General features: G+C 54.7%; 1 protein-coding gene across 1 annotated transcript; it reads right to left on the minus strand.

Moving 5' to 3' along the window:
* Positions 1-1,420: 1,420 nt before the first annotated feature.
* On the minus strand, positions 1,421-47,951 carry CD82 (CD82 molecule). Its single transcript, XM_084894710.1, has 10 exons — positions 47,826-47,951; positions 26,301-26,368; positions 22,068-22,149; positions 17,992-18,064; positions 13,166-13,290; positions 12,978-13,052; positions 5,927-6,028; positions 3,160-3,366; positions 2,850-2,933; positions 1,421-2,314 (listed from the first exon to the last, which is right to left on the minus strand). The coding sequence occupies exons 3-10, from the start codon at positions 22,128-22,130 to the stop codon at positions 2,237-2,239; spliced, it is 807 nt and encodes a 268-aa protein (XP_084750836.1). The 5' UTR covers positions 22,131-22,149; positions 26,301-26,368; positions 47,826-47,951; the 3' UTR covers positions 1,421-2,236.
* Positions 47,952-70,566: the final 22,615 nt, after the last annotated feature.

The raw sequence follows: 70,566 nt of genomic DNA on the forward strand, positions 1-70,566 counted from the left end.
CTCCTTTCCTCACAGATAAAAACCGACACAAGGTCACACAGTAGGCTCTTTTTGCTTTGGTCATGAAGGGCTATTGAGGTTTGTGCGTTGGAGGCTGGTTTGAATTCTAGATTCCAGCCAGCCACATTCTTCCTAGTAGCTAGGCCTGAGGAAGCCTTGGGGAAGGAGAGCCGTATAATTGGCAATAGTTCCCTTTTTTGCTTGGACCGCTGGGGAAGCCCAGAGGCAAAATTAAATATGGGTTTTGCCCAACCCTGTATAGTTCATCTAAACAACTGAAGCTCAAGGGTGGCGGCTGCTTTTGTTTTGCCATTCAACCTGGTTGAAGGCTCGTGCTGAGCTGAGCAGGATTCTGAGGCTGCAGAGAGTGATGGCCTTAAGAATAGTTGGGAGCATCTGGGCTCAGAAGAGAACAGTGATCAATTAGCGATGTCTGCTGTGAGCGCTCCATCTCCCTTTGGGGTACATCTGTGGCTACATCGAATCAGGGCCTTGAGAATCTGAAGTACTGTGATGTAGTAACCACCTCCGAGGGGTGCTAACCATGCAGGTTCCTTGCCCCCGGCTCAGAATGGCTGCATCAGAATTCCCGGTCCCTGGAATCTGCATTTCGCCAGAGAGACCACAGACCTGGGCCTGGTGAGGGACCTGCAGTAACTGGGACAACTCTCCTAGGCTGGGGCAGCAGCGCCACCTGGTGGATTCTCCTGGAATACTTCCCATCTGTTGCCCTTCCTGCCCTACTGTAGGGAAGCAAGTCCCTCCACCCAACCCCTCCCCCTCTTCCAGGGCCCCAAGAAGTTGGAGAGGAGGAGATGGTGGAGCAACACCATCTTTCCCGCTGACTTCCACACCCATCTCAGCGGAGAGGGACCTCCCGTGACAGGCCTCACAGCGGCAGTGCAGGCTCATGCAGCCAGGCCTGGGGAGCGCTGGGTCTCCCTGTGAGTACAACAAGTAAGAGCTTCCTTCAAGGTCCACATTGCACTGTAAAAGCTCCTGAATGCTGCACATCTTTTGTCATCACATTTCTTTAATACAAAAAATGCTTCCTACCTTTGTCAAAACCAGATGCTCAGACAGAGGCCAGGCTTGTCCTGCGGCCTCCCTGACCCCTCCCTCACCAGCCCACTTTCTATACCTTCTGGGGCCACCTGGTCTCAGAGGCAGGAACCTAGAGGTACGATCTACACACCTGTTTCGATATACAAATCAAATTCCAGCCACACGGGCAGCCGGGCGGATGGACCAAGGCACGGGGCTGAAGAGGAGGCCAGAGGTGCCGAGGAAGGGCCCCTGCCCTGGGGACAGCAGTGGGTGCCACCACGCTTCCCTGCAGACCCCGCCACTTCCCTCACACCCTCTCCCTCCCCTCTCGTCCTCCCGGGCCCGGGACGCAGCATCCCTGAGTCAGACCAGATTCTTACAAATTCTCTTTAATGGTCAGTCTTCAGATATGCAGCGTGCTTTACAGAGTGGCGCACGGAGCCCTCCTCACCCTGCAAAGCACAGCCTCACCCACCCACTCCCGGACGGCTCAGGTCCCGGCGAACAAGGGGCAGGCTCTGTGCCACACCCCGGGGACGCACCCCTCAGGTTCCCTAAGCAGCCCAGGGGCCAGGCCAAGCCCCCTTCAGCCTGGCCCATCTCGGCCTTGCCCCCACGAGGTGGCCCGGCAGATCGGAGTTGCCTGGCTGGGGCGGGGTCGGGCCTGGGGAGGGGTGCCTTCCCTTACGTCGTCGAGCAAAGCCTACCCTTTCCCACAACCTTTAATGAAAATAGGACAGCCAAGGTATAAGCCTTATAGTGGAAAGTCAGTTGACCCACGCGGTGGGTAGTCCCCTGACAGCCCAGGGTGCCTTATCTACCCCTCCCCCCCGTTTTTAATACATGTTCCCCCTTACAATATATATATATATATATACACACATCCCCCGAGGCAGGTAGAAACCCAGCCACCTGCGCAGAAACGCCGCAGGGAGGGTTTTCGTTGAGTTGCTCAGAGAACCCTGGCGGGCAGCGAGCGGAGGAGCCACAGCACAGCCCGGGCTCCAGGCTGGAGGCAGAGAGGCAGGGAGGGGTTCGGGCCCCGGACAGCCCCTCACTCCCGGCAGCACAGGGCGGCGCACAGGTGCCTGAGCAGTGAGGAGGGCGGCGGGCCGGGAGGAGGGAGCCAGGGACGCCCTGGGAGCCCTGAGGTTGGGGGCTGGGCGGGGAGGCGGGGGCAGCAGCTGCCTCAGTACTTGGGGACCTTGCTGTAGTCCTCGGAGTGCACGTTCCGGCACAGGCAGATGGACAGGAGCATGCCCAGGAGCTGTGGAGGGAGAGGGTGGGAGTCAGCGGAGGTGGGCTACCCAGCCCCCAGAGGCCCCGGGGCAGCACCCCCCTGGCCGGCTCCACACACAGGGAGGAAGAGGACCCTCGCCCAACTGCATGGCTCAGTGATGGAGCATCGACCTATGGACCAGGCCATGGCTCAATCCCCGCTCTGGGCACATGCCCGGATTCCAGGCTCTATCCCCAGAGTGGGACGTGCAGGAGGCGGCCTCTCGATGATTCTCTCCCATCATTGATATTTCTATCTCTCTCTCCCTCTCCCTTCCTCTCTGAAATCAATAAAAGATTGAGAGAGAGAGAGAGAGAGAGAGAGAGAGAGAGAGAGAGAGAGAGAGAGATTCCTCAGCTATGGCCTCGTGATCAGCCTGAGATTCAGGTAGCAGAGGGCCGGGGGGCAGTGCTCAGGCCAGGCTTGCCACAGCGTCTCCCCCCCCCCCCCCCCCGACATCAACACAGTAGGGACAACCCATGGGGACAGAGCATGGGGAGAGTTGCAGAGAGGGGACACAGACCTCAATGACAGCGACGCCCACACACACGCCTAAGATGGTGCCCAGGTTTTCCCGCAGCCACGACTGCACCGTCTTCATGCAGCCCTGCGAGGGAAGAACACAGCCACGTCACCCCATCAGGCAGCACCGCCGGGGGGCCACCCCAGCCTGGAGGGGCCTGTGTGTATCCTGAATAGATATATTAGTGAATAGGTGATGAAGGGACAGATGACAGGCAGACAAATGGATCAAAGGCAGGAACAACTAAGTGGAGGAGGGGGAAAGGAAGGAGCGGGAGCCCAGCCCCTGGACCCCACAGCCCTCTGCGTACCTCCTGGTACACGGGCCACTGCTCCGGGTTGTTGTCGCCACTCAGGGTCCCGTTGACGTCGGAAGCCTCGCAGAAGCCCTTCTTCACGAGTGGGCTGTCGTCCTTCCCCTGCTTCTCGCAGGAGCAGGGGTAGGTGACGGTGGTGCGGTTCATGAGGTCAGCGTTTTCGGTCCAGTTGTAAAAGCTGACCCAGCCGCAGCACTTGCCCTGGGCAGAGAGGGGACAGGATGCTCATGCCCATGCCCATCGGGCAGGCTGCCCTCCTGGCAGAGGTGGGGCCGCCTGGGAAGAGGCTCAGGTCTAGGTCTCCCTGGTCGGTCCCAGCCGCACCTCCAGGACTTGAGTTGTCGAATTTAAGTTTTGCTTCGGCTTCTGTGAGCCACGAAGAATGTAAAGGGACTTTCGGGAAACACATACCATACACTGCTAAACAGTAGGAAGGAAAAAAATCAGGACATAACTAGCAAAACTAGGAAGCGGAACAGGAGGGAAGTTCAGGTTGAAAGGCAGAACACAGCGGTGGGGACAGGTAGGAGGGCAGATGGCACTCGGCTAAGGGTGCGGGGTCTGGAGTCAGGCTCCTGAGTTCAAATCCCAGCTCTGGCACCTACCAGCTGCTCAGCTTTGGTCAAAGTACTGACCTCAGTTTCCTCATCTGCAAAATGGGGTGATACGTTTTCTAACTCTCTGTGACTAGGACTAACTTGGACGAGGCGCAGTGCCCTGCACAGATCTGGACAGCACAGTAATTGCTTAGGAAAGGCCAGTTCCACTGCCAGGGGCTGGGCCCATGCCGGAAATGCCCCAGGAAAGCAGAGTGGGGCAGAGTGGGGGCAGGGCTCCTTTCAAATCCTGGCCTTGCCCTGTACATGGGCAAGCCGCTGCCTTTCTCTGGGCTGGACTCCGCCCCTGGAGAATGGGATGGCAGTAACCACTAGGCTAGGATCCCTGGGAGGACTACATGAATTGCATGGGTGAGCTGGGTGCGCTGCAAGCCACGGTGCCCAGCACATGGTCAGTTCCTCACCTGCTTCCTTCCCATCTCAGTGATGAGTCCCTGCCAAGCAGCCCGGTCGCCAGCAGGGGGCGTGCCAAGCACCTCCATCTCGGGCGCTCTGGGGCTTCGGGTTGTACTTTTTATGTTGCCTTTGCCTATCTGCCTTCTCTCGGAGATCCTCCCACAAAGGGGGGCGGCTTTCCTTGACCTTCCACTGCACCAGGCGGAGCCCTCCTCTCCAGCACCTCGTGCTGAGGTCCGAGCCCGGACACCACCCACCCTGTGTCTCAGTGGCTGTGCGTGGCGAATAAAACACCACGTAAGTGCTAAGTGCTGCCTCAGTGCCACGGGCTTTACAAGTTCACCCCACGAATGAATTTATGACTATCCAAATGAGTATGGACCCATAGCCCCATTTTATAGGTGAGGAAACTGAGTCTCAGAGAAGGTCTGGCCAGGAAGGGGCCGAGTTAGTATCCCAGTCGTCAGGAGCCTGACTCACAGTCTACATTCTTGACCACCTTCCCAAGTGGTGCCTGACAGACATCAGAATCACCCAGGGCCTTGCCAGCTCTGTGGATGTTCCTCAGCTCCCAAGGTCTCCCTGCTACCCCAGGCTCCTTGAAAGGTAGCACTTGTTCATCCTGGGACAGCCACTCCCTCCAACCTGAGCAAAGCACCTCAGGAATTGTGGGTCACACTAATAGGTGTGACGACCACAGGCCCCTGTGTGCACCCAGCCCTCCAGGTGACCCAGGCCCTCCTGCCTGGCCTCACCAAGAAATCCGAGAGGCACTCAGGCCAGAAAACACGCTCCCCCTTCGCAGCTCAGAAGATCATGCCCACGTCTCCTGGGCAAAGTCCCTCCTCAGTCTCCAGACGCTCCTGCCAGTCGGTGCCAGCGGCTCCTACATGATTGCTGTGCCCAGCGTCCTCCGGAGAGAGGAGGAGGCTGCTGCCCAGAGGAGGGATCCTGGCCAAGGGCACAGGAGAGAGGAGGCTGCTGGGACCTGATCACTGAGCTGATGTGTATGTGATGATGGCTCACCACCAGGGCAGCTGGGAGCCTGGTCAGATGGCCATTCATTCATTCATTCAGTCAGTCAACCAGTTATTTATGCAGTCAGTCAGTTATTCCATCATTCATTCATTCAGTCAGTCAATCAGCCATTTTTTCGGTCAGTCAGTTATTCCATCAGTCATTCAGTCAGCGTGCCACGTAGTCCTTCATTCTGTTAGTCGGTCACTGGTCTCCGCCTCTCCCACTTTAATTGAGGTGGAATACACATACGCTAGTGTACACGAATTCAATCTGTGAGTTTTATCTGCGTGCCGGCATAACCACCTGGATCAATGACTAGAATATCCTCTTACCCCAGAAGTCCCCACTGGCTCCTCCCTAGAGGTAGCCTCCATTCAGGCATGGCACCCCGTTTCTTAACCTCCAGGGTAGAGCTCCCAACACTGGCCAGCTGGCTTGTGGTGAGAGGGCCGAGAGTTGACCCCTGCCCTCTGGCCACAGGTGGGAGCACTGTGAGCCATGGGACAGCCTCTAAGACCCGGGGCCCCTGAGCAAGGAGCTGTGCTGGTGGCTGAGGTGCCAGAAGGCCCCCTTCCACCCCCACCCCCGCATCAGATACACACTCACACAAACTCACTAGCTAACCTATTCTGCCAGGTGCATGCAGGCACACGGACGACCAGACCCAGACACAAAGGAACCCACAGGCCCGGAACCTCACGCTGGCCACCCCTCCCCACGCAGCTTACCTGTGCCTGCACGTAGTCCCAGCCCAGCTGCAGGCTGTCCTCCTGCCCGTCCTTGTAGTCCCGGATGAGCTTGGTCACGATGCTGCCCATCTCCTGCTTCACCTGCGGAGAGGAGAGCTGGGGTCAGGTCTGATTTCTGGAAACCCATGCCCACCTCTGGTCACATCGACTTAAACCGAGCCCAGGGACATGCTCACGGGGCCACAGCACTTCATTGTCCATTCCAACCACTCTCCTGGCACTTCCCATTGGTCACCACGCTATGCCCAGTGCAGCTAGGACCACTCCTGCCCTGCAGTCTATTCAGCACTCGGCAGCCGCAGGGCCCTTTAAATGTGAATCTTTCCATGTCACTGCTGAAAACCACCCCCAGTCGCTCCCTGCAGCTCTCGGGACAAATGCCAACATTCTCTCAGTGCCCACAGGGCCCTGCCTCTTCTGTCCCCTGATCTCTGCAAACCTAGTTCCTTCTGTTCCTGTCCCCTCTGCTTCCATTCCACTGGTCTCCTAGCAGTCTCTGTGCTAGGCTCTCTCCTGCCTCAGGGCCTTTGCACTTGCTGTCTCTCTGCCTGGAATCCTCTTCCCCCAAACATCATCATGACTCCCTTCTTTACATCCTTCAGGGCTCTGCCCAGACGTCACCTCCTCAGACAGACCTTCCTGGACCACCCTGCAGGATAGCGTCCCTCCCCTCCCCACACACTCCCAGCCCTCCTTGTCTTGTATTTTCTCCATAACATCGTCATGATGTGATCACTTGTTTCCAGGATTTATCAGCCCCACTTCTCCCCCCTGAGAACATCGGCTCCGTGGAAGCAGGAATTGTGGCTGTGAGCCCGGCCAGAGTAGGTGTGCGGTGTCCACAATAAGGAACATGTGCAGAACCGCTGCTATCTGCACGCACCCCAAAGTCCTCATGCACTCACCCACAGTCCTCATAACCACCTCTATCTGCACGCACCCACTGTCCTCATGTACGCAACCTGTCTACCCTCACACCTGCCCTGGGCCCCACAGAATCCACATACTGGCAGTGCTGGTCGCCATGCTCAGGAATTCAGAGGCCCACAGTGAAGAAGAGAAAAGCACACCCGCTTTTCACTAAACGCACAGAGAAGCACTGATTTACAAATAAGGCAGATGAGGAGTGCAGGATCAAAAGAATTCACCCCAAAGGCCTCTCACTGGGGTCCTGAACCGAGGACCTCACTACAGCAGCTTTTCAGGAACGAGACAGCTGAGCGAAGGGAAGCAAAGCGAAGCCAGCCCAGACGGCTGAGCACAGGACTTTCCCCAGTGACTAGAACGGCCCCATGTGGGACGGGGCCCCGGAGCCAGTCCTGGCCTGGCCCCACCGGGCCTCTCCCGTGGACCTTGCCAAGGCCCGGCTCAGCATGCACAGGCTGGTTGTGGTCTCCCCAGGGCAAGGGGCACCGAGGACAGCCGCACACCTGCCCCTCAGTCCCTGAGAAAAGGGGGTGAGGGAGCGGGGACAGGTGCTTCCAGGCAGGGGCTTTCACAGCCTGGCTCCGAATCCTGCGCGTGGGACTTCCGCCAGCGCCCCACAGGCAGCCTCGCCTGCTGTGTTCAGAGAAACCACATCCTCCGGATGGACCTGCGGCCTGGCTCCTGGGCCTCCGTCACGAACCTGGGGAAACCAGCCCGAGGGACTCGCTCTGCCCTCTCCCTCTCGGTAAAACGCTTTGCATGTCGCTTCTTGCTTACTCCCCAGAGCTCGCTACAGTTCACCACGCTTTCCGGTCAGTAACAACAAGCCCCGTGGCTAACGTGGACCAAAGGCTTGCTTTGCACCAGTGCTGAGCTAAGCACTTTTTGTGCGGCATCTCACTTCAATCCACAGAGCAGACCTGTGATCTGGGTACTAACCTTGCTCCCTCGTTTTAGAGATGCAGAAAAGGAGGCTCAGAGAGGTTCGTTAACTTGCTCAAAGTCACACAGCCAACAAGTACAAAAGCTGAGGTTTGAATTGATTAAAAATCCCAAGCTTTTTCCCATTCGGCTCTCCTGGCATTTTAACCACATAGCTATTCCTTGAAGTGGGTCATAGCACCATTAAGAAGGGCCCAGAGAAGCCTAGTCGTTGGCCTCTGCCACATAGCTGGGGCTGTCCACCTGCAGATCTTCTATCTTTCTGTTCCCCACCTCTGCCCCAGGGAACGGGTGATCTCTGGGGTGTGGAAAGAAGGGGGTTCCCCAGAGGCATTTGCTTGGAGAGCCACCTCTCCCACATCCTCTCACGGCCTTCCCCCACTCGTCCAGGCTCTATTTACACCCCAGTGTGGTTGCCACAGCGGCCTGGACTTCCCTGTTTCAGGCCCTCCTGAAATGAGAAGGTGATGGGAACTGTGTGCTTTTCACTGACACGGGGTGGTTTCCGTGGAAACACCACATCATCCTCCAGCCCAGAAGGTGGCTGAAGGCCACGGCAGAGCCACAGGGCCCACGGCTGCAGGGCTGGTTCAGCTGGCAGCTGATGTCTGGGGATCCCAATCCCAAGGCCGTGTTGGGAGCCCAGGGAGGTCACCCTGGCAACCGGGCGACTCCTGAGACAATGAGGGGCAGGGAGATAGAGTGAGAGGATGCTCCCCATCTCGCTTCGCCTCCGCAGCCTGCCTCTGGTTCCTGACTGCCCTGCATCCATTCTCCCTTCTTCTTAAAATAACAGCTCCTTTCCTTAAGGGGCAGCACCCCTCAATCCATCCATGTGCCTGGCAGGCCTCCTCCCTCCCCACCCCCGCCCCCCCACCTCGGGGAGAGAGAAGGAAGGAGCACAGCTCTGCTGACCACACTCTCTGAGGACCCCAGGGCAGCTGGCTCAGACAGTGCCCTGACCCCTCACCTCCAGCTCCCACCCAGACCATGGGAGCCCCTCCCCTGTCAAGCTCTCATCCCCCAGGGCTTCTCCTGAGCCCTTGATACAACAACAGCATCTGTGCAGGCTGCTGGGCAGGTCGGAAGTGTGTCCTGCGTGAGTGCAGTCAGCCCGGTGCCTGGCACGTCACAGGCGGCCCTCTGAGCCCACTTCCTTCCTCCTGACCTCCCACCCTCCACCGCCTGCAGGGAACACGTCAGAACCCCAGACTGTCAGGTCCCCGGAGGCTCAGAGAGGCTGGGGAACCTGTCTAAACACACACAGCAACCAGTGGCAGAGCCCACCCTACCAGCCAGGGTCCCAGAATCCCAGACCTGCCCTTTGCTCACTCAAGGGAGGCTGGATAAACAGTCAGGCGAGGAAGCAGCCAGGGGAATCTCAACCTCGCACTTCCGGTCCCACAGTCCTTGCTGATATCAATATGGATACCAACCACAGGAACAGCTGTCATTTATTGATCCCTTACTAGGCATCAATGAAGTTAATAATGGTGACAGCAGCAATAACACTTGCAATGATGCCAGCAAACATCTGCTCGGGGCCAGCACCACACGGAGCCCCTCCCCCATGTCAGCGCCCTTCACCTTCGCCATGGCCTAGAAGGTGGCTCTTGGGGCCCATGTGCTCCGGCATTGAGACCCCCCAAGTCTCACAGAGGGATCAGGCTGTGTCACAGCCCAAAGTCTCTCCCATTCCCATTTCCCGGGGGACACCTGAATGGGGTACACAAAGGCCACAAAGAACCCCACTTTGGTTCAGGTCCATTGTGCCACCAAATGAGCTGCAATTTTTATTTTTTTATTTTATTTTATTTTTTGCGGGGGGAGAGCGATTTCAAAATGGTTTGGGGTTTCAGAATTGCAGACAATTGCTTATTGCCATTTGACACACAAGGCAACCGAGGCCCAGAGAGGCTAAGTAATGTGCTGAGGGTCTCAGCGCAGAGGTTCCAACATGGGTGGTGACTCTGGAGTCAGACTGGGCCACCTCTCTGTGTTTTATAAACACGTTGCAGTCGGTGCACCTGGGTAGGGGTGGGGTGAGGGTAGGGACCAGGCAGGTTTATTCCTGATTTATAATCGAGGAACCCAAGGCCGGAGAGCCCACGACTTTGTCCAAGGACCCAGCTGCCCTCGGCTCTGCCTTGGAAACGAGGGGCAGGAAAGACAGATGGCAGCCCAGGGGCTCCTTCCCTCCCACCTGCCCAGGGGGCCTGGAGAGGGGGGAGAAGCCCCCTGCCGTGGAACAGGCCTTTCCTTCAGCCTCCCCCCACCCCCCCACCCCGCCCCCAGCTGGGCCTCATCTGCAGGAATAAACACCATCAAGGGCATGTTTAGTCTTTAGCTGGGATTTACAATGTGTCGGGAAAGAAAAAATAAATCATTCATTCCAACTTGGGCGATAGGGTGGCGCCAGAACTTCCCCAGAAAAGCCAGAAAATTTCCCTTGCCTTCCAGAGCGGAGGTGGGTCGAGGGGAGGGGGCTGGGACCAGGGGAGAGGGGCATCGAGCCTGGGAGTGGTGGTGAAGGAGGCAAAGAAGGGGACAGATTGGGGGGGGGGTGTTAATGGTAAGATATGTACACATATAATACCTTAATAAAAAAGAAAAAAAAGAAGGGGACAGAGTCTAGCCTGGAGTCAGGAGGGGCGATCCTCCCCTCCCCACCCCAGCCCTGCTCTGGAACTGGGGACACCTCGGAGGTGTAGCTCATGGGCATCAGCCAAGCAGAGAGACTGTACCATCCTGTGGGCAGGCGGCGTGGTGCAGGGGGAGGCGTGGGCCTCGAGGCACGGGAAGTGGAGCGAAATCTCCACTCTGACACCTCCAACCTGCGGGTGCCCGGACCAAAAGTCACTTTGCTTTTCTGGGCCTCGGTTTCCTAAGGTGGAAAATGCTTGCAAAACTGTGACGTGCGTCAAGTTATGAAGTCAGCTCCTGGTGTGTGGTTGGTGTCCGCAGATGGGCACCACCGTTATGACTGAGAAACGGGGAAACACACAGGGGTGAGAAGGTGGACTGCCCTGACACCCTGCAGAGCTGACTAGCTTCTGAGTCATAGGAACCACCTCCTGGGAGCCCAGTTCTGATCTAACCTGATGATAATATGTGGCTGACTGAATCCCAGAAAAGCCCCAGGGACTGATCCTAAAACTCTGTCCCTGGAAAAGGACAGTCCCTGCCCTAAGCATTTGCTTCCTGGGTGATGGCCAAACAAGCTTCCTTTCATCTACGGGAACTTTCCCCTTTTTGCCTTGACTGCCAGGAAGCTCAGTGTCCCAGTCAGCCCTCAGTGACATGAGAACCTCATCCCATGGCTTCAGGAACAGTGGTGTCTGTCTCTCTCTCTCTCTCTCTCTCTCTCTCTCTCTCTCTCTCTCTCTCTCTCTCTCTCAGTGTGCATTCTGATCTCTCCAGTGTGGTTTTTGGTAGGAAGTCAGGGCCAGTCCTCCTGGGAAGCAGGCTGGGTGTGGATTGTAAATAAGTGAAGCAGATTCACGTAGGAACCACCACAGGGAAAAACTTCACCTGCGGGGACCCAGAAGCCAGGTTGTTGGGGTTTGAATCTCGGCTCTGCCATTTACTAGCTGTGTGACTTTTGGCCAAGTTGCTTCACCTCTCTGTGCCTCTGCCTCCATATGTGAACATGAGGGTTTTCCCATCCATGATCCCAGGGAATTTCTGTGAGGATCGGATATTAAATGCAGCAAGTGAACACAGCATGCAGTTCCAGGCATGTTCTAAGTGCTACCTGTGGATGGTGTCATGTTTTCTCAGCTTCCTTCTGAGAGGGAGTGGAGGTAACTTGACCTTCCAATGGTAAGATGCAGGAGCCCACGTGGCTGCTGGCTCTGCACCTGCTCAGTGGACCAGAACTGTAGCCCTGGAGGAAGGCAGGCCCCTGCCCGGCTGGGCCCCCTCAACTCCTCCTGGAGCCCGGGAGCCTGAGCTCTCCCTACTCTGGCCATTGACCTGCTGGGTACCCTATGCCCTCACCTGCAGGACGAGATTCTCACACTTGGGAGAGCGTGGTGGGGATCAGTGAAAGAATGAATGCAAAGTGGCCAACACGGGCCCAGCATTGGTTTGTGCTGACCCAATGGAGGGATGGTGGAGGCCACGGTGACTACTGCTGATGTTGCTCCTGCTATTCGTCTCTCTGATCATCTGCTTCCCTGTCTGACAACGCAACACTTACGGTAACAGAGCTGCTGTGAGGAGACACTGTGTGTGTAAAGCTTCTAGAAGTTACCATGTGCACACAGTAGGTGTTCCTTAAGTAATGGTGATCACTACCATTGGCTGGCTCACCCAGCAGCCACTCCCGGCTCCTTGTGTCCCTATCTTTGGGGTCAGAAAGCCCAATATACTCTCAGCCACCCTGAAAGCCAGGCTGCCTTGGTAACACAGTCTGGGGCACATTTTTAGGGGCCTCGTTCTTCTTCCCTGGATCTGGTCACAGCAGCACAACATGGGGCCGGGGCAGCCACCTTGGGACCACAAGGCAAGTGGCATGCTGTGGAAAAGCCGTCACAATGAGGATGCTGAAGAGACAGCCAGGACCATGGTCCCTGAGCTTCCACACGTGACTGCTGGCTACGTCCACCGGCGCCCTTAGAGCTGAAGCCCGGTAAGTCTCAAGCTCTCTTTCTTCCTCAAAGCTGCGCACCTCCCCTCTGACACAGGGCCGGTGCTTTTACGGACAGTCTCCTCCCTGGGCCTCCTCTGTGGGGGCATGGGTTTCACAGTTGCTAAGGAGCCTTCACATCAATGGAAACGTTTATGGAGTCCTTACCACGCCAAGCACTCACATAACTCACTGAACCCTCCCAGCAACCCAAAGCATTCGATTTCATTCTTGTCCCCCCGTTTACAGAGGGTGAAAAGAGCAGCGAGAGGCAGGCAAGCGGCTTGCGCACAGTGGCTAAGGCCTAGAACGAGGTGGGGCGGAGGAGGGTCCTGGCCCAAGAGGGACTCTGCCCACAGACTCTGCCTTCCAGGCTAAGGGTCCGAGGGTGTAACCACATGGAGGCTGCCTGCACCCACTGGGATCTTCTGGGCCAGCTGAGGCTCCTAGTCTACCCCCAACCCCCCCCCCCCCCACACACACACACAGGACCGACCGATGCCGGCTGGGGACAGAGGGAGGGGTGCGTACCTTGTCCATGTTGAAATAGAAGAGGACGCCGGCAGCCACCTGGGCGATGAGGATCAGGAGGAGGAAGGCGAAGTACTGGGGACACAGAGCAGGCAGGTTAGCTAGGACCTGGTCCCCCCCTCAGGAGCTCCCCACCCAGGCCGGACCGGGCGGGCTCAGGACAGGGCAGGCGGAAGGCGTGCACTCACCAGCCCCAGCAGGCAGCGGACCTCATTCACCGCGCCCACACAGCCCAGGAAGCCCATGATCATGGTGACGGCCCCCACGCCGATGAAGATGTAGGCGCCCATGTTGAGCGACGGGGAGGAAGCCTCTGGGGGATGGAAAGGAGGGTGTCCCGTCAGCCTGGCTGTCTTGCTCTCAGGAAGTACAGAATCAGGGGCAGGGCCCGGAGGTCGGGGTGCTGGGTCAGCTTCCCAGCAAGGAGCCTGCTCCTCGCCCCCTCGGGAAGCTGCCTGGATGTGCCTCCCCCCGTCTATCCTCGCCGCCATCCCTGCTTTGCTCGATCTCCTCAGCACCATCCAGGAGTGAGGAGACGACCTTTGACTAATGTCTCTTGCTCCTTCCTGTCTGCCGTCCCACAAGAATGAGAGCTCCTGGAGGGCGACTCGGTTGGCTCCTGCTGAACCCTCAGATCCCAAGTCGTGTCTGGCACAGCAAAAGGATGGGTGGACAGCTGCTGGATTAACGAACCACGGACTGGCAGGTCCTGTTGGGGCCACCGACACCGCTGCCCGCCTGCCTCCTCGTCCATAAACAAACACCAGCCTCTCCTGCCCACACCCTGTGTTTCGGGGGCTTCGCGCAGGCCACCTCCAACTCTGACCTAACTGGGCACAGCCACTTCCAGCTGAGGGAACGGAGGCTCGGAGAGCGGCACCAGCACACACCAGACTGCGGTTTGGAAACGTGCGGACTTCCGAGGCCGCTCTTTCCACCAGTGCACGGGGCACATGTCCTGGCACAGGTGTGGCGTTCGTTCATTCGTTCAAATGTTGGCCAGGTGCTCACCACCTGCCAGACACTGTGCTGGCTGCTGGGGATGCAGAGTCAGACGGCAGAGGTTCCCACACCCAGGAGCTGACATTATGTGAGGTGGGGGACGGGAGGGGAGGGGAAGACAACAAGAAAACAATACAATCTTCTGGCTGCAGAAAGGGCCATGGAGGTGCTAAGCCGGCTAACGCAGAGAACTACAGCACAGGGAGTGAGTTGCCGTGTGGGGAAGGCTGGTCTGAGCAGGTGACATCGGAGCTGAGACGGGAAAGGAGAGGTCAGTCGAGTGAAGACCTCAAGTGAGGGGCAAAGCATTCCAGGCAGTGGGAACAGCAGGTGCAAAGGCCTGAGGAAGGAGTAAGCTTGATGTATTTGAAGAATGGAAAGAAGGGGGGAAAGAACGGGCCAGCGTGAGTGACGGGGGAGTGTGACAGGCGATGGTAAGAGTCCCTCCCCAGGGCCATGGACAGACAAAGCCCACCCCTGTGGGTGGAGAGGGGCGGTTCTGTGCAGGCATTGGACCAGCATTTCCCAAGAAGCCCAACAGATCACCCAGGGCAGAGCACATGTCCATCTCTGGCCTGTAGGCCTGAGGCTGGGACACACCAGGAGGTCAGGGCAAATGTGCCCCCACAAGCAGGGGCTGAGGGCTCACTCCCAGGAGGCAGCTGGGAGCAGAGGCTGGAAACCACACTAGCGATCGGAGGAACTTCCTAGGGATATGGATTCGGATTTCTGGGTGCAGCACAAGACTGCTGGAGTCTGCATGTTCGGTGTGCTTCCACAGGGTGGGGGCACCGTCGGGGCTGGCCCAGGGAGAACACAGGCCTGCCCCTGGGGGGCCTGGGAGGCCACCGAGGGGGTTAGCGCTCTTAAGGAATAACCACACCGCTGGAGTGTGGGTGGGAGGAGGGCCTGATCCAGCTCCACTTCCTGGTGGCAGACAGAATGTTCTGGAACTCAGGAAGAGCCTGGCCCACCCACCCCACTCTCAGGGTGCCAGGGCAGGGCTGCCTCTGTCTGGCTCCGCACAGGCCCTGCTGGGTGAGGGTGGGGCTTCCTTTGGTTCCAGGCCCTCGCCGCCCTGGCCCTGGGCAATCTCCATGGGCCGCAGGAGCCCACAGATCTCACTTTTCCTGCACTTCCTGGGCTTGGGTTCCGGCAGATCCTCCCAGCCACGGCTCCTGGAACAAAGGAGCTGGCGCTGATGCTGTGGGCAGCCCCAGCAAGGCCCTTTATCCATCGTCCTGCTTCACTTCCTCCACAGCCCGCGGGGGTGGGCTCACATCCTGATTGGTGCCCGTGCCCGAGGCCCAGAGAGGCTGAGAGGCAGCAGGCCAAGATGGCCAGCAGGCCAGGCCCAGGGCTGAGACCCTGACTCAGGCTCTGCCCCTGGGAGGCAGCTGAGCCTCTGGGTCCTGGTTTCTCAGAACATTTCGTCAAGACCAGTTCCTCTCCTCACCCAGGCCTCAGGCCGGCCCCTATCTGAGCCACTGGCCGAGGAGGGGACCTGTGACTATTCCAGGGAGACCCATCCACTGGGTGGCAGAAACACCTTGATCTTTCTGGGCCAAGCAGGTACCAGCGAGGGCGAGGGAAGTGGCCAAACCGAAAGGGACCACAAGGAGGGAGCTCTAATCCCAGCTCTGCTGCCCACAGCGTCTTCCCTGATGGAGTGAGTCCTTATGGAATCGCAACAGAAATGCAGACTCGAGGCTGTCTGATCTGCACCCATTTCCCTGACCTCTATTTCTTTCTCTGTGAAAAGGAACAAAGTCCTGCTTCCTAAAAATCTTATAAGGATTAGATGGCATTATTAATGCTATTCTTTAACAATTACAATTATTAGAAATAATGTAATAATTGTTATAAATATTAATCTTTAACGATCACTTAGTTTTCTGAACTCTTTTTTTGAACATGAACTCATTTACCTTCTCACAATCACCTAACGAGGTACATTCTATTGCTTCTATTTTACAGACAAAGAGGCACAGAGAAGTGAGGTCATGTCCCTGGGACCCCAGAGCTCACAGGCAGCAGAGCAGGGATGGGAACCAGCGGAGCCTGTATCCGAAACCTGCACTCTTACCCCTGTGCTTGCTCCGCTCACTGTGTGAGCCCTGTGAACCCGTGGTGTCCGCAGAACTGCAGGGGTTCGGAAGTGGGGGTGGGGGCTCGGGAGCCGTGCCACCTGGGCTTACGTCCCAGCTCTCCACCTCTGGCCTTGTGCCCTCAGATAAGTTACTGCCCTCCCTAGGCTCAGTGTCCTCCACTGTGAAACGTGGGTAGTAATGTGGGAAGGATTCGATGAGGATTCACACAGCCTGCACATAGTAGGGCAGGAGCCCTGGGTTCCCAGCTCCCTATCCTTGCTTGCGATGTGACTTAGCAAGTCGTTTTCCCCTTACCAAGCTTCACTCCCCAGGGTAGAGTGACTGGGCTCGCACATCAGACCGGTGTTTCTGAGCCCTGGCTGCCTGGGGAACCACCCGGGGAGCTTTGTAAAAAACCACGGTGCTCCAGGCCCCACTCACAGCCTCGGGGCGGGCCCCAGGCCTGGCATTGGTAAGACACACAGTGTGCATCACAGGGGCCTCTGAAGTCTGGCCAGCTTGAGATTCTCAGACTTGAACAGGGAGGAAGCAGGAGGCGGCGGGGGGCGGGGGGAGGAGTAGCGGGCAGTCCCTGGAGCCCCGGGGCGGGGTGCAGAGGGCAGAAAGGCGGTGGGTGGGCTGGGCCTCAGGACTCTGCCCTGTGGCACGGTGCCTACTGGGTGTGGGCCACGGCCCAGGAAATAGTGAGCCTGGGCTTAGTCAAGGCCAAGGAGGATGGGTCCCCTCTTGGGAGGGCACGGGAGTGTGAGCACCCAGCTGAGACAGGAAACCAGGACCCTAGCCCCAGAATAGGGGAGCAATCCGCTGCCCCCCAGGAGGAGGAAAGACTGACAGCCCCAGGTCGCATCTGATGTGGCTGGAGGGGCGAGCCCCCTGGGGCCTCAGTGACAGGTGTGCCCCTCCATCACCCATCCCAGCCCGGTTCTGCTTTATTCAAATCGAGCAGCTATCGTGGGCCCGAGTCCAATCCTGCTACCTCCACAGCTGCCGGGAGGGGAAGTGAGCCAAGGAGGACACACTCGCCGAGGGGAGTGGCATCACTGGGCTACTTGGGGCCATGTGCTCGGCTTCTCTCCCACCACGGGCGTCCAGGAGAGGTCAGTGCAGCAAGCCTGGTGGGCTTCCTGGAGGAGGCTGCGAGGAGACTGGGGATGGCTCTTATCGTGTTGGGCGTCTTTCTTCCTGCTTCTACATAGTGGGAGAAAGGCCTTCTGTGTTGTGGCTCTCTCTCACCCTGTGCAGCGTTTAGGACCAAAGCGCTCTCAGAGCTCACACCCCACACCTGTCCGTCATAAGCTGGGTGAACCTGAGCAAGGGACGGGAGTCCTTCGGACCTCATTTCTTCCTTTGTGAGGCAGGAAGAGCACAGATCCCACCTCGCAGAGCTGTTGTGGGACGAAGATAATGGGTGTATGCAACATGCTTAGGCCTGTGAGCAAGAACAACAGAAGTGGTATCTGGTACCTTTGCCTCAGTGCACGTGCCCACCTGGGCAGTGCCAGGCATGCGGCAGGCACCTCATCAGCACCCGACAACCTGCCACTCCTGGCTTTCCTCCGTCTCTCTGAGCTGGGAAGGGGCGGGATGGCTGCCCACACGTTGCTGAACGGCCAATGGAGGCTTTCTCAGGTCAGGGCGGAGGGAAGGGGCCAGGATGGGAGAACAAGCCTCCCCATCCCGCAGTGTTCTCCAGATAACAGCGCTTTGTCTGGGGAGGGAGAGAAAATTCCTCCCGGAACCCCCGCAGCAGCAGCAGTCAGCGGCAGGGCTGGGCAGGGCCAGAGGTCAGCTGGGAAAGTGACCAGCGGCCCTGGAGCTGGAGTCCTTGAGGGCCAGCCCTGCCTGCGCCCGGCCCTCCCCTCAGGGCTGGCAGGGCAGGGGAGGGAAGCAGGGATCCTTACGCAGGACAGAGATGAAACTGCTCCTGTCGGCCAGGATCCACACCCCGAAGCCCAGGATCACGCCGCCCAGGATCTGGAGGAAGAAGATGGGGGGTGGGGTTAATGGGGGGACTGAGAGTAGGTGGCGGAGAGAACCCTGCCCAGCTGTCCCTGCAGCCCAGGCCAGGGGGATCCAGGGGAGCCACCACCATCCTTGCCCTACCCAGGATGTCAAAGTGGCCTCAGGCCCCGAACCCCGAGCCTCAGTGAACCCCAAGCCTCAGTGAACCCCAAGCCTCAGTGAACCCCAGCAATCCAGACAGCAGGACCATGTGTCACTGAAGACCAGAGCTGGGACCCTGAGGAAGGCGAACGGGGCATTTGCTTCAGGTGTTAAAAATGAAGGAGACGTCAAAAGACTCACCAAGATAAACAAGAGTTTACGGCAATTATTAAAAAAAAAAAAAATTAATGCCAAAAAAAATCCATGATGAACAAAATGACTTCTAAATAAAAAACAAAATGACTTCTAAATCCATGTTACTGATTTTTCCCTTTAAAAAAATAATACTTGTATTGATTTTTAGAAAGAGAAAGGGAGAGGGAGAGAGACATTGATGTGAGAGAGAAATATCCATCAGCTTCCTCCTTCTGCAATGCCCTACCAGGGATTGAGCCAGCAACCCGGGCAGGTGCCCTGACCTGCTGGAATCGAACCAGCAACCTTTCGGTGCATGGGACGACGCCCAACGAACTGAGCCACACCAGCCAGGGCCGATTTTTCCTTTTGACAAGGAGTCGGGGTGCCTCGACTACACAGCTTACTGGGAGGAAGGAGGCGGGCTTTATAGACCTTGGCAGTTAGGTTCCCAGAGACTCCTGAATCCCTGCCCTCCCCACCCCAAACCTCGCAGCACAGCTGGGCAAGCACCCCAGTGAGGCCCAAGATCTGTTCCTGTCACCTCAAACCCACGAGGGTGAGGGAGTCCGGGTCTCACCCACCGCCTGTGCTCAGAGGGCAGGGCAGGGTGGGGATGAGAGGCGGGGCAGAACATTCCCTCTGGGCAAATATAAACCCCCGGGCTGCCCGGCTAAGCTCCTCGATCTCCCAGAGAAACCCGAGGGAAGTGCCTGGTGCGGCCCTGTCCATTCCTCTGCAGGTCCCTTGACTGCAGCCTGACAGGCAGGTATGGCAGGTCAGCCACCAGGTCATGCTGCAGCCAGAAAGGAGGCCGGGCCGGGAGGCTGACCAGAATAGGGGAGGCACCACGTACCCCCTTTCTCTGAGAACCAAGACTGGGGCCCCCGGAACACACCCCACAGTAACCCGTTTCCCCCTCCCCCAGCCCTGCCAGAATCCCGCCCCCCTCCCCCCCGCCAGGGCTCTCCAAAAGCTGGGGTCCAGACAGTCAGCATTCTTCCCCAGAAGCCCGTACCAGCAGCCTCAGGGCTCTCTGACATTAGAACAACTGACGGGACAACCTATGAGGAGTCCGGGGTCAGGAGGGTGTAGGCAAAAATGTACACGTGTACACGTGTGCATGTGAGCCTGCACGGCAGCCAGAACGATATTTCCAGACCACAAGTCCGATCACGTAACTGCTTCCCACTACGCATAACACAGAGATTAGGATCGCTCCGAGAAGCCCGCGGGTGAGGCCTGGGGAGGCAACTTCTGTCCCCTTCCCCGCTGGCCTCGGTCCCTGCAGCAGCCGCCCTCTTTCCCGGCCACACGGAACTCCGGGAAGCTCTGCTGATGGCCCGGCTGAGGTCACGCGCCTCATCTGCTCTCCTAGGGCGGCATCCTTCCTTCCCAGAACCTCCAACTGCGAGGTCCTCACCCATTTGAGTAAGTCTTGGTTTGGAGCCCACCACCGCCCGGAGGTAAGCCCCAGGACCGGCTCTTCTGCTGGTTAGTGGGTACCTGGCACCCCCACCGGGTGCGAATACACAGAGGTGGCAAATACACATCTGGTGGATGAGCGAACAGCAAGCACACACTGCTGCCTCCAGCTCTCTCCTTTCCCTCTCCCCTCCCCACCACACGCCCACTTCCTGAGGGTCCATTCTGGCCCAGGCACACAGGGAGTTAACAGCGGACTCCCACCAGGCCCCTGGAGTAGCTGGGAGGGAGCCAAGCCCCAAGAGCAGCCCCAGGCTCTGGCCAGAGAGAATTTTCCAGGCGCTGCTTCATGGGGCTGCCTCGCAGAACAGGAAAGGACAGCCGGCCAAAACTATCAAGCCCAGGCCTCTCCCCACAAAGTCTCTACCCTCCCTCCTACGGCATGGGTTGAGGGGGTCTACCGTCCTGAACCCCAAGCCGCGTCACCATCTAGGATATAGTCTAGACCCCTCTCTCCTGTGCCTAGAGCCCCCAGGGATGGAGCCACGGCATTCCCACCCCATCCCCCACTGGCCCTAGAAACCAGGGAGCCTCCTGCCTGCCAGGGAAGGCTTGGCTCCGGCTGCTGGGGCAGCTGCTTTCCACGGACCTGGGCCAGCCAGGAGGGCCGGACTGCTAAGCTGGGGAAGCCCAGGTGCCCAGGCCCTGCCCGGGTGGCTTCCCAGCCTGGCTGCCATCAGTGGAGTGCCTCAGCGTGGTTCTCAGGAGGGAGGAGGGGGCTGGAGCCAGGGTGGTCCATGTGCATGTGCATGTACATGTGTGACACGTGTGAGCTTACACAAGCCAGCAATTCACTTGTAAGTATCTGTGTGTTGAGTTAAAGTTATGAGGAGGAATTTAGAATGATTCTTTACTTCCTAAACTTTCCGTAATCCTAGGTAACTTGTAATATAAAGCAATCCCCCCACCACCACCACAAGGAATTCCTATCGATTGTAGAAAATTTGAAAAATTCAGAGGCATAAAGAATAAACCTCAAATTCCTAGGAATTCAACATTAACATACAGAGGTATTTTTTTCTCCTCTTAAAAATGTTCATGCATGTATACAACTTTTAAAAATAAAATTGTTCATAAGAAACATCCTATTGCAGAGCCTGGTTTTAACAGCATGGGGTGAACCAGCAGGGAGAGGCCACAGCCTCCAGCTCCAGTCTGGGCTGTGAAGGCCCCTCTAGGTCACCCTCACCCCACCCCATCACACACACTCATACATACGTTGTCTTGCACACATTCTCTCTCCCTCATACACTCACACACACATTTCTACTCATATACTCTCTACACACACACCTACTCATACACTCTCACACAGACACACTCATATACTCTCTCTCATACACCTATTCATACACTCTCTCACACACTCATACACTCACACACACCCTCATACACTGTCTCTCTCACACACACTCATACACTGTCTCTCTCACGCACCTACTCATACACTCACTCACACACACACACCTCATACACTCTTTCTCACACACATTCATACACTCTCTCTCATACACTGTTTCTCACACACACTCATACACTCTCTCTCTCACACACACACCATCATCCTGGCAACTCCAAGGCAGAGGAGTCAGTCGGTGCCAGGCCAGTGAAGAGAACCAAGGCCCCAGGAAAACCAGGTCCAGATGTACACGGAGCTCACATCTGGGCGCCCCCTGGCTCAGGGACCAGTGATGCCTGCCAGGATGGGTCTGGGGGAAGGGAACTGCGCCTCCCCCTGGCCCAGAGCCCAGCCTCCTCACGCCCTCTTGGATGCAGGGCACATCCTGCACAATGTGGGTGGTTAGGGCAGCTGAGACCCAGCACTGTAACAGGCAAGTTCTCAGAGCAGCAGAGGAAGGTGGTGGTCAGGGTGGGACAAGAAGGGTTCCAGAGACACCCCCTCACACACAGTTCCCTGATGACAAGAATTTTGTCATCCCCAACACCAGGCTCCAGCCTTGGCAGCCATGCTGGGCCTCGATGCACCAGAAGAAGGGGACGCTGGGCCAGGAGTCCAGGGCTCTGCATGGAGCCAGCTGAGCATGCCAGGAATCTCCTGCCCACCCGGAGCCGGTTCCATTTGGAATGGTCTGCCCTCAGCCCGCACCTACCACGCCCCACCACCGTCCCAGGCCTGGCAGCTCGGAAGGGTCTCAGGCTGGGATGCAACAAGAGTCCTGTTGGCCATACTTACAAAGAAGAGCAAGTTGAAGAGGAAGAGGAAGTATTTGATGACTTTGACACAGGCTGACCCCATCCTGCGGCCCTGGAGCTCCCTGTGGAGAGAGGAGGCAGGTAGGTCAGTGCAGGGTGGGACTGGGTGGGGCTGGAGGGAGAGGGAACCAATGCTAGTGGGCGCCAACCATCTAACAATATCCATGGAGGTAGTACTAATGTGATGTCCCGTTTTATGGCACTTTGAGGCCCCAAGAGGTTAGATGACTGGTCAAAGCCACACAGCTGGGAGGTATGGTCCTGAGTGGTTTCAGCTGTTAGATGTTTGGCAGTCAGTGTCTGAGTCAGCCACTCTACTGGGGCCAGGCCTGGAGGAAAATTATATGGAGAATCTCAGGGTTTGGTACTTGCCTACATGGGCTCCTGGAAGTCCAAAATGTTAATGAGTGTCTGCTGGACACCCAGAGGGTGAGAGACCCCTGGCCTGTCCCACGCATTGTCAGATCCCCTCCGACACTGCTCATGCTTCTGAACAGCAAAAACCATGCTGTGACCCTTTACTCAGGACCCCAGGCCAGGGCAGGACTGGGGTGGAAGGGGAAAGCTGCAAGCTGGCTGCCCCTGTGCCCTCCCCCAGGCCAGACAACATAGGAATGACGGAACCAGAGCCAGGCAGCCAGGGCTGGGACAGCTGGCCAGGGCAGCTGCAGGGCTAGAGCCAGGCTGGGGGTGGGGGAAGCAGGCACCAGAGCCAGCCATGTTCCCACCACCCTATGAAAGTAGGAGCGGGGTGGGGGTGGAGGTGGGGGGCAGGCACAGAGCAGAGAGAATAGGGGCCCGGAGGCCCTTGCAGGGTGAAGGGCATCCTAAGTCATGGGAATCTCCCCTGTCCATGCGGAGGTCCCTCATGTGCTCTGGCCATAATTACAATCTTCCATCACCCCTGCCAAGTGGAAGCTCGGCTTCAACTTTACACAATTCCAGCCAGAGACAGGGGAGGGGGAAGGGGACGGGGGAGAGGGATGCGGGAGGGCCCCGCCCAGTGTCCTGACATCCCTGTCTTTAGCAGCTGCCTATCTAGGGGTCAGATTTGGGCCCATGAACCAAAGCCCCCGAAAGAAGGGAGAAGGCTGCCTGGCTGGTGGTGAGCGTCCCATCACAAGCGCCATGGAAACACAGTCTGAGTCAAGAAAATGGGGGGTTCGAGTGCTCCATGGGGAAATTAGACGAAATGGCTCTTCCAAGCCACAGGGGCCCACGGTCTGGGTCTGAGAAGTGGAAAGAGGGCAGTGACTTAGGAACCATGGAAGTCCAGCCTTAGCAACCCTGCCCCCCTCCTCCCTGACTCTGAGGGGAGAAAACAGGCCGGCCACCCCCATGTCAGGAGACTCAGAGATCTGAGAGTAGGCCTGCGGGGGGCCAGGGGGTTGCGGGGAGGACGGTCTGCATACAGGAGAGCTACTGTTTTCCTTCGGCCCCTCCCAGCACAGCGCCTGACACCCCGCAGGCTCTGCAGACACTTGCAGGGAACAAACAGCCAGGGAGGAAGGTCCTCCTGGGGAGGGAGGCGTGCTTTTCTCTCCTCCCTCCTCCCGGGACGGGTCTGGCTGGCCTGCCTGTGTTTTTCCCCCCCGTAAGTGACACGTGATGCCTGCCCCACGGGCGGACACAAGCCCGGCCAAACGGCCGGCCATCCGGGAAATGAAATAGTCGGAATTTCACCAGAAGAGCTTTTCAGTAACCATGTCCTGGCCTGGAGGGGCCCAGAGGCGGGAGCGGCGGGCCAGTGGGTTCTTGTGAAACTGGAGACGTGTGGAAACAGCCCTTTGGCAACGGCAGCGGCCTCGGAGCCTGGGAAGGGACTCTGTACACTTTCCGGCTCCCACATCCTCTTCTCGGGCCAGGTGTTCCCGGCAGCTTTTAAAATGTTTTTAAAATGTTTTTTCTTTTCCATTGATTTCAGAGAGAGAAAAAGGGGCGGGGCGGGGGGCTAGAAACATCAATGATTTGAAAGAATCATTGATCAGCTGCCTCCTATGCACCCCACATCAGGGATCAAGCTCGCAACCCGGGCATGTGGTCAGCTGCAGGCTGGGAACACACCCATGTCTCCCCCGATGGTGTGTGGCATCAACTTTAGGGAGCCCAACTCCAAAGTTGGAATCAGAGGGCGCGGGGTTCCATTCTAGCTCCCCCTGCTCATGCTGAGGGGTCTGAGCCTCAGTGTCCTCATTCACAGATATGAATAAGGGCTAGGGTAGGACAGGGGGTGGCCTGCCAGGCCAGGGGATCAAACCCAGCCCCCACCCCTCCCCCATGTTTATATGGCTTACAAAGTAAGAACAGATTTTACATTTTTAAATGGTTGTGGAGAAAAAATAAAAAGAAGAGCATTTGTGACACATGACAATGAAATGCCAATGTCCATAAATAAAGTGGGCTGGCACACAGCCACACCCTCTCGTGTGTCTAGTCAGAGGCTGCTATGGCGCTGTGGGGGCAGGGCAGCTTCGGCAGACCCTCAGCCCACAGAGCCCGACACATTTCCTGCCCGGCCCCTTATGGAAAAAGTTTGCCGGTCCGTGGTGTAGGAGAGCCAATGATGGTGACACAGGATCCCCGGACAAGGCGCAAACCCTGGCTCTGCCCGTCCATGGCCACAGGGAAGGACTTCCAGGGCCTCATCCTCTTCACCTGTAGAATGGGGCTCCCAACTGAAGCCCCTGTTATAAAGACAGTGAGGTCACAGACTCAGTGAGCGGAGCTGGCTAAGCATCTATGCTGGGCCTTCTGGAAGAAGTGAGGGTGAGCGTCTCCTTGGCAGATGAGATTAAACAGAGAGCCTCTCCCCGGGGTTATGCTTCCTTGTATGCACTTTCTGTAAACACAGGAGGGTCTGCCCAGGCTTTCCTATGAGGATGTCTTAACAAAACAAGCACGTTTTACTTGGGAAATTCCAGAACCGTCACTGGCAGCTGTGTGAGCGGTAGGAGGAAGAAGGTACTGATTTTATGTTAGGCTTTGGTGCAGGTAAATCGACCATTTCTAAGCATCTATCATTTAAATCGACCACATATATCATTTTATGCCAAACCAGTCTGTACAGTGAAATTATTGTGCTAATATACTATTAATTCCTACTCATCCTTCAGTCTCACCTCAGACATCCACCCCCTCCAGGAGCCCTCTTACTCCAGCCAGTCTTCTCACCACGGCCACCACCACCCCTCCCCGGGAGCCAGCACACGTTGGTTCGGGGCGCTCCCTCTCTGCTCCCCTCCAGTAGCCCTGGGTGCTGGAACGGTTCCCAGAACAGGCTCTGGCATCAGACTGCCTGGGTTTGAAGGGGATCCTATCACCCCCTCGCTGTGTGCCTTTGACAAAGAAATTCACCTCTCTGAGCCTCACCTGACTCATCTGGGAAAAGAGGGAAATGAAATCTAGTTGGCAGATTTGCTCAGACGATCTGGTAAAGTATCTGGTAGGCTTTCAATAAATGGAGGGTACTAGTCCAACTCAGAAAGCTGTCCAGTAATTTTCCACTCACTTGTCCATCTCCCCTACGGGTTGTGGTACTTTGAGGGGGAAAAACTGTGTATTATTTATGAGAACAAAGTTGGCTCCTAGAAAATGTTGCCAAGTAGAGCATGGGTGGATCAAGGGCTAGGAGGATGGAGGGAGAGATGGAGGAATGGATAGAGGGAGGGATGGATGGATGGATGGATGGATGGATGGATGGATGGATGAATGGAGGAATGGATGAAGGAATGAATGGGTGGAGAGGTGAAGGGGAGAGAGAAGAAATTCCACATTGAATACCAGGACTTTCAAGTACTCAGCCACCTGAAAGGGGTTGAGACCCGCTGCCCCTGGGTCAGCTGAGACTCTATTTCCAGGCCTCTTTTGTCCTCACCCAGGGCTGAGTTGGGGTTGTGTAGGGTGAGCACCCAGGGCCAGCTCTGAAAGTCAGACCCATTTCCAAGGCTCCCTTGCTTTTCCCAGAGCCCCTGCACCTGTAGAGGAGGAGGTTTGGTTTGTCCCTTGGCTGAGGAGGTGGTCTGACCCCAGAACTTGGATGTCCCCACCTAGCCTTGGGGACATTGGGTGGGGCCTGCAGCATTGTACCTCAAGGCCCGGAGTCAGGAGGTGCAGGCTGAGGCCTGCTCTGATGGGTCACTCAGTAGGAAACCTAGCACAGGTGACTGTCCCCACTCCCACCCTCCACCCTTCACGCCCACCCCACCCTCCTCACCTGTTGAATGGCAGAACCAGAGCAATGTTTCAGGAGTAGTTCCTCCGAATACTAGTCCTAGGAGATCCCTGTAAAGAACAAAAAGTTTTGCTGTCACCGAGTTTGGGAAGGAACAGTTCTCTCCAAGAGTGACCGTAATTCAGGCTCTTAAGGACTCCAACTGGCTATAAACACCACTGATTTAAAACCATTGTTCACTTAATAGCCCTTCACACCATGTAGAACATATCCTGGTAAGCTCTCGAGGTCCCTGGAGGGGGTGGAGGGTGGGGTGCTCCAGGATTCTAAGTACCGTGGGTTCAGAGGGGATGAGATGGCCCTTCCATCCTCCAGCTGAACACCTGGGAGCTTCAGGCAGGTCTCTGCTTCCTCCCCTCCTTCCACAGCCCAATCCAGGGCCCCTCCCGGCCCCTCACCTCACCTCCCCCTGGACCAGTACAGTTCCCTGGCTGGTCACAGGTCCCACTCCTGCCCTTCCCCACCTGTTATCCACACCCCAGGTAGGGCTTTGCAAAACATAGGCCAGATCTTGCCACTCCCCAACCCTGCAGCCCTGCAACGGTGATAAATCTGAGAGGCTTGCTATAGCATCCATGCTCTATGTGGCCCCCGGAGCCCTGCCTGGTGTCCCCTGCTCCCCTCTGTCCTCAGCACCTCCCCCTTCCCACACACACATTCATTCCTCAGGCCATAAAGGCCATGCTTTCCTGTTGGTCCAGTAGAGCAGGCCCTTGTCCACTGCAGGCCCTTGACCGGCCTCATCTCCCATGACCACTCCTCCTCCCCATGACCACTCCTCCCCGCAAACCCCAGGCTGGCTCCTAACCTCCTTGTAGGCTGAGCTCCCTCCTCCCACAGGCCTTCCCCGAACACCTAATCTACTCACTGGGCCTCACCCCCAGCTGCACATTAGAGCCAAAATATGGCAATGTGCACCCCCCCATCCCTAACCCACCAAGTCATCAAAATCTTGGGGGAACTCCCCTAGTGACTATACAAGAGCAGTAGCTTTGACACATGGCCCTGTCATACGCCCTGTTCACTGCATTTGTCCTCTTGGTTCACTACTGTGTCCGCAGCCCCCATTAGAGTCTGGCTCCTTACGGGGAGGGACTGGGTCTGTCTTATTCACCCGATACCCCAGAGCCTAGGACAGTGCAGGAAAGGAAACAGCGGGGGCAGGGGCAGCCTGAAGAGGTCAGGAAAGGTTTCTTAGAGAAGATGAGACAAACCAACATTGACCCTGCAACTGGAGGCTTCTTGTCCTTAGAAATGACGTGGCTGGCTCGTGGGAAGGGGGCTGCTTCCCATAGAATGGGATTTTCATCTCCTTTGGGTCAGAAAAGCCAATGGAAGCTGTGAACTGTCCCCCCAAGAAAGACGCACACAGTGGGGCAGGCAGGTGCTGCCACCTGGCCAGCGGGTCATAAGCAGGGAGAGCCAGGAGGTTCTGACTTCCCCTTTTGGCTCCCTTTCGTGTGGAGCACGCCCTCAGCCATGGCTGCACACAGGAATTACCCTGGGAGCTCTGAGACTGGCCAGTGCCCGGGAGATGCTGATATCATTGGTCCGGGGAACAGCCCGGCATCAGGATTTTTAAAGCTTTCCCAGGGACTCTAACGTGCGAGACCCACTGCCGTAGGCCCCATGGCCAGCATGGCCTGGTGCCTCTGCTGGGAGTGGGATGCAGGCAGGCTGGGATCCCGGTGCAGCAGGGCCTGGCCAGGGAGAATTCCCACAAAGCTGCCGGCACCTCTGCTCCATCCTTTCTTCCTCAGGAGGCACATGCCCCTGAGTCACCAACTCCAAAGCAATGTCCGCTCTGCAGGCGAAGACCTTTGAGATCAGTGCATTTTTCAGAGGGGCCTGGAGGGAGCAAGAGCCTGCAGGTCACACAGTGAAATCAGGGCTGAGCACGTGATGGAGGCCTGGGCGAGCCTGGGTCCAGAGCTCTTCTCCCTCCGTCTGCGGCCCTGTCCCAGCTCACCAGGCCTTCGGCAGAGGAAGGTACCAGAACTGAACTCAGCCACATAGGCCTGGGAGACACTGCAGAGCTACCTCCTTATCAGCGAATGGGGATACCAAACCCGCCCACCCACACTGCTGAGACGGTGATCTGCTATCAGGCTAGCACACAGGAGGGCTCAGGCCATGCTGGCACCCTAGCCCACTCCTCCTCTTCCTCCCTGAAATGCCAAATCGGCTGCATTTTACCAGCTGTGTGACCTTGGGCAACCACTCCACCATGGTGCCTCAGCTTTCCCACCTATCAAATGGACTTAATCATGGGTTAGGATGAGGCGTGCATGAATTAGTATCTGTAAAGTGCCTGGCACCCAGTAAATGTCATCTAAATGCTACCCATTACGAGGATGCCGATGAGTCTCCGGAAGTGGTTAGTTTCCACCAACAGTCTGAAAGCCCTCGGAGGGGCTTGACCAGCCTGATGTGTGCCCAGCCTGAGCCAGAGGGTGACAGCCGCTGCTCTGAGGCAGGGGGCGTTGGGGGTGAGGTTAAACAGGGTCGGGCTGAGCTGCCTAAGGAAGGAGGGCCTCTGCCCTCACAGGGGAGGGGCCTCTGTCTCCGAGCCTCTGGCTGTGCCCAGGTGCCTGTCTCAGGCCTGGAGGTCCAGCCAGTCTGGTGAGTTGGACAACTGATGCCGTGGGATCTCTGGCTGCTTCCTTGGGCAGAAAGTGGAGCGAGAGAGCCTAGTTGGAAGCCCTATCCATGGGCACCTCGCCTGCAAGCCCATTCCTGGGCACCCAGTGCTCTGGTGCCTGGGCTTTGTCTCGGTCACCCATGCAGAGGCTGGCCACAGGTGGCTGCATTTGTTTTCACATGTGACAGGTAATGTGTTTCCTGAAAACACTGCTGGCTTTTTGAACTCTTCAATATCTTATTTTTCAGGCTCTGATCTTGGTGTTTTTTTGTTTTGTTTTGTTTTGTTTTGTTTTGTTTTGTGTGTGTGTGTGTGTGTGTGTTTTGTTTTTTGTTCGTTTGTTTTTGTTCTTGTTAAAACAATAAAAGAAAAACAAAAGTAAAAGGCTGTTACTCTGGGTAACAGAAAAATCGTGAGGCCACCGGCGTGATTAGGATCTCAAGTTTCCTCCAAGACCTGGGTTCGAATCCCAGCTCTGCCTCCTACTAGCTGGGCTGTGACCTTGAGCAAGGGAGTAATTAAACCTCCCAGAGCCCAGCATCTCACCTCTAACCCAGAGACACGAGCACAAAGGACCCTCTCGTAAGGTTGTTGGGGCACTGAGACAAGGTGTGTAAAGAGCTTTGGGGAAACGGTCAGTTGCTCAATACAAGTGAGCAAATCCCACCGCCGCTGCCATCATGGCTTGGAAGAAACGTATTCAGATCAGACCCTCCCGGGAATCATGGGATTTCTGAGCCCCAAGGCCTCCTTTCTTCTTACTGATGCAGAACTCGAGGCTCCATGAGGAGCGGCTCCTGCCATATGATTCCATCCATGTGTGAGAGAGGCTCCCATTCTCCTGAGGGCTTAACCCCCTGGAGCTGGAGCTGACCCCGGCATTGGGGGGAAGGCCAGGGGTACCAGAGGAATGTAGGCAGCAGCCACCCCTGGCCAGTCTGTGGCAAAGGAGAGACAGCACTTTATAGTTTGTATCATGCCATTCCCACTGTCCCCCATTTAATCTAATGCCCTACCCTTGAGATATTATTGTTCCCATTTAAAAGAGGAAAAAACTGCGACTCAGAGGTTCAGTGGCTTGCCTAAGGTCACACATGTAAGTGACTAAAACCCTGATTAAAAATCAGGTCTGTCTGGTCCTGGCTGGTGTGGCTCGGTTGATTGAGCGTTGTCCCATGCACTGAGAGGTCACTGGTTCAATTCCTAGTCAGAGCACATGCCTGGGTTGTGGGCTTGAGCCCCCGGAGGGGGGGCGGGGAGGAAGAAGAGGCATACAAGAGGCAACTGATAGATGGTTCTCACTCATCGATGTTACCCTCTCTCTCCCCCTCCCTTTCCCTCTCTATCTAAAGACGTCTCAGTGGACATCCACTGCTCAGAGTTTTCGACCTGCTGCCTATGGGAACAAAGTAGATGATGGCGTCTGCCTACCCTACCCTTCGATTCCTCTGTTTGCCCGCATGCCCTCCTGCCCTCCCCCAGCTCTGAGGCCTGCCTCTTAGCTTCCTGTCAGGAAGGAAAAGGTCAGCCCCACCAAACCTGGCCAGGGTGTTCCTTCAGTGTGCCTGATGAGGCCGACAGATGTGGCCCTTCCCAGCATGCTTTGCTCTGAAACCCAAGAAATGAGATTGGAGAGCCTTCAGCATCAAGAAGGGGTTCCCACTGAAACCGGTTTGGCTCAGTGGATAGAGCACATGTGTCAAACACAAGGCCCGCGGGCCAAATCCAGCCCGCCAGGCCTTGCAATGTGGCCCGCACCGCGCTGTCATCACTGCACTCCGCTGTCAGTTTATGACATTGTCAGTTTATGACTGTTCAGTAAACCATTCGGCCCGCGATTTAGGCTGGATTTTAGATTTTGGCCCCTTCTCTGATTGAGTTCGACACCCCTAGGATAGAGCATCGGCCTGCGGACTGAAAGGTCCCAGATTCGATTCCGGTCAAGGGCATGTACCTTGGTTGCGGGCACATCCCCAGTGGGGGCTGTGCAAGAGGCAGCTGATCAATGTTTCTCTCTCATCGATGTTTCTAGCTCTCTATCCATCTCTCTTCCTCTCTGTAAAAATCAATAAAATATATTAAAAAAAAAAAAAAAAAAAAAAGAAAGAAAAAAAAGAAAGGGTCCCGTCTGGCAGCGTGGCGAAGAGCACACACCTGGAGCCTTTCAGCTGGCCCTCACACCACCAAAGACTCAAACTGAGGCAGAGCCGTTGCCTTTGGCCTCTCCTTCTCCATGGCTCCCTTTCTTGACGTTTTTGGTCTTCTTAGCAGGCTGCTTGGGCCCCATGCAGACCCTGCTCCCTCCCAACCCTGGGATCTAAGGCTCACACACTCGGATCACAGTGCCAGAAAGGCCTTTGACATCACCTACATCGGTCCCCATTTCTCAGATGAAGAGACTGTGGCCCAGAGAGTACCTCAAATCCCTACCCTTAAGGGGGAAGTGTGTGCTCTGTGTGTATGGTGGGGCCGGGAGGGCATTGGTTAGAACCACAGTACTTCCCAACCAGCTTCACATCGTGATACACAGAGAGAAGTGTACATATTTGTTCAGTGCACTGGGCTGGAGAGGCAGAACTAGGCCTGGTCTCAGGTGACCAGCCATGGGCTAAGGGGACTCTCAACACATCCGTAACCCATTTGGGCATATCGGTTGGGAGGCCCTAACCTGAAGGGAAATTTAGAAAGACTAAAGACTTTCCAGGAGTCCCAGATTCCAGGGGCCCTGCAACCCAGATTCCCAGGGAGTCTCTAGGCCACAGAGGCAGAGCAGTGAGCCAGGTCATACTATGGACTTGGAATTGAGAGAGATCTAACCAAGGCTTGTCCAGGAAGATGGCATAATCAGCTGCCAACCCCCAGAATGTGAGTGTGACAGAGACAAGGACTCTGGGGAGAGGTCATGCTAGACAGAGTCCCCTCCTCACATGTCAGGGGGAGAATATGCTGCCCCTTGAGATGTGTGACACACTCGGGTTCCTATAAATTGCCCCAAAAGGTTGCCATCGCCCAAGAACTAGAAACAGAGGGAGAACTGATGAATGAAACAAAGACATAGGAAAGCACCTCCATGGGAGCCTGCTTCCCTCATCTTGTCTCATTTAACCCCACTCCCTGCCGCCAGGGGAAGAAAGAGCATGGCTTCATCACCCCCGTTTTATTAGCAGGAGCTCTGGGCTCCGCAAGGTGGCACTTGTCCTGGTCACATGGAGACAGTGTCCTCGCTGAGCTTTGCACTCCAGACTTTGGAGCCCCTGGGCCTCCCTGTTTTATAATACTGCTTCCCACAGATGGTCTGAGGGGCTGCCCTCCCAGGGGGTCCTGAGTGGACGTCCTCTGCTCAAGTTCCCATTCACTGAATCCCCACCCTGGGTGGTCCCTGAGCCGGACACAGGAAATGGACGAACGAGACCTATCTCTGCCCCCGGGAGTGCCCAGCGGAGGAGCACAGACATGAAAACAAGCAATTATGCACCAACTTAATCATAAAGTAGCACAGCCATCCCACCCGGCCTCCAGCTCTCCCTTTGATGACCCTATGAGGTAAGCATTTTACAGTTGACGATACCGAGACTCAGGGACGAAGGCCCAAGGCCAAGGTTACAGCTGATGGAGCTGGGGGTTGAAGCCCAACATCGAATGCAGAGCCCCTGTGCTTTCCCGGCATGCTGTGCTGCCGGCAGAAAGTTATAAATGATAGGAACTAAAATAACCTGACCGAGGCCCAGCCTACGTTCATTGGCTTTCACAGCTCAGCCTCTAAACCTAACCACCTGAGGACATCCTGTGGCTGCTCGAGGCACCAGGGGTCAGCTTGCATACCCACCCACGAGCCTGACCGGCTGGGAGCAGGTGGCCAACAAAGGGTTAACAACATCTGGGCTGGAACTGGGGTTCTTAAGAGGTTGGGTGTTGGGTGTGGGCTCTCAGTAGGGTAGTTAGGAAGATGGGACCCCACATAGCAGCAGGCTGGTAATTCAGTCACATTCCCCAGGCACTGGGCTCAGGAAGGAAAAGACAGGGCCGCTGAGATGCCCCCTCCTCCAAGCAGCCTCCCCAGAATATTCTGCACAGACCCTCACAGAGCCCTATCTGGCAGCCCTAACCCTCTCAGCATGAGTACTTAGGGTGGGCATCAGATGGACGCAGGTTCAAACACTGGCTCTGTCCTCCCCTAATTGTCACATAGCTTTTCTAAGCCTCAGGTTCCTTTATCTACAAAACGGGCTCATACTTCCTACCTCCCCAGGCTGCAGTTCTCCACACCCCACCTTGGCTTTAGGGGTACCTGATGGAGGGAGAGAGAGAGGGGTGGGAGGGAGAGCATGAGTGAGACACGGTCAACACACTGTATGTGCTGCTTACCTATGGGTCCTTGGGTAAAAACCCAGAAAATATGGGGACAATGCTAACTCCAAGAGCCTGAAGGTGGGTGGGCACAGTCTTCCTGGCTGAGACCCAGATAAGGAGAGGGCAGGGCAGGGCTCTCCAGAGGCTCACCCATCTATCCTTCGGTCTTCCCTCTCCCCTGTCCCCTTCCCTTCGGTAGATGTCCCTGCCTCTGTGAGTGGCTTCCTCTGAGTCTTCCCCTTTGCCCTGACTCTCCTTGTTTCCAAGACCACCTCTCAAGTCTCTCCCTCTCACATCCCGAGAGCCTTTCTGAACAGGCAGGGTCCAGGGCAACCTCACCCAGCACACAGGTGCAGCTCCAGCCTAGCCACCCTCCCCATGGCGGGCAGCCGCTCCCGGGAGGAGGGGCCCGGAGGAATCCACTTGCAGTCAACTGCAGGGTCCCAGGCCCTCTGAGCGCAGGATGGAAGGCCACAGCATCCACACGACACACAAAGCCCAAACCCCAAGTCCCAGGCAGGGTGATGGCCATTTAACCAGACCCCTGGCGGTTGGGGCAGGAAAGGGATAACAGACTAGCACAGCTTGTCGGGGCTCCCTGTCCCAGGAGAGGTGGTCCTGGGCTCTCGGTCCTCTGGGATTCCGGGGAGCTGAGTCTGGCCTCAGGCCTCAGCATCTGTTAGACCCTCCTGAGATCCAGAGGGAAACTGAGGCGGGTGGGAGGTAAAAGAGAGGGGAAGATGGCAAGGAGGGAGTGAGTGAGGCAGAGACAAAGAGATAAGAGAATATGACCAAGAGACCAAGACAAACTGAGAGTGACAGGAAGAAGGGCAGGGAGAGACAGATCCCAGGTTCAGGAACCTTATGCATCCAGGCCCTTTGGCCTCATGGAAAGCCCCCAGGGCAGCCAGAGGCAGAACCTGCTCAGGAATGCAGCCCAGCTGACCCAGGCACAGCCCCACCCTGGGAAACAGCCCAGCCCAGGTCCACCTCCCAGACCACCCCAAATGCCCTCTCTCATCCTATTCTGTAGCCAAGAGAAGTGGCCTTCTTGAGGGATCAGGCCCCTCTGGTCTTGGTCTTACCCACAATGCCCTTCCCCCACCAGCCATCAATGGTGGCCCAGCCCCTCCTCAGCCCATTCTTCTCAGCCCTGGCCTCACCCAGATCCTGTGAGCTCGGGGCAGTGCCTGGGAAGGAGACCCCCTCCCCCACGGAGATTCCAGAGAAGGCCGGGGCTTTCCCACGGGCTACTGGGGCAATTCACAGGCACCAAGGGAGCTGAGCCGGGAGAGGGCCTTGCCCTCAGCCAGCAGCAGCCATGCCAAAATGAGCACTGAGGTCCCAAGTGCCCCGTGAAATCCCCCGAAAGGGAGCCCTCAGGGCCCTGGGGAGTAAAGAAGACAGGGTCCATGCCTAGCCAGTTCTACCTTGTCATCATGCCCCTTCCCTAAACCCCAGCTTCCCTATCTATGCAATGGGGGGTGGTCCCTGTGCCAGCCCCAAAGCAGAGTGAGCATCTAGGACCCCCCACCCTGGAGATCTAGGTCTCTGCCACCCTCACCTCCTCTCAATCCATTTCCTACTCCCCAAGGGCATTCCCCTGGAAGACATTTAGTGGAGAATGTGAGCACCTGCTGAGAGTTGGGGATGAGGTGGGGGCACCTATGGGTCTTGGATGCCTCTCCCACATCCCAGTTCCTTTGGGCCAAGACCCCCATGGCCACTCTGGACCAGGGGCCTCCGCCTTGGAGTTGGGAAAGCCCCTTTGGCTGTGACCCTGGGCAAGCAGGTCAGCTCCAGGACCTTCCCTCTCGGGGATAACAACCGTTCATTCTTCCCTTACAGGGAGGTGTAAGGTTTGAGGAGCAGAAATGCTCTAGCTCAATAAAGAGAAGTGAGGTGATTATTATCACTGTGAGAAGTTCTGGGCCATAGTCAGTTAGGAGGAGGGGGTATACAGAGAGAAAGACAGACAGACAGACATGGAGCCTGCAGGTCTGGCTCAGTGGGTTGAGCGTCAACCTATGAACCAGGAGGTCACAGTTCAATTCCCAGTCAGGGCACATACGTGGGTTGCAGGCTTAATCTACAGTGGGAGGTGTGCAGGAGGCAGCCGATCAATGATTCTCTCTCATCATTAATGTTTCTCTCTCCCCTTCTCCCTTCCTCTCTGAAGTCAATAAAAAAATATTTTTTTAAAAAAATGGAAAGAAAATGTGCTTGGTGTGCTCTAGGATGTGGTCTGGCACAGGGACCCGTGGTGACAACACCTTGGTCTCAGAGAGTCAGGCAGGGCCTCAGGCCTGGGTCCCCAGGCTGCACAGAATAAAGAAGATCAGACAAGCTGTTTTCCCAGGGGGGAGGCCCAGTACGCAGGGCCCAAAGCCAAGAGCACAGCAGCCTGGTGAGCCTCCGGGTGTCCAGAGGGAAAGTAGACTGTTTGCTCTGTAGCAGGAAAATGGATATGTAAATAAACCACAACTGCTCGCCTCCAGGCTCCTGGGAGCGGCACTCAGAGCTTCAGGTCACCTGGATGACCACTCATACTCACGCCAGTCTACCAGGGAGCCCCGTGTGATCCTGAGAACACAGGACACATATGATCCCGTTTCACAGATCTGGCAGCTGAGGCTCAGGGAGGTACTGTGCCCAAGGTTACAGCTTGGAGCTGGCACAGCCTGCTTGGAGCTGATTCTGTGCCTCTGCCCAATCCTTCCCCCATTATTGGAGCAGATAGAGTTCAGGCCTCAGACTAGGCCCAAGCAGACGCCCCTCTCACGGGGGTTAGGTGGGTGGCGGTGGAATGAAGCTGACTGCAGGGAAGGGGAGGTGTCGGCATTTCCTGAGCTCCTGGAATCCACCGACATTAGCGGTGGTATTTTGCGTGCTTTGTCTTTTACGCAAACCTTCCAGAGGTCAGGGAGGCACATAACTTCATTTTCAGGAGAAGGAAACCAGGAGCCAGAGGAGATAAGTGACTCGCTCAGGGTCACAAAATATGGGAGTCACAGGTCGGAGGCTGACCCTGAAGTCATCAGCTGCCCACAGACCATGCAGACCCAGTGCTCCGAGTCCTGCCAGCCTGGGAGACCCCACAGGGGTCTTGAAGCCACAACAACCACAGGAGCCACAGCCCTTGCTCTCACAGCCTCATTGGGGAGTTATTAATCCAGTGGGCCAATTCACCCATGGAACAGACCAGAGAGAGTTGAGATGTCTTGGCCGGAATACCAAGACTCTCTCGGGGGAAGAAGGTGGATAGAGCTGGGCCTGAAGGAATGAGGAAGACTCAGTCCGGTCAGGAGATGGGGAGGAGGGTAGGGCATTCAGGCAGAACCCCAAGGCCTGGGCACCGATGTCTGAGTCTGGAAAATTCTGTACTGTGCATTTGGAGGGCAGTACAGGTTCCAGGGGAAGCCAGGGGCTGAGGTGGGAGGGTGAAGAGGGGCTGAACCCCACTTCCCCCCACCACCAGGGGTCTCAAATGCCCAGGTCTGGGCAGGAGCTGGGAACAGGGACAGCCGGGACCACTTGATCTTGCCTCCCCAGGTTCCTGGCCTAGAGCAAGAATCTTAGGATACCTTCCTGGAAATCTGGGCCCCTGACACTCAACATTTCCCCCTAATTCCCCAGCCCAAATAAGAGCCCTGGGACCCCTAATCCTATGGTTGAGAATAGAGAAGAGCCCAGATTTCTCCCGTCTCAGTTAGGGGGCAGGGTGGGGCCAGGGACCAAGCTCAGGATGGAGAGCAAAGAAAACATGGTCTAACTCCTGGCTCCAGCACCTCCTTAGCTGTAGGATCCTGGGTATCAGCCTCTGTCATCATCTCTTAAATGGGCTCAGTAATAACACCCTCGCTGCCTATTTCACAAGGTGCTGGGAGGATTTTAGGATTAAGAATGTGAGAAAATGTCCGCTGCTAAAAGCTATAAAGCATAAGGTATCATTATGAGAAATGAGGATTTGGGTGCCTCAGGCATGGGCGTGACTGCCCATGGTCTCTCAGTCAGGTGGCTGCAGAGCTTGGTTTTACTGGGCCTTCTGATGGCTAGGCCAGGGCTCTCCCACTGTAAGACACCCTCCCCCCCCCCCCAAATCCCAGGGAGCCCCGGCCCCGGGGCTGATCCTCTTTGCATGGGTGGTGGCCTCCCCACATCCCAGCTCCTTCGGCCCAAGATTGGCTGCCACTCTGGACCAGGGACCCTGCCTTGGAGTTTGGGGTTGAGAGCCCAGTTCTGCCCCTTTTACAAGTAGTTTCAGCTCTGGGACCCTCAGTTTCCTCCTCAGTGAATGTGGACTGATAATAACCTCCCCTTGGGGGTCTGGTGGGAGGCTGACCTGACCTCATGGCTGCAAAGTGCCCGGGGCAGGGACTGGCACACATTAGATGCTCCACAGATGAGGGTTCTCTCTCCTCGCCCTCCGCTCTGCCTGCCAGGCGCTCCCAGGCTTGGCAGGAGCAACTTTCCGTCCTCTGGGAAGACTTGGCCAGAACTATAACTGGGAACATAAACTGGTGGGAGGACACCAGATCTTGGAAGAAGATCACATTACCGAATGGCCAGCGGGGTGGGAGGGAGGTAAAAAGTAGAGCAAGACCCAGGCTAGGGGACCAGTGTAGGGGAACCTGCCTTCCCAGCCCCCTCACTTGGGGTCCCCTGGGGAAGCACAGTGTTCAAGGGAGGTACCCCTGCTCCTCCACTGGACCCGCATAGAATAAGCCCAGAGTTGTGGAGGGGAGGGGAGAGAAGAGGAAGGAAGGGGAGGGGAAGGGAGGGCGCAGGAAGGAGACAAGGCCAGGGATCCTGTATAGGCGCTCCTGCCGGCTTTGAGGGCACACCCTTGGACACGTCAGGCCCCCTGCCAGAGCCTCAGTTTTCCTTTCTGCAAAATAGGGACAGTGATAATCATCTTATCCTCCTGCCCATCAATATGCACAGAGCACACACTGGTGGAGGGTGGTGAGGTGGGGACAGGGGAAGGTGAGTTCAGGCCTCACATGAGGCTTTACCAAATAGGGCAAGGCTCCTGCTGTCAGCAGCACCAGGAGCTGAGACTCACCACACAGCCCCCAAGGGCCCCATTCCACTACTCCATTGGTTCTCAAAGTGTGGCGCCCAGACCAGCAGCAGCTCCTGGGAACATGTTAGCTGGGCACATTCTCAGGCTGCCCACCCGCCCGCTCCACCCCCCAAGACCAACACAATCAGAAAACCTGAGGGTACAACCTGTGCTTTCACAAATGCTCCAGGAGACTGGCATCTGTCTGTTTGAGAGGCCCTGCACCACCCCATGATCCATGACCCACTCCTACTCCGGAGAAACTTCCTCCCACAGCCTCCTCTCCCCATTCCCTGGCTCCCGGAAGGCTGCCTGCCGGGCAAGGAGTCACCATGGAGAGAGGTCATTAAACAGTAAAGAGAGCCCATAATTAGTTAATGACACCACTGGCTCTTGAAGAGGGGGTCAAAAGTCAGGTTACAGTTGAGGAGAAAAAGCTCCCCCATATCTGTCTTTCACACACACACACACACACACACACACACACACACACACACGGCAAGAGCTTGTCCCCTTGTTTCTGTGGGCCTGCTAACTAGCAATGAGGAACACTGACTGTCTGTCCCTCCCCCCAGGGAGACTGGAGCTAAATTTGAGGGTACATTCTAGTGGGTGTCAGGGAAAGGGCTTTTCCCTGAGAATCTGTGTTTAAAAAGGTCTGAGGGCCAGACCTTTTTGTGGGCAGTTTCTAGTCACGTGACCAGGAAGCCACTTGGAGGAACTCACTTCGTGGTTGTTGAGCACAAAGTGTATGTCTGGACAAGGTGATCGCGATAACAACGTGGATCGTAATAAAAAAAAATGCCAACTCGTGCCACAGCAGGGGAGCACTAAACTGGGTCACAGTAGTCCATGTGGCACAGGCTTCTCTGTGGACAGAAAAGCATGTGGTAGGAGAGGATTAAATAATGTGGAAAAATCCTCCCTTCCAATGTTAACTGATATGCCACAGCACAGGAAGTAGTTCATGTGGTATGCTCCCAATCGTGTGTGTGTGCGCGTGTGTGTGTGTGTGTGTGTGTGTGTGTTCACACTACTTATCTCTGAATGGTTATTTCCTTCTTTGCATCTGTTCCTCCCTCACCCAGCAAATTTCTCCACAGAAACCATTTCTTCAGTAATTAGAAAGTTATTCTTTAAGTGCCCATTTAGGTCCTATGGAGATGACTTTTTTTTTTTTTTTTTAACAGAAACATCTCTTTTGTACATCAGAATCACTGGCCTGGGGTGGCCTTGATTATAAGAGAGACTTAGTCCTCTCAGAGAGCATCCCACATCCCATATGGTCCCATCAAGAATGATCAGGGTCAATGAGTGGAAGCCAAGAGAGGGTAGGTTTGCTTAAATCCTATACCACATTTTTTTTAAAGAGTCAGATCTGTCCAGAGACAAAAGGTAGTGAACTCTCCAAGCCTTGAGGTATGTAAGCAAAAACTGGATGTTTTCCATGGGATCAGACTTGGTAGGTGTTTTCACTCAATGAACCATAGAGCTACCCACAAAAGCACAATCCTGCGAGTCTAGTCGCAAGCACCCAATTTGGCCTTCAACTCTAAGCCAAGAGCACCCAGGCTGAGGCTGCAGCTCGCACATTCTGATCAAGGACCAAGCCAGCAGAGACCCAAGGCTCTCCAGGTCCCCAGAGCTCCCAACAGCCTGGGGAATCTCCACTCCAGATCAGGGCCTCACTCTTTGCCATTTCCCCAAAGGAGTGGCAGGATCAACCTTTATTCATCGTTATCAATCTCATTAGCTTTTGGCTTGAAGGGAGGATGCATTGTGAGCTGTGCCCAGCACTAAGCTGTTTACCCACACTAATTGTCTCATTTAATCCTCATGCAAGCCCACCCAAGAGAGGGACCAATATCACTCTCCATTTAATCTCACAATAACAGACCAAAGCTATGAGAGACTACAAAACCTGCCCAGAGGTGAGCAGGTAGTGGGAGGAAGCACTGGGCCATCCCGAGGTCTGGCCAATGGCAGTCCTAAGAAGCCAGAAAGAAGCCTAAGCTATAAGTACAACCCCAGTGGCTCCCTACGTGCAGCTTGCACCCTTCTGCCCCTTGTGGGGATTTCTGATTTGCACAAAGTTTGATAAACATGATACTGTGTTATACAGTCTCCTGGCAAAACCAAACCAAACCAAAACAAAACAAAAATCCTCTGCTGGACCCTGCCATATCTGGAGCATTGGTTAAAGCCACTCCTTCCATCCCCTGACAAGGTGTGGGACAGAGAAAAAGGGAACCTGAGAAGCTCTTTTGGGAAAAAAACAAAGTAGATGACACATCCTTCCTGCCCCAGTTACATTTCTGCTGCATATTCAGAGAGGCCAGAGGTCAGGGAGGTTAGTTGACTATATGACCAAGTGACCTAAGGCCTACCCACTCATTCGCTTGCCACAGAACTTCCTACAGACCAAGGCGCCTCACCCCTCATGAGTTTCTATTTCCTCTATTGAGGCTGTCCCATCAGGTCCCATTGCAACAACATCCTAATATTCCATCTCCTAAGACAGTGAGCGGGAGAGTGATTTTTGCAACCGCAGTAGTAGAATTATTCATTGTTATCATTATCCGCATCGACAAATGAACACTTACTGAGTGCCCATTGCATACCTGGCATCGTCCAAAGTGCCTTATATCTATGAGAGGGAACACATATTTTTTCCTTGACCAGGAACCTCTACTGGGAGAATGCCTCTGGCCTCGCCCCGCCCCCTTCATGCCAGGACCCACAGCGGCTCCTCTGATTGGTTCGTCTGGAAGGCACACTGGGCATGCTCAGTGGGCCCGCCTCCTGCAGAGCTGAGCTGCCTGCTGGAGCGTTCCATCACCTGAGCTCCTCTCCTCTGCCACCACCTGCTTCTGCAGCGAGGCTGGCACCGGCCCAGCGCCGCCTGGGACCGGACGGACGGGTAGCTCTGCCAGTGCCAGGGAAGGCAGCTAGCGAGCCCTCTGGGTCCCGGATCTACAGCCACGCTCTCTCTCCGGCTGGCCTTCTCAGTGATGACGCTGGCGTTTGGCACTCCACCTTGGTCAACTGTTTTCTTTTTGCTCGCTTCCAAATTCAGGAGGAAAAAGGGGGTTCCTAAGAAAACCGCAACACGCTTAAGCTCCTTTAACCCTCCCAGCACCTCCCTGAATTAAGTATTATTATTTCCCCCAAGGTTGACGTGAGGAAACTAAGCCTGTGGGTGTCAAGGACTGTTGAACAGCTTGTTGAAAAGTTTTCTAATCACCAAGCAGCACTCGGGGCGTGTCCTCCACAATGGAAACTGGTGAAACTCCCGTCCATATTAGACTCTTATCTCCCAGGATCGGAGGCCCAGGGCCAACGCTACTCCTTCCATAGACATTCCCTCTGTCTTTTGCAGGTTGACAAAATGATATTCATTTTGAAAAAAAAAATATTGTTTTACTAACAACAAAAAGCTCAACGTGAGCCCAAGTTCATATAATATATATTTGTTTAACTATGTATAAGATTTTTTATAGCTTTATTGTGTCTTCTTTCTTAAGCATTAAAAAAAAAAAACATATGGGCTCACTACAGATACAGAAGATTCAGAAAATAGGGGAAAGCAAAAAAATAAATAAATAAAGGTCTGTAATCTGATCTATATAGTCTCTCAGTTGTGTGTATATTTAAGTGGATTCATCTTCTTGTTGAGTACAGTCGTGGAGGCTGGGACAGCTCTGCCATTCTGTGCCTGTTGTGTCTCCACGGGAGTGCCAGGACCCGCCCACCTACAGAATGCCTGCAGAATGGGCCAAGCACCCAGAAGTCCCTTCGAGAATAAAACCCTGCAGATGCCCACTGCGACATCACATGGGCCTCGCTCACAAACACCAAGTGCAGCAGAATCGTTATAATTCTGTAGCCCAAGAAGGGCTGTAACTTGTCCAAGGTCACATGGCAAGTGTAGGATGATGAGCTGGGATGAGAACCCAGGTCACCTGATCTCCAGACGCGAGCGATTCACCAAGTTTTTCTGCCCCCAGAGACTTAAGTCCTGCTTCCTATTAATAATAGCCAGCCTACCAAAACCAGCGTGTACCCACATAGCACTTACTCTGTGCCAGGCACACTTCATAAATGATTCAAGTACATGAATTCACACCGTTCTCAAACGGCGCTACGAGGCCAGTGTATTACCATCTCCGTTTTAGATGCACAGAAAGGTTAAAATGCTTGCTGAAAGTCACGCCCCACAGCTAAAGGGCAGAGGCGGGGATCATTTATAGGCCGCTTGGTTCCAGAGTCCGTGACATTGCCATGGCTCCTTCCCCACTCTCCTAGGCCAAGGCCAGCTGGAACCCGGGCCAGATCTGAAGCCTGGCTCCCTCCAGCCTTGTCTCTAGCACTCTATCTACTTCTCTGCATTGGCTCTGTGAGCCCAGGTCTAGATCCTCAACAACTCCCACCCCGGATCACCCTTCACACATGAGGGAAAGCCAGGGGTGGTGCCCAAAGAAGGGGCAGGAGCCCCCACTACTGGGAAAGAAGACAGGGGAGAGTGGGGGTGCTTCCCAGAGACTCCCACTTGGTGGTCCGGAGGGACAATATCAGGGGTGGACTTCTTGGAGGAATGGACCTCCAATTCCTCCAACCCTGAGCCGCGCCCTCACAGGACAGTAGCGCCTTCCGCAAATGACTGCTGAGTTGAGGTGCCTTCTCTGGCTGAGTCAGGGTTCACTAAGGACCAGAATGACCCCTCAACAGGCTGAGGCTGGAGGAAGTCTGGTTGTTCCCCTCTTAGGAGGCCAAAGGCAGGGCCTCACAAGGGAAACTGAAACGCCAACTGAGCAACCCCAGGCCAGCAGACCATTCCGGCCTCCCTGGACCCAGGTTCCAGGAACGGGGAGGGCAGGCCTGAAGGGCAAGGCAGGGGCACTCAGACTCGCCAAGGATCTGGCACCGTGCTGGGTCCTGCTGGGCTGCCCCAAGGAGAATCACTTATTCATTCAACCATCATTTCCCGACTGACTGCTGTGTGCCAGGCCTGGAGCCAGAAGTCAAGGATACAGAGCTGGGCAGGGCAGTCCCCGCCCGGGGGTTCCCGGAGACACTCAGTATGCCAAAGCACAGCGGCCAAGAGCCGAGTACTGGGTGTACATAGCGCAGAGGATGTGGGTTCGGGAAAGTCGGCCACTGACGTTCAGACCTACTTCCCCTCAGGAAGCGTAGAGTCATGTTGGGGAGTGCCAGGTACCACCAGGAAGAGCCAGGCGGCACCACACAGCCAGGTGGCACCACACAGTGGGATATGACTAGTGTCTGGTGGCACAGACACATGCTGGAGAGCACAGAGGGCCCATGCCATAAGACACACTTTTGTTTTTTCCTCATGTTCCCCTGTGAGGTAGTTACCATTATTATCCCCAATTCTCAGATTCAGAAACTGAGGCTCAGAAAGAGTCACATAGTGAGGAACGAGCAGGGTGAAGATTGTGGCTCCGAGTCCAATTCTTCACCACCATGCCATCCCATGAACCTAAGAGGCAGCCAGGTGGAAGGGAGGTGAGGGTGCTTCTAGTGGAGGAATAAGCAAGGGTGAGGAGAGGGGACTGATTGTTGTACGTCTGAAGGAGCCACCCACTTCCACTCTGTATCAAGAGCCTGTGTTGTGAACGTGTGCATCTGTGCCCTATTTTACGAAGGACGGATCCTGCCTCTAGAACCCTCTGAGAGCCAAGGAGAGAGTAGGCCATTAGCAGAGCAGAAGGAAAGCCAGGAGAGGAGAAGGCACTTATAGAAGGTCACACAGCCTGCAAACTGAGGACTTGGAATGAACTTCATGACCCAGAGGACAGGCCTCTTCCCTCCCCTCAGCTGCTTCTCATGTCAGCACAGAGTGAATCAGCTGTGGACAGGAAAACCATGGTGGAGGGGGAGAAGCCCAAGGGTGAGGCAGGAACCAAACACCAACTGGGTCTGTGGCTGGCCTCCTCCTCACGGGCAACATCAGGGCGAAGGGAAGAGGGAGGCGACGTGTCCCGTGTCCCATACGCTTGTTTACCTCTGGGCTTCCCTCCTGGCTCCTTGGATTGAGGCTTGGAGGAGAGGAAGTGGTGGGCAGGGCAGTTCCCACAGAGATGAAACCAGCCCTTCACCCCTGACCCCTGCCTGGTTCCAGACTCTTCCCTCCCTCCTGCCTCCCCCAGAGTCAACTCCTGAGGGTTGGATGCACTTGATTTCATCATAACCGCCCCCTCTGGTGTTCCCCCGGGGGTGGAGGAAGTGGGTAGAACAGTTTGGAGCAGGGGGTGAAGGCCAAGGCAAAACCAGGTGGTGCCAGCTGACCCCAGAAGCTCCAAATCCAAAGGAGCGCTCAAGGCTTGGGTCTGCTCGGCCCGTGCCAGGAGGGCCTGTCAGGTCCTTGGGAAAACGGCTTGGGCCCAGGGTTGCGGGTGGAGGGTAAATGGGGAGGAGAAGCTTCCATTCCGTGGCTTAAAAGTCTGAGGCCGAGAGAGAAAGGGGACTGCCCCACGTGGCAGAAAGTTCCGAGGAGCCTGGAGGAACCCACATCCACCCACACACACAGAAAACTGGTGCCCCCACGGGCTAACCTCTGGCCCGGGCCCTCCCAGGGCTAGGGCTATGAGGGGAAGAGCCACAGGCATTTCTCCCCATCTTCCCAGCTCCCAAACCCACTGCTGACAGGCTAAAGCTCTGCCACTTGGCCCAGGTGCCTCCCATCATGGCGAACACAGGGCCTCCTTGGGTGGCTCCTCCTCCCTATCACTCCGTAGCACTCATCACCCTCCCAGCACCTCCCCTGCCCACCCCATCCAGCACCTTCTGAGCCCCTGCTATGCACCGTGATCCAGCCTGGGTGGAGAACAGAAAGAAACACAGGGACACTCTCACTTCTCCCACGTCACCTGGTCCTTCCCACTCCTCTCTGCTGTGCCTTTTCTAAGCCCCAGCTGCAGATACCCCCAAACCTCCCCGTGCCCCTCCCTCCCTGTCACCACAGCCATCAGTTCCTTATCCCTTAACCGCTGGCTGGGTCACCCACTCCGGCACATCTGGCAGATCGCCTTCCCTAAAGTGCCACTCAGACTGTGTCACTCCCATGCTCCAGTGGCTCTCACTTTCTACACATCAAATCCAAATGTCTCACCTTGGCATTCAAGGCCCTCCACGAGTTGACCCAACCTACCTGCACAGTCCCAGCTCTTCAGCTGGACTGGTCAGCCAGAAGTTCCTTTCAATCTCCCTGAGCACTCTGACCTCCTTGCCTCTGACCAGACATTTTCCGCTGCCCCAACACTGTCTTCCTTGTGGCTGCTGAAACCTTCTCGCCCCCGCGCCCGCCCCCGCCCAATCCGTCAGGCTCACCCAAACTCCACCGCTTCCATGAAGCTTTCCTAATGACCCCTCTAGCCCTTTTTTTCCATTTATCTCCTGCAAACTGTAAGCAGCTAAAGATGGGATCAGTGTGTCACCGCTGGTCACTCATCATGTGGGGAGGAGAGTGGCGCATACAACTTTCCAGGCAATGTTTACTAAGCATCTCCCTCCACGGGCACCTCCTACCAACCTCTCCCTCCCCACCACACCGAACTTCAACCTTATGTCAGATGCTTGGAGAGGGGAGTCTGTAGCTCCAAGTTGACTCGAGCCCAATCTGGACTTGGAAGCCCAGGTAGAGAGCCCTGCTCAAGTCTCACCAACTCTAAGAAGTGCCCTCATTTCCTGCCCTGCTTTCCCCAGTGCCTCACCTCTAAGCACCACGTCTACCCCATACTTTCCCTCTCTCTCTCTCCTCCATTTGATGCAGCCTTCAATCAGACTGTGTCCATTGTATTTCCTAGCTGGTTCTAAAACGTAGGGCTCATCTCCCGAGGAGATGCTGGCAGCTGGCATACAGCATCCCCAATCTCCTCTGGTGCCCATCTCTGATCAGACGGATAACAGGTGCCCACACTGCCCCATACCTCCACCCAAGCCCACTGTGCAGTAGAGGAGCTGGATTCGAGCCACCAGAGCAGTACAGACCCATGAAATCCCATCTGGCCTAGAGCCCTGGATTTGAGGTACCCTCTCCCGAAGGACCGTGGTGCGGATGGGTAGTCCTCACTGTCAGCAGCTCAAAGTGAAGGCAGAGACCAGGTAGGGCTAGTTCACCTCGGAAACAACACCTAAGAGATAGTAGGTACTCGGGACACATTTTTGTGTTTATTTCACTGGACACCCAACCAACCTCAAGCCATATTATAGAAAACTCAGCCGCTCTTTGGTTCAGATGGCAATCTGAACCTCAATCCTGAAATGGACAGCGTGATGCTGGTGGCAGGTGGCAATTTCTGGCTCCCACAGGGTCAGAAGGGGATGCGGCCAGCCTCTGACCCTCCAAATTCCAGCTCATTCCCAGGCAGGAAGCCAGTCCACCACCTGCCCGTCCACATCAGAGCAGCTGGCATGGAGTGTGGCCTCGCTGAGAGCCTGGCGCCTTGCTAAGCGCTGTGTTCACATTATTCCATTGAGCCCTCACCACCACCATTGGGTACTGTCCTTACCCCCACTTTACAGATGAAGAAACTGAAGCTTACAGGGAAGAGCAATCCAAGTCAGTTTGGTCCCAAAGCCCTACTACCACGGCCCTGGCACAGGGAAAACCACAACCACCAAGGACGGAAACCTCCAGAACCAGGAACTAACCTAAAACCTTGGGCATGCAGCAAGAACCCCAGGCACTGGGCTTAATCTGGATCCAAAGTCTGGTGGGGTTTCCCCTTATCTTTCCCATTCACGGGATGAGAACTTGTCCCCTGCTTTCTACCCTGGCCCCCCCAGGCCAACTCACCTTGGGGTTGGGGGGAGCCCTAGGAGGTGGACAAAAACCCCCTTGAGTTTCTGGCCCAAAGTCATACTGAGCTTTCAGAGTTGGGGGGAGGGGAGACTGAAAGCTCCCTGACTTGGGCTCCACTCCCTCTGGGCTTGTGGGTTCAAGCCCCATCTGAGTAACTAGTGTGGGTTTTGAAGCAATTCGCTTCACGCTCCCGAAGTCGTTGCTTTGCTCAGTGCCGCTCGGCAGGCAGAAAACTGCGGTCTGAGCAACGCGATTTGCATGTCTGGCTGAACTGCACTTGGCTCTCACCTGCCAGCCCTCACCTTCTGGGGTTTTAGTGAGAAAGGGCAACAACGGGACCATGAAGTTCAGTTGGTTCAACCTCCCTCCTTTTCCTGGAACCCGAGAGGTCCAGAGCCCAGGGGGAGGGATCTGCCGAAGGACACACACACAGCTGGTGCATGGCGGAGCTGGAGAACCGGGGTTCAGGACTCCGGAACTTAAGCTTCTTCTCCACCACCAGCTGCCTTCGCGGCGGCCCGACCTGTCACTTGTTCCAAGAAAGCTGCCCAAGCGCGCCCTGGAAGTGGTGGCGGAAAACTAACTTTGCTCCCGGCCAGCGTCCCCGGACCCCCTGCCCCTCCTCACCTGCTGGTTCGGCTTTCTGTTCGGCGCAGCAAGCCTGGGGTCGCGCGATCGCTACCCGGTCAGCGTCCGGCTGTGCAGAGACAGGCTCACCCACTGCCCGCGGTCCTCAGAGAAAGCAGAAGCCTTGGCCAAGCCCCGCCCCCGCCCCCGCCCCCGCCCCCGCCGAGGACACGCCCCGCCCCCGCCCCCTGCCTTCCCGACGCCAGGTCGCCGACCAGGCTCCTCCCACCTCGTCCTCCCCGACTCCGAACCGAGCAGCTCCGCCCTGGACCGGGCTGGGGTGGGGCCCCGCCCCTTGTCCCGCCCCTTGTCCCGCCCCCAAGCCCCGCCTCTTTCGGCCGTCCAATCTACACGCCAAGCCCCGCCCCCAGTACGCAGAGGCTGAGGTCCGACCCCAGGCCCGCCCCCGCAGCTCGGTCCTCGGTGCCCCTCCAGCTTCCTGGCCCCCCGGGATACAGCCTGGCTCCCCAACTGGCGGGGCTCCGCGCTCGAGCCCTGTAGGGTGGGGAGCCCCACTCGCAGAGCTACCTAAGCCGGGCCTGTCCCACCTCGGCCTTCCCAGTCTTGCCCTGGCCCCCGCCCCGCTAGGATGAGGCCACGCCCCTCCCCCAGCGCCTACCCAATTCTGTTCGGTCCTGCCAACCCGACCCTGGCGGGCGGGCGAGCCTCCGGCCCCCACGCTGGCATCCCCGGGCGGGTGTATGGGGGTGACCGGTGAACGAACGGTGTGGGAGCGGTTTGCGTTCCAAGTCTGAACCTCTATCATCAGGAGGCGGCTTGGACCCAAGCACTTTTTGAAAAGACGGACAGCTACCACTGATAGAACTCTGGCCAGGGGCCCGGCTCTATGCCAAACGCTGTAAAAAAAACCCAAAAAACTACTGGCTCCTGAATTTGCACAACTCTAGGCCGATATTGCGCCCATTTTACCCAGGACCAACCTGAAGCAGAGGGAAGGGAAGTGGTGGAGGTGTGAGAGGGATCCAGCCCCAAGCCTTGAATCATAGGCTTGACGCTGCCCCAGCTTGCCTGGACTGGCTGGCCCCTGGGGAAGTGGCCTGGCCCAGCCAGATGTTGGGGCAATGCCCAACAGGCTGACTGAGGTGAGGGAGGAGGAGGCGTGGGTTGATGAGGGGGTGGGGGCGGGAGGGATGGCAGGAGGGGTTGTGGACCAGAGTCACTCAGAAGGTGACTTTCTCCCTTGAGAAGACAAAGCCCAGAATTCAGATGGGCTGCAAAGGATCTCCAGATAGCTGTGGTGCCCCCACCTGCATTCCAGCCCTCTGCATTCTCACACCCCACAGGGAAGGTTACCCGGCAGGTTACAGACCAGGGCCGTTGACTTGTGCAGTTGACAAAGCTCTTTCATTCCCATTAACTCATTGGAATCTCCTGTGGAAGTCATTCTGCGTGGGTGGAGGAGGAAACTGGATCTCAGCCAGCATAGTCCTTCCCAAAAAATGGTCCCTGCACCGCAGCAGCACCTGGGAACTTGCTAGGTATGTGTGTTTTGGGGTCCCATCCCAGCCCTACTGAGCTAGACATTCTGTCGGAGGAGGAACCTTGCAATTTGTTTTAACAAGGTCTCGAGGTGATTTTGAATTCCACTCAAGTTTGAGAAGAAGTTAGGGTGGTCGGACGATACAGACCACACAGGCTCCTGGGAACCTGGTGGCCCAAGGCAGGTCCAAGCATGTAGAGAATTCTTCTGAGTTCATATGAGCTCAATTCTTCTGAGTTCATATGAGCTCAATTCTTCTGAGTTCGTATGAGCTCAAAACCATTTCAGGGAATGCTTCAGAGGACAGGTTAGCCGTTTCCATTATGCACTTGGAATTACGTGGGAAGTAAGAAAGGTTACAGGACGGTGAGGTGAGAGCAAGGTGGGGATTGGATTACAGGGTAGATAACAAGATTCTGTGCCTTCTTGAAGGCGGTTATGATTATTTCAAAGATGTGTATATTTAGATGCACAGGGACGGAGCTTGCTTAAGGCAAAAAATAACCAACAAACCTTTTACTAAAAAAAGTTATGTGCCTGGCAGGTGACTACCTACCCTCCATGACCTGCCAGTTAGGAATTTATGACCAGATCACCATGTGAGGTGACTTTCTATAGAGCCCCTTTTCATCCACAGGACTTCCCTTTTCTGAGATAAGTCCTTAAAGGAGTAATACCATGTTTCCCCAAAAATAAGACAGTGTCTTATATTAATTTTTGCTCCCAAAGATGTGCTAGGTCTTATTTTCAGGGGATGTCTTATTTTTCCATGAAGAAGAATATGGTACACATTTATTGTTAAATGAAAATAAAGGAAATTTATTACCTGTATATGGTACTGTAGTACAGTAGTTGTCAACACAAACCAGACAAACTGTGAATCTTACAGTATCAAGAATTTACTCATTTATTCGATAACAATCATGTCATCATCTTCTGGAACATCATCATAACAATTCAATTCCTGACTTTCCTGGTGAATTTCTTGTGACTCCTCTTCTTTCAGAATCAGTGGACCAAATCTCTCATGTTTAGCCTAGGGGGGCCTTATTTTCAGGGGATGCCTTATATTTCACTCAGAAGGAAACCTGTAAGCAGGTCTTATTTTTGGAGGATGTCTTATTTTCGGGAAAACACGTTAATACCAATGTTGAGAGTGTCTGTTGATGATCAACTCTGATAGTGTTCATGAAGAGTCAGCCCACACTTGGACACTGTACGTGCCCAACAAATATTCTTTTCCCAGTAAAAAGTCTTCTTCATAGAATCTCCATACCAAATTGTTCTTCCCACGGAGGGACACCACCCACCCTGCGAGAGGCCAAGAGCCTGACCTGCTCCCAGAGGATGCCACTGCTCCTGGTTCAGGGACACACTGTGAGAACCACTGTGCTACTCTGCCTTGGGCTGGGTTCGAAGCCAACCCGTGCAAAATGGGCATAAAATGCCCTCCTCTCCTACTGTGCTCATGCCCTGCCCCTCAAACTAGGTGTGTTGGTGATGGCGATTGGCCGTTGACAAAACAGCTGGATCCCATTGGCCCCTCCCTCCTCCTCCATACAGACATCTGATCACGTTAGTCCCAGCTGCTACCCATGCCTGCTTCTGTCACTCCAGATTAGAGATGGGAGCAGCTGTGGCAACATGAAGGGCAGTCTACAGGCAGCTTCTGAAATGTCTGCCATACTCCTGCCACCGCCCCCACTGGGGCACTGGTCCCATTCCCTAACATGAACTACTCTAACATGTTAATAGTGCAAATTAAGGCCCACATACCTTACATATAAACTTTTATTTTTTTAATATATTTTTATTGATTTTTTTTAATTTTTTTTTTTACAGAGAGATAGAGAGATAGAGAGTTAGAAACATCCATGAGAGAGAATCATTGATCAGCTGCCTCTTGCACACCCCCTACTGGGGATATGCCCGCAACCAATGTACATGCCCTTGACCGGAATCGAACCCGGGACCTTTCAGTCTGCAGGCCGACGCTCTATTCACTGAGCCAAACCCGTTTTGGCTAAACTTTTAACAGACTGAAAAATAAAACATGTTTATTCTCCTGTCTTGAGAAATATTCTTTACTAGAGGCCTGGTGGATGGATTCATGCATCAGTGGGGTCCTTCTGCCTGGCCTGTGGGGATCAGGCTGAAACCGGCTCTCCGACATCCCCCAAAGGGTCCCAAACTGCAAGAGGGTGCAGGCCAGGGCTGAGGGACCCCACCAATGCACGATCAGAGCCAGGGAGGGATGGTGGGAGGGCCCATCTCACATAGTCCCAATCAGCCAGACTCCAGCAGCAAGCTAACCTGCTGGTTGGAGCATCTGCCTCCTGGTGGTCAATGCGCATCATAGTGACTGGCTGAACAAGTGGACAGACACTTAGCATATTTAGGCTTTTATTATATAGGATAATGACCAAGAAGGCCACGTTCAAATTTAAAATTCTTGGACTCTTGGAATTCTCTGTAGGAACTGACAGTGTGGGGTGGGTCAGCCCTAACTTGATTTTCAGCCCACCCATCTTGATTTTCCTCCTAGCCCCACGTCTGTCCTATGTTACAAGTGGCCTAGGACCCAAGCATATAAACATCCCAGCCAATGTGGCCAAACTGTCCACCGGTCTTGCCTTTAGTTTGTACTTGGTCACCTTTTTAGGGATGCACACAGGGCCATATTGTACCCTCAGAGGGATGATCCTGGGAAAGTGCTTGTGTAAGCCCTAACACTGGTGTTGAGTCCTCTAGGCAGAGATTTCCGGGGGTTTATATGCCTAAAGCGTGATTGAGGAGAGGGATGGGGTGAAGTGCAGACTCTGAGTGGACACAGGTCTATGGGTGGCACTGCCATTTGTCCTTGTCTCCCCAGCACCCAGCACCCAGCACCCAGCACCATGCTCACACACATTGGAAGCGTAAATCACTGAGTAGATGTCTGTCTGAGTTCTTTACGGACATCAGGTCATCAAATCGGGCTGGTTGTGCCATCATTTCCTCTTTCCAGTAGCAGTCATGTTTTGGCATGGCTCACCTGGGCGTTTTGCTGGCAGAGAGCAGAGCGCCCTCTAGTGAGAGACTACTTGCATCTCTTGTGAAATTCTCCAGTCCCATCCAGAAGTGAAGCTGGGAGTTCTGGAGGTGGGAAAAGGGGGCAAGAAGAACGACTCCAGAAGCCTTGAGAGAAGATATCAAATGACCAAGTTGGAGGCAGGGGAGGTGGTAGGATGGATATGCCCATGGGTGTCCCAGCTTCTCAGAGAATGCCCCCACCACCACCGGGTGTGGCACAGGAGCGGCAGAGCAGGGGACCTGAGGGTTCTGGTGGGCAAGGACATGGCTGTGAGGGTCTCACTGGCGCCCACAGGGAGGGAGGAAGGGAGGCAGGAAGAGTGCCGCATCTGTTTCTTATCGCTCGGGAACAAACCACCCAATCATGTAGCCCATAAATCTGCAATTTAGGGTGACTCGGTGGGAAGGGCTTATCTCTGCTCTGTGCAATGTCAGCTGGTTCAGCCGGAGCTGGAGCATCCATTTCTGAGACGGCTAGCAAGTTGGTGCTGAGCCAGAGCTGGGGACCAAGGCCTCTCAGTTCCTCTCCATGAGGCCCCTCTGCACGCGACGTGGACTTCCTCATTGCGAGACAGCTGGGTTTCAGGAGCAAGCAGAGAAGCTCATTGCTTTTTCTGACCCAGACTCTAATCGTGTAGCATTGCTTCTTTCGTATTCTATTCCTGGAGGCAGTCACCAAGGCCCACCTGGTTCCAGGGGAGGAGACATACTCTCTCTCTCTCTCTTTTTAAAAAAAAATATATTTTATTGATTTTACACAGAGAGGAATTGAGAGGGACAGAGAGTTAGAAACGTCGATAAGAGAGAAACACCAACCAGCTGCCTGCCTCTTGCACACCCCCCACTGGGGATGTGCCCGCAACCAAGGTACATGCCCTTGACTGGAATCAAACCCGGGAGCTGTCAATCCGCAGGCCGACGCTCTATCCACTGAGCCAAACCCGTCCCGGCCATACTCCCTCTCTTGATGGCGGATGATGTGGCAAAGTTTAAGAAGACCTTGTAGGATGGACGCCACTGTCGCACCTTTTCTTGCTGGTCGGGGCCTCAGCCAGGAAAATACACTCTCCCCCAAGTAGGTTGTAAGAAGGACTGGAGTAGAAATTCCTCTGATGGGAACTGAGCATCCGAAGTAAGCTGACTCCACTTCTGGGGATTTAGCTGAAGGAACTCAAAACACTAATTCAAAAGAATGGTATGCACCGCTCTGTTCGCTGCAGCATTATTTACAATAGCCGAGACGTGGAAGCAGCCCCAGGGCCCACGGATGGATGAGTGGATAGAAAAGGCTGTGGTACGTATGAACGAAGCTGATTTAAAGAAGGGAAGCAGACAGTATTTCTCACATAACCATTCGTGCGTGAATGCGTTAAGTCCCGAAGCAGACAACGAGTCTTCAGTACTTGGGTTATATTTAGGATCTTCTTTCTTCAGAGCCCTTCCTTGGAGTAGAGTTAGCACCTTCTTCCCCTCCTCCTGAACTGTTTCCTTAAAAGTTGTAAGTTTATTTATTAAAGTTATCAATTTAAATAGCACTCACTCCTTTGGTCCTTACAGCAAGGACCCCATGAGGCTGTGAATTTCCCAGATGTGGAAATAGAGGCACTGAGAAGGTAGGTAACTTGCCCAAGGTCACAAATAGCAAGTGATGGAGGAAAGAGAAATGAAAGTTGATGGGCAACCCAGTTTTGTTGCAGAAACTGAGAAAGGCCCGAACTGGGCAGGACATGGGTGCTCAGAATCAGGACATGGGTGCTCAACAGTGAACCGCATGGTCCATCCCCAAAGGCTCTCATTGATCAATGAGCCCCTTATGCCACCCCCTTCCTCAGGGCCCATCCACAATTTCTGGTTATACCTGTTGTTTTCCAATTTTGGCTATCAGCTTAACTCTAGCAGGGTTTGGGCACCCAGAACGGTCATGATCCCACACCCCAATATATGTTAGTTTATCTACTTATAATTGAGATGTACTAGTATGTACCAATTTGCTAGCCATTTTGCATATTCCGAACCATATGTAAAAACAAAATGGAAAAAGACATTAAAAAAATTACTTAAAATAATTAATATAGTTTCAAAAATAAAGAAAGTCTATTATTTTCTCTTTGACCTACCATGGCTCCCATTCCCACAGGGAAGAATTGTTGGGACAGAAAGCAGAGACGCCTCCTCTGGACACCCCTTTCTCCGTGTCTCAAAATACTCCTCAGTCCCTGAGATGGACAGGGAGATCAGCAGGAAGAAGATTAGGCACCCTCGCCAGTTTGGCTCATGGATAGAGAGGGTCAGGCCTATGGACCAAAAGGTCCCGAGTTCAATTCCAGTCAGGGGCACATACCTCTGGTGCAGGCTTCTCCCCAGCTGGGGCCCTGTCAAGGCTTGTGCAGGAGGCAACCAATTAACATGTTTCTCTCACATTAATGTTTCTCTCTGTCTTTCCCTCTCTTTTCCACTTTCCCTAAAATCAATGTAAAAAATATTTGGGTGAGGATTAACAACAACAAAAATAAAAGAAAGTAACAAAAAAGAAAAAGAAAGGAGGTCACGCCTTGCACCTGCCACTGGGTGGAGCTGCACAAAACCAGACCAAAATCCTTTAATCCCTAATTAAACCAGGGCTATCAAGTGCACGCCAGTGGCCCTAACAGGTGAGAACACCAAGACTCAGAGAATTGAGTTGAAAAGTTTTGAGTTTGTCACCAGCATTTCACAACTGGGAAATTTCAAACACTGAGATGTAGAACTAACTTTGAAAAATAGACAAATCCAAACAGCCTGATGTGTATTCTCATGGAGCAGCAGCTGGCTGGAGCTGAGTGTGGGTGCCCCCTTCAGTTGTAATATACACCGTCCAGCTGGCCACAGTCCCCACCACTCCCTGTTGCCCACCCAACCTGCTTTTCTCATTTTGGTGATCTGCCTGGTCCCTGTGGGCAACTGAGTTTGCAGTCCTCATGTCAGCAGATGCTGGTTGAATTGGCGAGCTTTCTACGTGGGGGGGCAGTGCCAAACAGACAGTCGCAGGAACACAGGGACCCAGATTCTCTTGTTTCTACTCTCCACCATGCTCCCCTGGAAAGCTTCAGTGTTAGCACAGCCTTCCTCGGAGAGATGGTTTAGGCTCAAGTCCCCGCTGGGCTAACTTTCTGGTCATGTGACCTTAGTCACTTCTATGGGTCTGTTTTCCCACCTGTATGTAAGATACAGGCAATGCACACACAACATTTGCTACGTTAGGGCTCTAAGTCAGACCAGTTTGTTGTCTCCAAGTCATTACTTTCACCAACAGAAATAGAGTGGAAAAAAGAAATACTCCATACTCTTCTCTCCAAAGTAGGTATTTATCGCCCTCTGGTGTCCACCGCATTCAGTGCAGCCAATCAAGAGAAGCCTAGAAAGAGTATAATAGATGAGAGAAGGAAATCTGGAGGGCAGAGGAAGGTCCCCACCCCATCTTGGTGGCAGGAGGGCCAGGCGAAGGTAGGCCTGAAATTAGGTTTCCTTAGCAGGTTCCAACAGGCAGATTCCCCATCCAAGGAAACTCGGGGTATGGGATTTACAAGCCAATGCTGGCCAGCCGACAGTCCCCCTGGGTGTCTGGAGGCCTCAAGGACCCAGTGACTCTTATTTCACAATGGTGATGAGATAATATTAAGTCTAGTTGGCATTATAAGCACAGGAAGTGTAACCTGGTGGCTAATGCAGAAACATGTACTAAAAGGCATTTGCAAAGCCCCCTGAGCTATTGGGAGGTGGAGGCAGGGAGGAAGGTTGGGGTTGGTTGGAGAGTCAGGATCAAGCTCAGTTTCCAGGAATAAGGTCTCAGATTACTGCAGAACTGGCTGAACAAGACAATTTGTCTTCACCCTCCTCCATCTGACACCCATTTCCCCCAGGAATCCCTGACAGACCACCACCAAGAGATCACACCACAAAATACAGCTCCTGGCAGAGCTGTTCCCTCCAGTACAAGCCTTGCAGGGAGGGTCTGACTGGAGGAGCCCAGGCCACTTGCTGGAAGGGCTGGCTGCCGGGAGGCTGGGAGTCGGAGTTCCAATGTCCGCTCTGGGTGGTAGAACTTGTAATGTAGGAATTTCGTCAAATCTGGAAAGACTATTACTACTTAAAAGACGCAAGGCAGCTTGAATATGACAGCTGTCTACCACAGCTCGTCCTGCTGGAGGGTGTGCTACGTGCGTGCTGGGCACTGTCTCATCTGATCCTCACAGTGATAGGAAAGGAGGCCAGAGAGGTGTGACAGGCCCCATGAGGGGGCTCTGACGGCCTTGGGCTTTATTAGAGGGAAGGATTGGGGCGGGGAAACGGATGACCTGACTGTGTTTTAACAGGCTCCTCAGGCTGCTGCTGAGAACAGGCCTGAGAGAGGCAAGCCTAGAGGAAGGGAGGCCAGGAAGGAGGCCACTGTACGCGTCCAAGGTGGTGCAGGGAGCACCGAGGGCACATCTATGGATGGCGACCATGGCCAGCAGTCCCAGAGAGAGGAAACTGGAAAACGGCACCAACCCCTGCTGTGGGAGCCAGGCATAAAGGGAAAGGGAAGTCTTGCCCATAAAAGGCGAAGCCGAGGAAAGCTCCCACACGTTAGCATCAAACGGAGTCCCCCGCCTTTGGCCTCGGGTGCAAGGCTGGAATCATGGAAACAATCGGGTCGTCGGCACGCTTCCCAGAAAACCATGGACACACTGACATCGGGTGTGTGTTTGGGCGGGGGTGGGGGGGTGGGGTGGGGGTATGCCTGGAGTCCAGCGTTGCGGGCTCAGGCCCTCTTCCTGAAGCTCCGCTCCCGGCTGTGCTGTTTACATCCGGACAAGATTTCTCCTGAAGAAAGGGTACACACCATGACTTTAGCCATCTTTACCCCAAACTCACTCTAAGGGACAAAAAGCCTGCTCGGGGGAAGCATGGATCAAACTGTGAAACCCCAGAGGGAAGGTAGGGTAGGGTGGGGGGAAGTGGGGAGATCAACCAAAGGACTTGTATGCATGCATATAAGCCTAACCAGTGGTTACCAACAACAGGGGGGTGGGAGCATACCTGGGGAGGGGTTTGGGATGGGAATGGGGGGATGAGGACAATTATGTGATACCTTAATCAATAAAAAAGTTAAATTAAAATAAAATAAAATCACAGGGCGGGGAGGGGGAAGCCTGCTCGGGTGATTCAGCAGAAGAATGGCAGCAGCACGTCAGTGCTGTGGGTGGACCCGGTGTCCTTGGGCCTCAGTGGGTCTTCCCGGGATCCATGCCCATCATCTATGCTGCGTGATGGGCCACGTGCCGCCTCTCTCTCCTCCCTCACGTTATTCATTGGAAAGGTTTTTCCCAAAAAAGGAAAGGCCCGTGGAGAAAGGTGAGCCAATAAACCCATAAAACCAAATCTATGAATAGAATGGAGCCCATTTCCGGAGTCTGTCTGCTGCCACCAGGGGGCGCGGGCGTGCTCCCAGGAAGGGCCTGTCCCAGGGGGTCCTCCCTCCCCGCTGCAGCGCCCCCACCTGGCTGAAGTGGGCATCTGATGAGGATAAGGAGCAGGACTACTAACTGGCTAAGAAGGGTCCTATTCGCTCACAAATTCCTGTGATCCCAGGAGACTCACATGGCATTTGTAACACACAATAAGATCTTGAGAATTCTTAAGTCCAAAGGACTTGCGCCTGATCTTCCTGAGGATCTCTGCCATTTAATTAAAAAAGCAGCCCTAGCTGGTTAGGCTCAGTGAATAGAGCATCGGCTTGCAGATTGAAGGATCCCTGGTTCGATTCTGGTCAAGGGTACATGCCCAGGATTGCAGGCTCAATCCCCAGTGTGGGGTGTGCAGGAGGCGGCTGATCAATGACTCTCTCATCATGGATGTTTCTACCTGTCTCTCTCCCTTCCTCTCTGAAACCAGTAAAAATATACTTGGGGGAAAAAGCAGTTGCTGTTCGAAAGCATCTTGAGAGGAACAGGAAGGATAAGAATGCTAATTCCACCTGATTCTGATCGAGAGCTATTATATATTACTCACCAGTTGTATTTAACAGTTGGCTCAATATTGTAAGACCAAACGAGTCTCTCCCCGCTTCCCCCCTCATTGGAAACACAAGTCCATCCACAACCTCTGTCTTGGTTGTATAAAATGTCTATGTACTCAAGCAACAAAGACATTGTTTAACCAGAAAAAAAACAAAAACAAAAGAAAAGAAATGTCTGAATAAAGCTGTTCACTGAGCCACACATGTGCCTCCATCAATGGCGCGCGCGCACACGCGCGAGCACACACACACACACACACACACACACACACACATTTTTATGAATTAAAAAGTAAAGGACACTTATACACGTGCTGTTGGTTCTGGAATGCATTATCACATTCCTGAGCATGACATGTTTTTTTTAAAAAACCTAGAGAAATGCTGAGTGGTGGACTGACCACCTTCACCCACCAAGGAGCTCCTGATCCATTGTGTCCTTACAGTGTGTGCCCAGCGGACAAGCAGGCACACCAATGAGTCCATGTGGGGTTGAGTAATTAGACGATGAGTGTTTTAGCCACTTTATGTTTAAATAATAATTGGGGGCTTGGTTGGGAATTTGGGGTGGGTTAGGAATGCATTGTTTTTGATACAGAAGAATGTAGTCCCTCATTATGCAAAATTCACTGTGTGACACTTCAGGCATGGATTCGATTTTTAGGCTGAGACATACTTCTCTATATAAAATGAAAGACCTGGTCATAGTGATACCTGATATTAATGGGTCCTTCCCATGCCCTGAGACTGCTAAACCTTGAACATGCTGTAATTTATTTGATATTTGAAATAGGCCTGAGGTTCAATATGCTTGTGATGATTAATGCTCATTTAAAAATGAGGGAAAAGAAGAAAGAGGCTGAGTAAACTATCCCAAGGTCACAATTCCTGGCTTGGGTAGACAGACATTTGTTTTTAATATGGTCCTTATGGTGGACATACACGTTTTCATATACATGTGTATGTGTGTTCTAAACTTCACCATAAATAAAAATAAAAGGAGGTAGAAGTAGAGGGAATCATTCCTAATTCATTCTAGGAGGCCAGCATTACTGTGACACCAAACCAAAGACATTACAAAAAAAGAAAAGGAAGCTTCAGACCAATAACATCCAAGAACCTAGATGTAAAAATCCTTAATAAAATATTTGCAAATCAAATCTAGCAATGCATTAAAAAAATTATACAGCGTGACCAAGTGGGATTTATCCTAGGCCTGTAAATCTGGTTCAACTTTCAAAAGTCAATTACTATAATCCATCACATTAATAAGCTGAAAAAAGAAAAATCACATGATGATATCGACAGATGCAGAAAAGCAGTTGACAGAAAAAGTATCCACCAGCCTGGATTTCCGAGGAAGAAGAACCAACACTCATTCATGACAAAAACTCTCAGTAAACTAGGAATAGAGGGGATTTTCCCCAACCTCATAAAGAATATCTAGCGAACATACACACACACACACACACACACACACACACACACACACATGCATGCACATGCACACATACACACACATGCACACAAACTACATTAATGGTAAGAAATTTAAAACGTTCTTACTAAGGTCAGGTACAAGGCAAGAATGTCCCCTCTCACCACTCCTTTTCAACACCATATTGGAAGTCCTAGCTAATACGATAAGACAAGAAAAGGAAATAAACCCCTGATTAATGCTGTTAAAGAAGAACTACATAAATGGATGTAGTTAATAGTGGCACTGATGGTGGTGGCAGTGATACAGATGATGATGATAAGGCAATGGGTATGGGAGTGGTCTATGAGGATGGTGATAGTATATGGTAACAGTAATGGTGAGAATGGCGATGTGTTGTGGTGACATGGATGACATCACAATGACACTGATGATAGTGGCTGACAATGGTGATTGCAATGATTGTTACGTAATATAACAACATTGTATGCTGCAAGGCTCTTGAGGGAAACGCCTCTCCCATGCTGGAAGTTTCTTTGGGGAAAGGATCCCATTTCGTTCTGTGTTTATAACGCCTTAGACTGTGCCTGGCACACGACAGGCCTTCAATAAATATTCACCGAGAGGAAGGAAGCGAGGGGGTGAACGTGCCCAGGCACCTTCCAGGAAAACGCCCATAACATTTAACAGGATGCCAGGCTCATACGCTTCCACAAGGTGTCGCACTTGTCCCTAAAAGTGGACGCTTCCAAGCTGATGGAGGGGCAGGTGATACCTGGGGATGCTGCTGACCCAGCAGATGATGGTGGTGGTGGGGTGTTCGGGCTGCATTCAGTAGAAGGCACTGGGAGAGGTGTGCAAAGCAAAGCCTCACCATAGCAGACCACATGGGCAGTGGAGTCTTAGCTGTGGGTTCTAATCCAGCTGGGAACACCGAAGAGTCCATTCCCTGCTCTGGGCCTCAGTTTCCTCATCTGCCAAGTGGGGGCCATATGCTATGACAAGACCCTATCTGATCGTTGAAAAGCATTTGACTTGCTTTCTTGTTTCTCTGTTTGTGTTTATTGGAGAAAGCCAGGGCATTTGCAGACCTGCCCGCCTCACCGATTCTGCCTCTCTGAGTGGAATTGAAACAAAAAATTCTCTTTCCCGGGACTCATCCCTAACAGAGGTAATAATCGTTGTTGATAACAACAGGTTTGTTTGGAATATTAAATGAGAGACTATGTACAACATATGCTATTGTTAAATCATTTTATTATTTTTTCCCCCCAGATCACAGCTTCTCTTCTCAGCGTTCTTGGGTCTTCATTCTGCCTAGCCTCTCCCCTTCCACACCACCTCCCCACACTCTCACTTCCAGGTGCCAGCTCCTTCGGTCCTCCCACAAACACCCACCTCTGCTGCTGCTGTTGCTCCTCCCCGACCCTGCCTCCATGCAAATCAAGAGTCCACTCCTTCCCTCTCCTCTGCTGGTCCGGTGTCTGCACAGCCATCACCATCTGCTCCGGGCCTCCAGGTCCTGGGGACCTTCTCCACCCACTTGCTGAACCCTTTCTCAGCTCACTTGCCAAAGAAAGGAGTTCTCACTACACCTAAAAGCTCACATGTCGTGAGAGCTAACAATGACCTAGGCTGGTGGTGGGCAAACCGCGGCTCGCGAGCCACATGCGGCTCTTTGGCCCCTTGAATGTGGCTCTTCCACAAAATACCACGTACAGGCACACATGTACATTGTGATTGAAACTTCATGGCCCATGTGCAGAAGTCGGCTTTTGGCCTGGGCGAGTCTGTTTTGAAGAAGTGGTTCTAAGGCTGAGACACACCTAGGCCCTATCCCAAGCACTTTTTTTTTTTTTTTTTTTTTTTTTTTTTGCATATTAGCTGATGTAATCTGCCCAGCAACACTAGGGGGTGAGGGGGTGGGGCGCTATTACCAGCCCCATTTGACAGGGGAAGAAGCTGACGCACAGAGAGAGTAAGCAGCATGTCCAGGTTGCACAGTTGGTATGTAGCAGAGACAGGCTTCAGCCCCGGCCAGGCCAGCTTGGGTCTGGGCTTTTCAGAGGGGCTGGTTGCTGTGGACAGGGGGCCACGTTAGGCCTGCCTCAGCTCCACTTACTGGTTAGCACACATGTGTCAAACACAAGACCCGCGGGCCAAATCCAGCCCGCCAGGCCTTGCAATGTGGCCCGCACCGCGCTGTCATCACTGCACTCCGCTGTCAGTTTATAACATTGTCAGTTTAAGACTGTTCAGTAAACCATTCGGCCCGCGATTTAGGCTGGATTTTAGATTTTGGCCCCTTCTCTGATTGAGTTCGACACCCCTAGGTTAGCACCACCAGGCAAAGCAGAATTCAGACTCCAGGCCAGATCATGCACTGGACAACTCCCGTAGGCACTGTTCACGTGGAATGCACCATGAGGGGTCCCCCCTGGAACTGTACCACCCATTGGCCCCACAGGCCGCCCTGCGTGACCCTGGGTCTGGCTTCCCCAGTGCTCGCTGGAATTCTGCCATCTTGTGGACACAGCCAGGAATTACCTGTGCTCTGCATAGCTTGCAGGCAGGCTAGTATTTAGTTACCTCCAGCTCAGCCACCAGACCAGACAGTCTCAGTTGAGCATCTGGGGCTGCCTCCCTGACTCCACTGTGCCTTCCCGTTTGTTCTCAGCCAGCAGCAGAGTCACCTGTTGAAGAAGATCCCATCCTGCTACAACCTGCTGAACACCTTGTCCAGGTTCACCCTGCACGCCCTGTCCCCTGTTCTTCTCTATCCCTGTCACCTCCTCCTCGTCCCTACTCACCATGTTGCTGCTGCACTGGCCTTCTATCTATTGCTCACATGCACCGAGTTTGCCCCTGCCCCAGGACCCTTGCACTGGCTGTTCGTGCTGCCTGGAGCACCTTTTCCTTGAGGATATCATCCAGGTGCCAGCTCAAATGTCTCTTCTCAAGGGGGCACCTATAAGGACCCTAAGGGAGCCCAGCCCCTCCTCCAGTCTCATTCCCAGTGTCTTTTCCTCACAGCTCTTGTCATTTAAACCATCCTGCCCTGTTTCCTATGTCTCACCACCCCCCAACCCCCCAGCTACAACTTCCCCTACCAGTATGAGTGTCTTGTGAATACAGGATTATGGACCTAGAATATGTCCCAGCCCTCCATAAGCGCTTGCTTGAAAGGACACATGAATGAATGAACCCACCAATGGCATTTTTTTCTAAATTGGGGCATATAAACCCAAAGACAGTCAGAGCTGGAAGGCTCTAAGTCGCTCACAGAGCAAATGGCCCATGAACTTGAAATAGGTTTCTGGGCCCCTCCCCCTGAGATTATGATGTGTAGGCTTGGAGTGGAGACTTGAAATAAGTAGGGCTTCCCCCACCCCGCCCCTGCGTGAGTCCCAAGTGGTCCTGATGCTGTGGCAGCTTAATGTAGTTTCACTTACACTGACGGGGAAACTGAGGCTCCGAGAGGGGAGGAGCTAGCCTCGGATCACACAGAGTAGGAGGCAGCACACTGTTCATAAGCAGTGGCTGCTGTGCAAGCCCGAGGCATCGAGCTTCGGGGAAGGGTGTGGGGTGGGGGAGGATCCTCCTGCCTTAGGGGAAGCTAGATGGTAGAATAGGAGGTCAGGGCCAGGACTGGGGGGAGGCAAGCCAGACACAGGGGAGCAAAACGTAAGGAGTTGCTTTTGTGTGTGTGTGTGAGGGCCCACCCTCCCAGGAGTGCCTCCTTCATTCAGGTCTGTGCCCTGGACACCAGCTTGCCTCCCCCTGGTCCCAGCTCTGGGCCTCTCCCTCATTCTCTCCCCCAGCCTGGATCCTTCTGGAAAGAGGAGTTTGGGGTCTGCCTCCCTACGTTGAGGGCAGCCCCGGGGGGTGAGCTCAAAGCTTTAATTTCTTTGACTTCTTTAGCCCTGGAGGCCCTGCTGTTCCCTTCACCTTGGGCTCCTGGAGATTTCTCAGACATGTGAACACACTCCTCCTGCCCCAGGGCCTTTGCATGTGCTTTTTCCTCTGACCCAATCAATGCTCTTTTCATAGCCATTCATGTAGCTCATGCCTTTGCTTCCTTCAGAGTTTTGCTCAAATTCATATCAACACCTTCCCTGGCCATTTTGGGCAAAGCAATGGCCCCTTCTCCATTTGCTTTGCTTCTCTTCCATAGCATGTGCCTCTCCCATACTGAGCTCATTTTACTTCTTTTCTGCCCCTCTCCACCAGCGCATGAGCTCCAACAGGTAGAAACGTTGTCTATTGCTTTTCAGTTTCCTTATCCCCGGAATCGGAATAATGCCCGGCCCAGGGAAGGAGCTCGGGGAACGTGGAGTAGATGAATGAGAGGAAGGAGAGCAGGGCGTTGGGACCGCAGCCTCTGGCAGGGAACAGTTCCCCCTGAGGCTATTACACGATTTTGTCTTCCTTGTATTTATTTTTCTGGTTACCTTTTATTTCTCATGGCAAGTGATCCTGGGCTTTTCATTTGTGGAAGTGATTTAGAATTTCCTTTTAAAACAAATTCATTTAACTGGGGGAAGCACATTTATTTAAAGAATAATATTCAGTTGATAAAGTTACAGGAGTAGGTGAACAGGACAAAAATTGGGAAGGAGGGGCCCGAGTGACTGAGGCTGCCTGCTGGCTGGAGTCCAGGCTCCCCACATGACAGTTGGGCAAGCTGACCCCCAGAAGTTTAGTGACCCACAAATTAATGCCTGTGGGGGTGTTTCTCTTTTTTCCCCACGTCCAGCAGGAAAAACGAACGGGTCCGGTTGCTGAGTGGAGGAGCTGGGGATTAAGAAATAAAAGAAAGAAAGAGACAAGATGCAGAAATAGAAGCAAGCTGGGAGCTAGGTGGGACGCCATTCTCTCTGATGGAGAGGCAGCGAAGACTCAACCCACGCAGAACATTTATTTTATACCCACAATACCTGGAAGTATCACCAAAACTTAGGATCAAAGGAGCTTATTTGCATTCTTAAGTAGGCCCTAGCATTGCTAGTGCTTGACTGGATTTACATATCTAGACCCGCCCCTGCCGACACCTGGGCTGATGTGAAGTCAGAAATGATAACACCACCCACCCCTCCACCCCCGCCTTCTTGGGGAGGGGTGTGTAACCTAACCAAGACATGGCTCTGCCAGTGGCCTCGGGCTCAGCTGATGGCAATTTAAAGAAATGCCCACGTGCCTTCCCAGGCGGCCCTCTACAAATGCCAAGGTGGGCACCTACACCGTGGTCCTTAGATTCCAGGAGAGGTTTTCCCACCTTTGTTCTACATTTCTATTTCACCCAGGAGTGGACACTTAAGGGGGGTGGGCAGGGGCAACCTGGGCTGGAGAGGATACGCCTGAGGCATTTTTAAAGTGACTTTTTCTCCCTCATCAGACCAGCGCCTGGCACGAGGTGCATGTTAGAGAAATGAGTAGAAGAGAGAAGAGAAGACCTGGAACCCCGGTGCTGCGAGGGAGAGACCAGCCGATGGCACACAGCCAGGCTACGGAGGAGTCACCTGTTGGTAGATCTCTACAGACAGAGGACAGAGGAGTTGGAGGTGGGTGTGAAAATTGGGAGTGTGCGCACCCTGTGGGATGGGGAGAGGTCAGGCCACACGCAGACTGAGCTGCAGGAGCCGCTTAAGCAGAAAGGGAGAGGATTCCTTCCTCCCTGGGACGCCAAGGCCAAGGGCTCTCCAGCTTGGTGTGGAAGCTCAGCTCTGGCTGGAGCACAGCCTTTACTGCTCACTGACCAGCATCTTCATTGTTTTCCTCCCTCTCCGAAGGGCTCACTGAGCAGCTGGTCCTTACACGGAGGGAGCTCAGAACAGCGAATGGCTGGCATGGCAGCGCAGAGATCAGATTCAAGGATGGCTTAAGGGCCCCAGGGTGTCTGCTGTGCATATTTCTTGGTAGCAGCGTGCTAAGGCTGTCCATCTGCATTGCCTTGAAGGGAATCAGGGACAGGGAAGGCCCTGCCTCTGTGGGGTGGGGGCAGGGAAGGCGGAGGCTGGAGGCTGAATCAGAAGGCTGGAGAGGGCCCAGGAGCGGTGTGTGTGTGTGTGTGTGTGTGTGTGTGTGTGTGTGTGTGCAACTTGTGTCAGAGGGTCAAGCCCAGGACCGTGCAGACCACTGGCTGAGCAGAGCTGTGATTGGAGGCCCTGTGTGGGCTCCGCATGCTGTGACCCGCCCATAGTTTCCAGCAGCTTCCAGACTCGATGGCTAGCCCTGCACCTGCCTTGGCCAGGCCTTCGAGACCCAGCAGCCTCGCCTGGCTTTGCTGCTGAGTGGGCCCTGAATGACGGGGGACTGACCTGAGCCTCCGGTGACCCCTCTGCAGGACGGGGAGGAAGGTGCTGCCCAGGTCACCTCACGGAGCGTCCTGCAGGTCAAAGGAAATTGCTCTTATTCCCTTGTATTTCTCTCCGAATTATTTTATTCCTCTGATTTCTAAGCTCAGAGGAATAAAATAATTTCTAAGCTCAGCTCCTGGAAGATGGGGGACACCTGAGGACAGAGCCGACAGCCCTGCCTGCCAGGAGGATTGGGGAGCGGGTTCTCAGAAGCCAGGCCTTGGGTGCTGCAGGGCATGGGGAGCTCTTTCCCGGCCCCCTGAGGAGGAGGAGGAGGAGGAAGAGGAGGAGAAGGAGGAGGAGGAGGAGAAGGAGGAGGAGGATTTATGGTTTGGCCTGCCATGCGGTGAACTGCTAAATATGCAGATTGTGGGTACAAATCCGGGGGTGGCAAGGAAGGCAGCCAGCGGGGTGGGGGCGTGCTGGAGGTCTGGCTGCAGGGCCATGTGTGCGGGTGGGGCCCGGCTCATCTGGATGGGCTGCTCATGTGCCTGCGGGGGGCGGGGCTGTCCCATGGCCTCCTCCCCACCTCCTCACCTCCTCTGGCCTCCAAGCCAGGCCAGTGACTGTTCTCCCCACCCCCTTCACTCACCCCCTGACCCCCAGACAACAGCCGTTGGAACCCTCTCCTGGAGGCTCCTTGGAGTGTCTGGGCAATAAGAGATGTGGGAGGAGGGGGGGGTGGAGGGGAGGGACACTTCCATTACTCAGATGGGGAAACCAAGTCACAAAGAGGTAGCGTCGTGTCTCCCACGGGCCACCCAGAGACGTAGCGACTGGGTCTGAAACCAAAGGCTCGTCTTTGGGCGCTTGCTCAGCCCTGGGCCTAGCTCTTTGCTTCCCAAAAGGGCAGGGGTTTCTCTTTTGCCTTCAGGAAGCTGGCTCCTGAGTGTTCAGAGGAATCTTCTGAGCTTCAGAACGTGCGGCCCCAGCCCCTCCCAGCGAGCCACCAAAGCAGGGCTTCCATCCTGGGAAAGGAACCTTCCCCGCCCCGTGTCATTGTATCGGCTGCAGCAGAGCCTTTTATGTCTAATTCAGGAAGTGTCCCGACCATAAAGACATCATCGATCTGTTAACTCACGTCTTCAAAATTTCAGGCACGTCTCGGAGAGAGAGCTCTTCCAAATGGAAAACAACCCTGCCCTAACGGGAACAGCGTGGGCCTGGCTGTCACCGCTGTCCTGGTGGGGCTCTGAGCAGGGAGGGGGCGCCGGGGAGAAGAAACAGTCACACGCGAACCAGCCAGCCAGGAAGGGCAGACTCCCACCGTCCAGGCCCGCCTGGACATTCTGGCTCATTCCCCTGCTCCCCAAGGTCACTGCCTGGGGGCCTCCTTCAGCCACGGTGGAGGGGGCTGGTCTCCGGTGTCACAGGTGGGAAAGCGAGGCTTGCCGAGGCCACCGGCTTGTCCGGGGTCATCCAGTCAGAAGGTGCAGAGTCAGGACACTGACCCGAAGCCCATTGTGGAGAGAGAGAGTGGGAGGAAGCAGACAGAGGAAAGAGGCAGCCTGGGCTCTGGTTCTTCTTGTGAGAGAAGTCAGGAGTCCCTTCCAGCCCTATTCTCCACCACCCCACCTCCTCTTCACCTTCAGTGTCAAAGTTAGGCCAGCTTCTCCCTAGTGGGAATTCACTTCTCATTTATTCAGCAGATGCTCTGGAGCATCTTCTAGAAGCCGAGGCTTGTGCTAGTGCAGGGACAGAGGGATAAAAAGACCCTCAGCCTCTTTGATTTTGGGGGGTCAGGCCCCTTTCCCTGACACCCCCAGGACCCCTCCTCACTGAGAAGGGACAGCTGTGGCCCTGATCTGACCCAGATTCCTCCTCCGCCCCCAGGAGCAGTCCCCGGAGAGGCAGGGGACCTTGTGAACACTGGCTGGTACCCCTCCCTCCCTTCCTCCCTCCTTCCTTCCCTCTCATAGCTACACCGCCTACCCCTACCCCTCCACCCTCACCTCTGCCTCAGAACCGTATGGTTTCAGCTCTGCCTGGGACAGGCCAGGGCATCGGAGCCCTGGGGAGCCCGGAGCAGAGGCTGCGAGGGGGAGGGTGGAAAGCAGCAATCAGAGGTGTGTTTTGAAATCTGCTTCCTTTTGGCCACGCTTGAACTTCCAAGCGCTGGGTTTGACTGACAGGCAGGGAAAGGCCGCGGGGCTCCCCGTGGAGCCGGGGCTGAGATTCGGGGGCTCCACAGGGGCTCTGGCTCCAGGGCCAGCATCCCTTGCCCTTCCTCTCTGCCCAGGAGAGCCTGGGGCGTGGGTCCTGGGAGGCCAGGGCCCAGGTGGAGGTCCTGGAGTGTACACAGGAAAATTCCAGAATCCCAGCAAGTCTGACAACAGCACCACCATCACCAAGGATGGGCAGCATGTATTGAGTGCCTGCTGTTTATTCTTTAAACACATGCTTATTCCCTAAGTTTGTTCTAGTAAAAATATTAGAACAGTGCCCAGTAACTAGTGAATACTAGATTATATGCATTTGTGAGTGGATAATAAACTGAGGCTTGGGCCTCCCATGTGTCTGTTCAACTCAGATCTGTCCCCATTCTTCCTTTGTCCTACTCTGTGTCCTAGCACTGACACCTGCCAAACCACATCTCCCAGGCTCCTTTGCCAACCAGCCTCCTGTCAGCCTCGGCCAATGGGAGGAGCCAGAGCCAAGGTAGTTAGCCACCCCCTTTTGGTGGGATCTGGGCAATGACTAGGCCACCGCCTTGATTCCAGGCCCTCAGCCCAGATCCTCACCTGACTCTGGTTCCAGTGTCCCCACTGACCTTGGCCCGTGGGCTCTGATGTCATCACGCCCTCCTTGTTCTATCTAGAGATGTGGAAGCTTCCTGCTGCTGCTGGTCTCTGAGTTGCCCCGCAAACCATTCAGATCAGTCAGCAATTCCAACGCCCACAGAATGAGTTCCCCGCACACAGTTCTCTCTGCTGAAATACCTGCCTGAGTTCTGGTTTCCTGACTGGATTGAATAGAAGCCCCTACTACATGCCACATCCAGGTCCCTGCCTTCAAAAGGTTTATAATCTAGCGGGGAAGAAGGGCATTCACCAAGCCATCACATAAATATGTAGATTAGAACAGGGGCTCAGTGCTGTGAGGGGCAGATCCGTGAGCAAAGGCCCTGCCGAGGGGCCTGGCTCCCGCCCTGGCTCCTGTGGATCCCTGGGAAGGGGTGAGCTTTCCAGGCACTGCGGCACATGCCCTCCATACACGTTTCTCCAGCTCGTGGCAGTTCTGTGAGGCAAAGTCATCATCCCCATTTCCAGGATGAGGAGATGAAGGCCTAACAAGGTGTAGCTTCAGTCCCGAGGGGCCTGGGCGGGTCTGAGACCCTGCTCAGCCTGCTCTGTGCATGGCTCCGCGCTACTTGCCGCCGGGAGCCACCGTTTCAAAGAGACAGGAATGGGCCGAGAGAAGGACCGTGACTTCCCAGAGCCCCAGAAGTAGGAGACCCAGGTCACCTCGCCCTGGTGTAGGTCCCAGGACCGCCTCTGCCCTGGGAAATGTTTCTTCATGGCTCAGCTGCAGACTCAGCGCTTCCTCTTCTCCCTCCTCCCTCCCCAGCTTCCCTCCAGCCCCGAGGCTGAGGCAGCATCTGAAACCACAGCTCTGGGCCTGCTGCCAGAGCCTGCCCCGTCAGCGACCCCCTTCCCACTGTCCTGCATTTCTGAAACTCCTCCCTGACTCCAGGGAAAGCTTCACAGTGTGTGTGTGTGTGTGTGTGTGTGTGTGTGTGTGTGTGTGCACGCTTACCTGGGGCATGTCTCCCCTGCAGTAGGAGGTGGGGGCGTTCTCTTAGAAATAGAGTCCTTAGAAATGGGGCTCCCAACCCCCCTCAAATTAATTACTGAACGTTTGGGGGTGACCTCCTCCTGCCGAGGGCATGAATGGGTGAGAGTTGGGAATGTGGGGGCTTTTCAGGGCCCACCATTCCCTGCAACTGGGGACTGGAGACATGGAAAGGGGTCCTCAGTTCCGGTGGGGACAGAGAGCAGGCCCAGAGGGAGCCGGAGAGGCAAGACTCCAGGACATCTGGGCTGGGGGAAGGTGCAAAGTATTTGTGCAGGAGGCGAAGGCCTGGCTGTGCATGGCCCTGAGATCTCTGATGGGGAGCGAAGGCCTCAGAGAACAGGGAGCTGGAGGAGGGGCCCTCAGCTGTTGAGAGAAGCTGGGGGATGCCTCCCTGAGCAGATGGGGACACTGAGGCTGGGAGGCAGATGATTTGTTGGAGGCAGAGGCTGAGAGTGAACTCGTTCTTTCCACTTTGCACTCCAACATTCCCAGATCAAAGCTAACCAGGAGCCATGTCTTCAAAACCCTAAATGCCTTAGCCT

This window comes from Pipistrellus hanaki (genome assembly GCF_964339955.1).
Source record: "Pipistrellus hanaki genome assembly, chromosome: 9".
Taxonomy (NCBI): Eukaryota; Metazoa; Chordata; class Mammalia; order Chiroptera; family Vespertilionidae; genus Pipistrellus; species Pipistrellus hanaki.

Coding starts and splice junctions, on each gene's coding strand:
- CD82 (XM_084894710.1), bottom strand. CDS start 22,130: ATGGGGTCAGCCTGTGTCAAAGTCATCAAATACTTCCTCTTCCTCTTC. Junction 3,367..5,926: donor GGGACTACGTGCAGGCACAG/GTAAGCTGCGTG, acceptor CTCTCTGCCCAG/GGCAAGTGCTGCGGCTGGGT. Junction 2,934..3,159: donor AGTGGCCCGTGTACCAGGAG/GTACGCAGAGGG, acceptor CTTCCCTCGCAG/GGCTGCATGAAGACGGTGCA.